Genomic DNA, 61,260 nt, shown 5'->3' with positions numbered 1-61,260 from the left:
GCTTCTACCAGTTTTTCCATTCGTCTGTAAAGAATTCGCGTTAGCATTTTGCAGCTGTGACTTATTAAACTGATAGTTCGGTAATTTTCACATCTGTCAATACCTGCTTTCTTTGGGATTGGAATTATTATATTCTTCCTGAAGTCTGTGGGTATTTCGCATGTTTCATACATCTTGCTCACCAGATGGTAGAGTTTTGTCATGACTGGCTCTCCCAAGGCCATCAGTAGTTCTGATGGAATGTTGTCTACTCCCGGGGCCTTGTTTCGACTCAGGTGTTTCAGCGCTCTGTCAAACTCTTCACGCAGTATCTTATCTCCCATTTCATCTACATCTAAATCCTCTTCCATTTCCATAATATTGTCCTCAAGTACATCGCCCTTGTATAAACCCTCTATATACTCCTTTCACCTTTCTGCCTTCCCTTCTTTGCTTAGAACTGGGTTGCCATCTGAGCTCTTGATATTCATACAAGTGGTTCTCTTCTCTCCAAAGGTCTCTTTAATTTTCCTGTAGGCAGTATCTATCTTACCCCTAGTGAGACAAGCCTCTACATCCTTACATTTGTCCTCTAGCCATCCCTGCTTAGCCATTTTGCACTTCCTGTCGATCTCATTTTTGAGACGTTTGTATTCCTTTTTGCCTGCTTCATTTACTGCATTTTTATATTTTCTCCTTTCATCAATTAAATTCAATATTTCTTCTGTTACCCAAGGATATCTATTAGCCCTCGTCTTTTTACCTACTTGATCCTCTGCTGCCTTCACTACTTCATCCCTCAGAGCTACCCATTCTTCTTCTACTGTATTTCTTTCCCCCATTCCTGTCAATTGTTCCCTTATGCTCTCCCTGAAACTCTGTACAACCTCTGGTTCTTTCAGTTTATCCATGTCCCATCTCCTTAAATTCCCGCCTTTTTGCAGTTTCTTCAGTTTCAATCTGCAGTTGATAACCAATAGATTGTGGTCAGAATCCACATCTGCCCCTGGAAATGTCTTACAATTTAAAACCTGGTTCCTAAATCTCTGTCTTACCATTATGTAATCTATCTGATACCTTTTAGTATCTCCAGGATTCTTCCAGGTATACAACTCTCTTTCATGATTCTTGAACCAAGTGTTAGCTATGATTAAGTTACGCTCTGTGCAAAATTCCACCAGGCGACTTTCTCTTTCATTTCTCAACCCCAATCCATATTCACCTACTATCTTTCCTTCTCTCCCTTTTCCTACTGACGAATTCCAGTCACCCATGACTATTAAATTTTCGTCTCCCTTCACTACCTGAATAATTTCTTTTATCTCGTCATACATTTCATCTATTTCTTCATCATCTGCAGAACTATTTGGCATATAAACTTGTACTACTGTAGTAGGCATGGGCTTCGTGTCTATCTTGGCCACAATAATGCGTTCACTATGCTGTTTGTAGTAGCTAACCCGCACTCCTATTTTTTTATTCATTATTAAACCTACTCCTGCATTACCCCTATTTGATTTTGTAGTTATAACCCTGTAATCACCTGACCAAAAGTCTTGTTCCTCCTGCCACCGAACTTCACTAATTCCCACTATATCTAACTTTAACCTATCCATTTCCCTTTTTAAATTTTCTAACCTACCTGCCCAATTAAGGGATCTGACATTCCATGCTCCGATCCGTAGAATGCCAGTTTTCTGTCTCCTGATAACGACGTCCTCTTGAGTAGTCCCTGCCCGGAGATCCGAATGGGGGACTATTTTACCTCCGGAATATTTTACCCAAGAGGACGCCATCATCATTTAATCATACAGTAAAGCTGCATGTCCTCGGGAGAAATTACGGCTGTAGTTTCCCCTTGCTTTCAGCCGTTCGCAGTACCAGCACAGCAAGGCCGTTTTGGTTAATGTTACAAGGCCAGATCAGTCAATCATCCAGACTGTTGCCCCTGCAACTACTGAAAAGGCTGCTGCCCCTCTTCAGGAACCACATGTTTGTCTGGCCTCTCAACAGATACCCCTCCGTTGTGGTTGCACCTACGGTACGGCCATCTGTATCGCTGAGGCACGCAAGCCTCCCCACCAACAGCAAGGTCCATGGTTCATGGGGGGCCTTGGTTCATGTCTCCTATAAAACCGATGCTAATACTCGCTTGGTCTGGCAGACAGGTGAGTTGCAAGTTACCTGTTGCCGGTTTTGTAAGGGCAAGCCTATCACCATCCGCTATTTAAAGTGTGTTGTGGATGATTTGACTTCTGTTTCGTCCCGTTTCATTCTGTGATGTGTGAATCGTAGGAGTCTTTTATTGAATATAAGTTCTGACTTTCATGCAAAAACACTGTTTTTTCTCTTGTTACCCAAACATGTTTCGGCACCTCTGTGACGGCATGTTTTGTTAATTGAAAAGGTGATTTCACATTATATGGTTTTGTAGAACAATCTGTATGAAGTCCTGCACTGATGGCTTATCATGTTTTGTTGTGACTGATCCTCCTTCTTTTGCATTCTGAGGGCACTGCACACACATATTAATCTACTTAGTGTAATTTAGGTTTTACAAACGACTTTTTCTTTTGCAAAACGAGTTGAACACTGTGTTGTGTCTCTTTACCGAGACCCCGTGTCCTAACCATGTCGGCATTTATTTGTTCCCATAGAGAGGAGTCTTCTTTACAGGGCTAAAAGCGAATTGATGTGACGTGACGTGACATGACGTTACATGGCGTCCATTGTGAATACTCTCCGAAGTTGACGTGACATACATTCTACTGTGAATCGCGCTTCGGAATGCTTCTGCAGTGAGTAAATGCTTCTGCAGTGAGTAAAATAATTCGATCGTAGTTTTACATTGTTGGAGAACCAAAGAGATAGAGAATACTATATCTTCATGAACAACCGCCACAGTCTTCTAGAAAAAAACCCTGTCAACTTCATGGATTTCCTGTCAAATTTGACAGATTTTCATATTGTGTGACGAGTAAGGATTTTTTTCCGGATATAATTAAAACTGGGCCTTTTTTTTATGGATTTTTCTGTTTCCATTTAATTTTTAAAAAATTCTTTGATAAACCTATTACGAATGAACAGCTTTGTGCATATGCAAGACTGTGCCATGGATATATTGCCCTAAAACGCTAAGTTTCACTCAGTTTGTTGAAAAGCCGGCTGTATTTCTGAGTTTTTCATTCAAATTACGTATATGGTGTCTCTGGTGCAGCTTGCCCCTTTTCTTTGGACTAGCTAGATTGGACTGAACTTTCTGTTGGTGATGTGTGTAAAAGCCATAACTGTCATATGTACAAAGTGTTCAATAAATGTATATTTCATACTGAAGTGAGTTACCTCTCGACTAATCTCCCGTGATAACCATAGTAGTGACCCTGACGCTGTCGACGTCTCATCTAGCAATATTTGGGCTTGTATTCGTCATTCACTCACATCGCGAGCCAGACTGCATTATTTACAACACAATGCATCCACCTGTGACTTTCGGTGCAAGTATAATGGGCCCCATTAACTCTGCCGGTTGCAACCACCAGCTGGCTAGAGTGGCCGAGCGATTCTAGGTGCTTCAGTCTTGAACCGCGCGACCGCTACGGTCACAGGTTCGAATCCTGCCTTGGGCATGGATGTGTGTGATGTCCTTAGGTTAGTTAGGTTTAAGTAGTTCTAAGTTCTAGGGGACTGATGACCTCAGATGTTAAGTCCCATAGTGCTCAGAGCCATTTGAACCATTTTGCAACCACCAGTGGACAAGCGTACCTCCTATGAACTTGGCTAAATGTGAACAGTATTTATGCCTGGCCATGTCGGCGGCCACTTAACCTTACCCGATTCAACATGGCCGCCGCCTAGCATGGAAGCACAACAGCCACAGCATGGACAGTGCCTGACGCCTAACCACAACATGGAGGACGTTCCAGTTAAAGACATTGCAGTCTATCCTTCACGTACAACGTCACCTTCAGGATGGCTTGGCATGCCAAAAAATTTCCAGGACTGTGAATCGAACATTACAATGCACAGGATAGCACATTCTCATTTACATAGTGTTGCAGCATCCCCCACGCCGCATGTCATTTCGGCAATGCCAGTCTCCTCGATCGCGCTGGTTTCCATGACTATTGCACCGTGGTTGCACCACAACCACCTTCTGCTCGCTTTCGTAATGGTGCTGACCATTCCACCCATGCTTGTTCCCTGGTCCGCTGCCCCGTGGCTCCACCACGACCACTCCCTGCCGTTGCAATGGCATTGGTCATTACACCCATGCCACGTTCTTCATCAGGTTTGCCAGCTGGACACACCTTGCCGGCTTATACGCCTGCCCCCACCTCCACTCCCTCCATATAGTGTGCTGCATGTGGCCACCACCCCACCCAAACCTCAGGCGAAGCACTGTTCACTGCTACCGTACTTTCGGCATTGGAGGTGTCCTGCTCTGCCCACACCAATCTCCAGCTGCTGGTGCAGACTCAATATGTGTTACCAGGCAGGTTCCCTAAGCTACCTGCATTGCAAAAACACAACACAAATACTTCGTTGGCCTTAGTTGGCCCACTCCTGGACATCCACAGCGCCCATTTTGTTTGCCTGGTGAGCCATCTCCATACACATACGGACCACATCAGCGACTTGCTCCTCTCACCACCTGCCTCGCACTAATATTTGACGGCCATATCACTGCTCATTGAGCACCTTTCCTGCCCTCCAGTGGAGGCTATACATCACATTACACATGAGGAGCATCTCGATGGCAGCACTCCTTCGCAACTTTGACAGGATCTATGTGCTTCAATGGACAACCACGCACTGCTTGACACTGCTCTTTGGACGTTGTGGATGGTCAAAATTACTTTGGATCTGCAGGTTCCTCTCCTGTCTCATGTTACTGACCCACTTGAGGTTCGATTACATATTGCAGATCTGGCTTACGCCATCATCCATCACCGACACCACCTGTCACAACCGACATCTCAACCATCCCACTCAGTTGGTACACCTGTGCTTCCGGTTCCATACCCTGCCATAGAGGAAGGTGCGCTCATCTCGGCACCTCGGCTGCCCGTCAGGAGCTTCCAACTAGTGGCCTACAAGATATACTGCCAGCGGCCTCCCGACAGCCGCTGACCTCACCTGAGCAGCATCCTGATTGGTTACCGGCCCGGCCACAGTCAGCTGCTAACTCCACCCAACTGCGCTGGCCCACCACCCGGCCTTCCCACTGTGCTGGTTCCACACTACTTACGGGGACACCGCCAACAACTGCCATGTGCCCTGTGCCTACCCAAACATGACTGTCGGGCACATTTAGGTGCCACGTCCCACTACGTACCTTCACCATGCCTATCTTCCGACACTGCACCACCCACTTTAGCAACGTGACTCCTCTGTACCACAGATATCTCGAACGACATCCGCTTTCTTGTCAAGCGTCATCCCGGCCAAGCATGCTGGCAATGCACTATCTCCTTCCACCCTCACCTTGATTGCCACCAACCATTCTCCCATTGTGCTCCACGGCTTCATCAAGATTTCGCTTCACCTCTCACCGGGTAACACCTTCCCTTGGACCTTCCTCGCTGCCGACATGAATAAACCTGTGATTGGGTTGGATTTTCCACACAGTTTCGAACTTTCACCAGGCCGCCATGTGTTCGGCTCTACAGTTCTATGCATACCCAAGTTCAGCACCACTTCGCTCTCTGCCTCCTTGATTGCACTTTCCATATGTGCTTCCCTGGTCGAGCACATAACCTCAGGGCTCTCTGATCTGTCATACATGTGCTCCAGGTCAATGAAATCTGCACCCAGACAATGACTTATGCACCCACATCGCCTCTGCCTCCGCCTAATTGTCACATGCATGGCATACCATACATTGCCTATCTGCGGCCACCCCCCGCAAGGCAGCCCTGTACACGCACCTACAGAGTCTTCTCGCCAACCTGCTCCAGTGTCGAGCAACCCACCGCCTGGTGTTTTTATCGCATCGCCACGGATGAATCCCCAAGATGCACCTGCGTGCACCTCTCCAGATTCTTCACTCAGCTTCACTCCTGCATCGCATCTTCTGTTGCTGGCTACAGCCAATGCCTGGCCTACATTGCCCAGGTTCATCAAGGTCAGTGAACTGACATTACCTGTGGATACCTTCTTGACCCCTCATGCCAGCTACCCTACGTGACTGTCGGCCATCAGTAATGGCACTTGCCATAAGATTCGCCCACCTGTTCATTATAAGGCCAGGCCCCTTAATGCTTCTAAACTTCTGCACACCAAGGAGATCATTTAGGATCTGTTGGCTTTGGGCATCTTCTGCCCCTCCAATAGCAGCTGGTCTTCCCTATTCATCCTGTTCCCAGAAAGAATGGAAATTTCAAACAATTGCTTCATGGTTCTACCTTTTTCTCTGTATTAGATTGTTCCAAAGCATATCACCAGATTCCTAAGCATCCACCGGATATTCTGAAGATGGCCATAATTACACCCTTCGGCCTATTTCAATACTGTTACATGCCTTATGGATTCAGAAATACTGCGCACACATGGCATCAGTTCATTGATTCCATTTTGCTTCCTCAGCCTTTTGCTTACGTTTACTTAGACAATATCCTTATCTTTTCTTCCTCTGCTGAGGAGCATCAAGTTCATCTTGCTTCAATCTGTTTGGCCCTCGCTTCCAATGGCATGGTGATCAACCATGATAAATCTCAACTATGTTCACATCAGTTACTTTCCTCAGCCATTCTGTCTCTGCTGACAGCCTCCGGCCAACAAGTTCTCATGTTGGAATCATACTTAAACTTCCTCTCCCTGATGATTATGCTCAGCTCCGTCATTTTCTGTGTGTGGCAAACTTTTACTACCACCATATTCCTCAAGCTGCCTCTGTCCAAATGGCCTCACTGACAGTCTCTCCGGCAAGAACACCACTTGAAAATGGAAGTTGGAGTGGACCCAACCAATGCTCATTGCTTTTGGTAACCATAAAACTGCTCTAGCCAAAGCCATCACGCTCGCCCACCCTGACCCTGAGGACCCTGTCTTGTTCATGACTGATGCCAGTGATTCAGCTGTGGATGCTGTTTTACAGCAGCACACCGCCAACTCCACCCAGCCCCTCCGCTTCTTTACCAAGACACTGACTAAGAGCCAGTGGAAGTGGTTTGCAGTGTACAAGGTGTTTAAACATTTCATGGTGACCTTGAGCGGCAACCCTACATGATCTATACCGATCACAAGCCACTCGTGGAAGCTATTCATAATCCAGCTGAAGACCTTCCGCCTCTGTGGCATCTCTGGCGCAGAAAGCCCTATGTAGCTAGTCTGGCATGAACTTTCTGCTTGTGATATGTGTAACAGCCGTAATTGTCATATTTACAAGTGTTCAATAAATATATACTACATATCGAAGTGAGTTATCTCTCGACTAATCTCCTGTGATAACCACAAATACATGTAGGACATGACTGAAAACTGAACTGTAATTAACTCCTTAGATTTCCTTCCTACTGAGCAATGTACAAGGCTGTTTTTTAGCTAATAGTATCAAACATCTCTGATGACTGGCAAACTCAGCAAAGCATACATAATGCAGTGGTAAATGGCTCTAATTTCCATTGTAAGCAAAGACACAATAGGAAGTAAGAGCCCCGTACTCACGAACTGTGCATGGGGAGCAGAAGCAGGAATCCTGGGGAAGGGTCCTAGTGGAAATGGTTTGCCATTGCCCTCCTCTGACCTGTTACGAAGTGTTGAGCAAGTTTTTGTACACAGGTGAGGACTCTGATGAGCGCTGATACTGTGTGGTGTCGTGTTCATGTTTTTATGGATGAGGAGGGAGAGGTTGAAACTCGATGCACAGAGTACGCGAAAGAACTTGCCCCCCTTCTAACAGCCGTGTACCGCAAGTCTCTAGAGGAACGGAGGGTTCCAAATGATTGGAAAAGAGCACAGATAGTCCCAGTCTTCAAGAAGGGTCGTGGAGCAGATGCGCAAAACTATAGACCTATATCTCTGACGTCGATCTGTTGTAGAATTTTAGAACATGTTTTTTGCTCGAGTATCATGTCGTTTTTGGAAACCCAGAATCTACTATGTAGGAATCAACATGGATTCCGGAAACAGCGATCGTGTGAGACCCAACTCGCTTTATTTGTTCATGAGACCCAGAAAATATTAGATACAGGCTCCCAGGTAGATGCTATTTTTCTTGACTTCCGGAAGGTGTTCGATACAGTTCCGCACTGTCGCCTGATAAACAAAGTAAGAGCCTACGGAATATCAGACCAGCTGTGTAGCTGGATTGAAGAGTTTGTAGCAAGCAGAACACAGCATGTTGTTATCAATGGAGAGACGTCTACAGACGTTAAAGTAACCTCTGGCGTGCCACAGGGGAGTGTTATGGGACCATTGCTTTTCACAATATATATAAATGACCTAGTAGATAATGTCGGAAGTTCCATGCGGCTTTTCGCGGATGATGCTGTAGTATACAGAGAAGTTGCAGCATTAGAAAATTGTAGCGAAATGCAGGAAGATCTGCAGCGGATAGGCACTTGGTGCAGGGAGTGGCAACTGACCCTTAACATAGACAAATGTAATGTATTGCGAATACATAGAAAGAAGGATCCTTTATTGTATGATTATATGATAGCGGAACAAACACTGGTAGCAGTTACTTCTGTAAAATATCTGGGAGTATGCGTGCGGAACGATTTGAAGTGGAATGATCATATAAAATTAATTGTTGGTAGGGCGGGTACTAGGTTGAGATTCATTGGGAGAGTGCTTAGAAAATGTAGTCCATCAACAAAGGAGGTGGCTTACAAAACACTCGTTCGACCTATACTTGAATATTGCTCATCAGTGTGGGATCCGTACCAGATCGGTCTGACGGAGGAGATAGAGAAGATCCAAAGAATAGCGGCGCGTTTCGTCACAGGGTTATTTGGTAACCGTGATAGCGTTACGGAGATGTTTAATAAACTCAAGTGGCAGACTCTGCAAGAGAGGCGCTCTGCATCGCGGTGTAGCTTGCTCGCCAGGTTTCGAGAGGGTGCGTTTCTGGATGAGGTATCGAATATATTGCTTCCCCCTACTTATACCTCCCGAGGAGATCATGAATGTAAAATTAGAGAGATTAGAGCGCGCACGGAGGCTTTCAGACAGTCGTTCTTCCCGCGAACCATACGCGACTGGAACAGGAAAGGGAGGTAATGACAGTGGCACGTAAAGTGCCCTCCGCCACACACCGTTGGGTGGCTTGCGGAGTATAAATGTAAATGTAGATGTAGATGTATACTGCATGTAGTTGTCATTGTGGTTGGGTTGGGTTGTTTGGGGAAGGAGACCACACAGCGAGGTCATCGGTCTCATCGGATTAGGGAAGGATGGGGAAGGAAGTCGGCCGTGCCCTTCGGAAGGAACCATCCAAGCATTTGCCTGAAGCGATTTAGGGAAATCACGGAAAACCTAAATCAGAATGGCTGGACGCGGGATTGAACCGTCGTCCTCCCGAACTGTTAATGTGGTCTTCAGTCCTGAGACTGGTTTGATGCAGCTCTCCATGCTACTCTATCCTGTGCAAGCTTCTTCATCTCCCAGTTCCTACTGCAACCTACATCCTTTTGAATCTGCTTGGTGTATTCATCTCTTGATCTCCCTCTACGATCTTTACCCTCCACGCTGCCCTTCAATACTAAATTGGTGATCCCTTGGTGCCTCAGAACATGTCCTACCAATCGATCCCTTCTTCTAGTCAAGTTGTGCCACAAACTTCAATTCTCCCCAATCCTATTCAATACTTCTTCATTAGTTATGTGATCTACCCATCTAATCTTCAGCATTCTTCTGTAGCACCACATTTCAAAAGCTTCTATTCTCTCCTTGTCCAAACTAGTTATCGTCCATGTTTCACCTCCATACATGGCTACACTCCATACAAATAATTTCAGAAATGACTTCCTGACACTTAAATCTATACTCGATGTTAACAAATTTCTCCTCTTCAGAAACGCTTTCCTAGCCATCACCAGTCTATATTTTATATCCTCTCTACTTCGACCATCATCAGTTATTTTGCTCCCCAAATAGCAAAACACCTTTATTACTTTAAGTGTCTCATTTCCTAATCTAATTCCTTCAGCATCACCCGACTTATTTCGACTACATTCCATTATCCTCGTTTTGCTTTTGTTTATGTTCATCTTATATCCTCCTTTCAAGACACTATCCATTCCGTTCAACTGCTCCTCCAAGTCCTTTGCTGTCTCTGACAGAATTACAATGTCATCGGCGAACCTCAACGTTTTTGTTTCTTCTCCATGGATTTTAATACCTACTCCGAATTTTTCTTTTGTTTCCTTCACTGCTTGCTCAATATATAGATTGAATAACATCGGGGAGAGACTACAGCTCTGTCTCACTCCCTTTCCAACCACTTCTTTCCTTTCATGTCCCTCGACTCTTATAACTGCCATCTGGTTTCTGTACAAATTGTAAATAGCCTTTCGCTCCCTGTATTTTATCCCTGCCACCTTCAGAATTTGAAAGAGAGTATTCCAGTCAACATTGTCAAAAGCTTTCTCTAAGTCTGCAAATGCATACTGCATAATTCTCTCGAAAAGCATTGAGGGGGCTGCTGAGCTTAAATCCCCATCTGATGGACAAATCATCATCAACAGTGTCACATGTCCTCTCTTCATGAGAGACTGTGGAGAGGCTTGGAGTTAAATCCAGGACACTGGCCCAAAAACTGGCGATCAGGAAGTTTAAACTACCATCTCTCCTCCTCTGGATGGCCAAATAGGAGCAGAAAAAGTACCATCCACCACCAGGATTCGAATTGGTTTTAAATATATGATCTGTGGCTCTAGCACCAGCAGCACACTAACAAAAATATGAATTGCTCTAAGAGCTAATGCCACAAATTCTGGATAGTGAGCTCAATACATTAGTGTACGGTAATTCTCACGAATTGTAACTTGGCACCTGTCGAGCAGAGTTTGCGGACAAAGGGGAGAGCAGACAGACTATTCTGCATGCAGTGATGAGTTGCGAGGGCAAGTGGGAGGGAGAACAAACTCCACCTCCATGTATTGTAAGCACCCAGTGCAGGCATCAGAAACCTGTGTTTTGAGCTTCAATGAGCTCCTGATAACCGGCTTCCTTTTCAGAAATGGAGTAGAAGATAGCCCCCGCGATGAGCCAGCAAGTATATCATCACCCATTTTCGTAAAAATCACAATGAATGTAGAACAACAAAAGACAAATTGCTCATTTAAGCAACAAAGAAGACGACAATGCAGTCAACACAGGGCAATAGTACCCTGTGTTGTTGGCAGCAAACATCTGCAAATCACAAGGGCACAAATTCTCCTGGCTGCTGCTGACAGCTACCAGTCATAACTGGGGAGCTGCATACCAGGCTACGGACTACGGTGTTGTTGTGAGTTATTGTGTGTTTAACACTACTGTCAAGTGCTCTTTTTTTTACGACTGACTGAACATGTCTGAAAAGAATGTCAAGCAGTATGTACGACATTTTAGAAAATAGTGGTTAAGTGATAAAAAATTAAAGGATTGGTCGTTAAACATGCCCGGGGAACCTAGTCGGCATGGTGTAAATATTGCCAGCACAGCCTGAATGTGCGTTTGTCAGATTTGCTTATGCATGGAAAAAGTAAGAAATATTTAAAAGCAGCTGAACCTTTTTCATCTTCACGTCAGTGAACATTGCCATTTCAGTGTATCAAACATGCGTACGAACGTCTTGCTGCTGATGTGGCTACACAGTACAAAGAGCAGTGCTTTGATCAGAACATTCTCTTCCAGCACTTTGAAACAGAACTACAGAGGAATGTTGGTAATTGACATTTCAGTCTTCTTGCAGATGAATCTACAGACATTTCTGTCAGCAAATTGTTGGCTGTGTGCTTTGTATATTTTTCAGAACAACAAAACAGAGATATTTCAACCTTTATAGGAATTGTTGAACTAGAACAGGGGAATGCTGAATGTATTGTTATTGCAGTAAAGTCATTACTTTGAGATTATTGTCTAGACATTAAACAAATGAGAGGAATTGATCTACATCTACATCTACATGATTACTCTGCAATTCACATTTAAGTGCTTGGCAGAGGGTTCATCGAACCACAATCGTACTATCTCCCTACCATTCCACTCCCGAACAGCGCACGGGAAAAACGAACACCTAAATCTTTCTGTTCGAGCTCTGATTTCTCTTATTTTATTTTGATGATCATTCCTACCTATGTAGGTTGTGCTCAACAAAATATTTACGCATTCGGAAGAGAAAGTTGGTGACTGAAAATTCGTAAATAGATCTCGCCGCGACGAAAAACGCCTTTGCTTTAATGACTTCCATCCCAACTCGCTTATCATATCTGCCACACTCTCTCCCCTATTACGCGATAATACAAAACGAGCTGCCCTTTTTTGCAACCTTTTGATGCCCTCCGTCAATCCCACCTGGTAAGGATCCCAAACCCGGTAGCAATATTCTAACAGAGGACGAACGAGTGTAGTGTAAGCTGTTTCTTTAGTGGACTTGTTCCATCTTCTAAGTGTCCTGCCAATGAAACGCAACCTTTGGCTCGCCTTCCCCACAATATTATCTATGTGGTCTTTCCAACTGAAGTTGTTCGTACTAATTTTAACACCCAGGTACTTAGTTGAATTGACAACCTTGAGAATTGTACTAGTTATTGAGTAATCGAATTCCAACGGATTTCTTTTGGAACTCATGTGGACCACCTCACACTTTTCGTTATTTAGCGTCAACTGCCACCTGCCACACCATACAGCAATCTTTTCTAAATCGCTTTGCAACTGATACTGGTATTCGGATGACCTTACTAGATGGTAAATTACAGCATCATCTGCGAAAAACCTAAGAGAACTATTCAGACTGTCACCCAGATCATTTATATAGATGAGGAACAGCAGATGTCCCAGGACGCTTCCCTGGGGAACACCTGATATCACTTCAGTTTTACTCGATGATTTGCCGTCTATTACTACGAACTGCGACCTTCCTGAAGGGAATTACGAATCCAGTCGCACAACTGAGACGATACCCAATAGGCCAGCAGCTTGATTAGAAGTCGCTTGTGAGGAATGGTGTCAAAAGCTTTCCGGAAATCTAGAAGTACGGAATCAACTAGAGATCCCCTGTCGATAGCGGCCATTACTTCGTGCGAATAAAGAGCTAGCTGCGTTGCACAAGAACGATGTTTTCTAAAACCATGCGGGGTAGCCCCCGCGTTGAGCCGACAAGTATATCATCACCCATTTTCGTAAAAATCACAATGAATGTAGTACAACAAAAGACAGATTGCTCATCTCAGCAACAAAGAAGACGACAATGCAGTCAACACAGGGCAATGGTACCCTGCATTAATGGCAACGAACATCTGCAAATCACAAGGGCACAAATTCTCCTGGCTGCTGCTGACAGCTACCAGTCATAACTGGGGAGCTGCATACCAGGCTATGGACTACGGTGTTGTTGTGAGTTATAGTGTGTTTAACGCTAGTGTCTAGTGCTCTTTTTTTGTTTTTATGACTGACTGAACATGTCTGAAAAGAATGTCAAGCAGTATGTGCGACATTTTAGAAAACAGTGGTTAAGTGATAAAAAATTAAAGGATTGGTTGTTAAACATACCCGGGGAAACTAGTAGTGTGTGGTGTATATATTGCCAGCACAGCCTGAACGTGCGTTTGTCATATTTACTTCTGCCTGGAAAAAGTAAGAAACATTTAAAAGCAGCTGAACCTTTTTCATCTTCACGTCAGTGAACATTGCCATTTCAGTGTATCAAACATATGTACGAACGTCTTGCTCCTGATGTGGCTACACTGTACAAAGAGCAGTGCTTTGATCAGAACATTCTCTTCCAGCACTCTAAAACAGAACTACAGAGGAATGTTGGTAATTGACATTTCAGTCTTCTTGCAGATGAATCTACAGACATTTTTCAGAACAACAAAACAGAGATATTTCCACGTTTTTAGGAATTGTTGAACTAGAACAGGGGAATGCTGAATGTATTGTTATTGCAGTAAAGTCATTACTTTGAGATTATTGTCTAGACATTAAACAAATGAGAGGAATTGATATGGATATTGCCTTAGTAATGGTGGGTATTAACAATGGGGTTTACCAGAAACTGAAATGCGAGGTCCCTAATCTTGTATTGATCCCCTGTGTTTGCTATTCAGTTCAGTTAGCAGTGCCCTCTGCTGCCCAAATGCTACCAAGGAATCCTGAGTTCTTAATTCTTGGAAATTTTTTATTTTTGGTTTTCTAAATCTGCTTCGCGACAAACCGTGTATAGGGAGTTGTTTAAAGCAATAAATGATGGAGCCAAACCCCTTAAAATTATACACCAATCAAGCAAAAGATGGCTATCGACCGAAGTTACTGATAATCGCATTTAAAGTCTGTGGCTTGAACTACAGACACATTTTGAAATTCCAGACTAAGTGCTACACAGCCGAACTATTATATAGTATGTGCTCTGATGCCATCAATAAGCTTTATCTTCTGTTTCTTAGACCAACTCCAGAAGAATGTCATAGGGTCAATGAATCATGCCAATGAAGTACAGCAGACTGTTCAAAGCTACTGCAAGACTTAAGTTCTTATTGTAAGTCTTATGAGGCTGATTGTTGTCCCCTGTTATAAGGGGGATCTGCTAACGGTAGATGTTAGAAAATACAAATCTACTAATATTTGTCTAGGCCATGAATTAGAAGTTTCGTTGGTAAATATGATGAAAGAATATAAAATTAATGCATAAAGCGAAAACGTTTTTTGCAGCAGATCCGAAAATTTTCTGCATTGTGTAGCAGAGGAGCTCCAGAGACGACTGCTGAATAATGTCAAGGTTTTGCAAAAAGTATGCGTAATTGCCTCAGAACAGTGTTTGAGGGTGGTGAAAGGACGTATAAGCCTGCTAGCTCCGGGATTTCATTATCTGACACAGAAATAACAAAAATTGACTTTCAGTGGTGAAAATTAACTGCTGTTCAATGGAGAAATGTCGACAATACAGCAGAACTTTAGCAAGAGATCGCATCATATAAAGATGCTAGTTCCCAAAATCCAATTCAGGAGCTCTCAGATTTTGCAAAGATGCTTTTGGTGTTACCTTGGTCAAATGCTGAGGTCGAAAGAGCATTTAGCATGCTCAACAACGTGAAAACCTCCATTAGGAATAGACTTAAAACCAATATGGTGAACGCAACTCTCACAGTGCTGGCTGGAGTTAGGCATGTGAACAAGCGCTGTCATAATTACGTCGCAGCGTACTGAGTAGACCAACAGTCCAGCACATCAATTGAAGTAGAGGCAGAGGACGATGTCGATGAATCAACATAGGTGATTAAATATCTTTAAATGACTGCTCCATTAAATTTTGGGTGTGCATAATTTCGGCTTCTTCTTTTGATATTTCGGCTATAGGCTATCCAGCCATCTGTCTGTCGTCTCATTCTCAAGATGGACTTTGGCAAGATGGCGTCGAGTGAACATTTTTTCGTGTAGTGATGTCTCAGTTTCTCTAAAAAGAGATAGTGAGGTTTGTAAAATTTGCGTGAAGAGGTCAAAGGAGGTATCCTGTGTGTCGACTGCAATTACTGGTACCATGATAAATGTGTCAAAGTCAATTTGAAGTATATGAAAGACGAACATGACTGGACATGCTGACAGTGCTTTCGGAAGTGCCGCGGAAAACGAAATAACGAACACGCTAAAGACAAAAGAAAAAATAATAAGTGTGTTAACAGGTGATTTAGTGTCAATCAATACGAAGTATCAAGAACTTCTGAGGAACTATCAAGAGCTGGAAACGAAATATAAAGCAGTGGATCGGAATTATCGCCTAACTCAAGACAACGCCGTTGTTAATGGTCATTCCGCGCAGAAAATGTGGCGTGTGCCGAAAAAAACATGCAAGCAAGAACTACATGTGAGTACACCCCCAGTGATACCATTATCAAACAAGTTCCCAGCACTAGTAGCGGATTGTGGTAACACAACAGACATAAACGAACCAGAAAGTAATCACAAAACTCCCGCTAAAGAACCAAAAAAGAACTTGCCAACCTTAAGATGCACCAAAGGGCTCCTTCTGTATGCTGACAGTCATGGAAAAGATCTATCCAAACGTTTTCGCGAAAGTATGCGTCCAAAGCATTCAGTTTTCGCGAAAATCAAGCCTGGTGCAATGTTAAATGCAGTAATGGAGAATATTACAACAGAAACAAGTCAATTGAACAAAGACGCTCACGTTGTGATTATCGGCGGCGGCAAAGAGGTATACAAAAACGAAAGCAAGACAGCCCTGCGATGTTTCCGTAACATATTACCAAAAGTATTTCAAACGAACATTGTGATCACAAACGTGTTAGTGCGACATGATTTGCCACTGTGGTCGTGTGTAATCAAAGAGATTCGACACAACAATTCCAAGCTAAAGAAACTGTGTGATAAATTTAGCCTTGTACATTTGATATTATTTTTATGTGGAGATTTTAATATTAACCTGTTAATTGAAAGCGATGAAAAAAGACAGCTTTTGAGTATACTCAGCAGCTTCCACATGAAACCACTCTTTACAGATGCCACCAGAATAACAGAACTGTCATCTTCTCTTTTAGACAATATTTTCTCAAATATGGAGAATGGTATCACTGAGCCACTAAACGTAAACTTAGGTCTTTCGGATCACAATACACTATTAACATACATAAATTACTCTATCCCCAAGGCAGTAAATTATAAGTGGGGATACAAAAGGCACTTCTATACAGAAAAAGTAAATAGTTTCATCCAGTTGTTAGCTAATGAAACCTGGGAAGATGTCTTTGCACAAACAACAACCGAGGAATCTTTCAATGCTTTTTCTAGTACATTCATGACCCTATTTGAGATGTGTTTCCCAAAAAAGCTCACAAAGATCAATGTCATGCCTAGGAACACAAGCCAGTGGATAACACCTGCTATTAGAGTATCTGGTCAAACACTAAAACATATCAGTCAACTCAAAAAAGATAACAAAGATGAACACTTCACAGATTATGTTAAGACGTACAAGAAAATTTACAGGAAGGTGATCAAAAAAGCCAAGACAATGCACAATGACAGTGTAATTGCTGGGTCAGCAAACAAATCAAAAGCTATATGGAATGTAGTAAAAAAAGAAATAGGCACAAGCAAAAATATTAGAAATCCAGAGGACTTTGTTTTAAAAGATGATCAAGGTGTGCTAGTCAGAAATCGTACTTTAGCAAATTACATTAATGACTACTTCATAAATAGTCCACTCAATCTGCATAAAAATTGTTCTAAGATTAGTAGAACATCAATCCCAGAAGAACAAAGTGTTAATTCATTATTGTTACCTCCCACAAACAAATTGGAAGTTAATCGAATAATAAAAACAATGAAGAATAAAATGTCCTCAGGGATTGACGAGATACCTTGCTCAGTCATGATGAGATGTGCTAGTGTCATATCAGACCCACTCTCACACATCATAAACATATCATTTTCAGAAGGTGTCTTTCCACAACGATTAAAAACTGCAAAAGTAAAACCATTGTATAAAAAGGGCAATATACATGAAGTGGGAAACTATAGACCAATAGCTTTATTATCGGTATTTTCAAAAGTAATAGAGACAGTCATGAAAAACAGAATTACAAATTACCTCGAGAAATTCAATCTATTGTCTGTAAACCAACACGGCTTTCGCAGAGGAATGAGTACAGAGTCAGCCATCACCCAATTCATTGAAAATATTGTAACGGGGGTAGATAAGAACAACAGTACAATAGGAATAAATTTGGACCTCTCAAAGCCATTCGATACTGTCCAACATCATATCCTGCTAGACAAATTAGAATATGTCGGTATACGAGGAGTAGCTAAAAAGTGGTTTCAGTCATATCTCCATAATAGGAAACAGGTAGTAGAAATTGCAACAACAAACAGTAAAAACCAAAGTATTGTTTACAGATCGGATATTCAGACTGTGCCAATAGGGGTACCACAGGGGAGTGTTCTAGGACCTCTCCTATTTCTTCTTTACATAAATGATATCAAGATTCCAGTAAATGGTACTCATATAACCCTGTTTGCGGATGACAAAAACATTGTAGTAACTGACATAAACCGGGTATTGCCAACATCTGCAACCAGAGTTATAGAATATTTGCAAAATTGGTTTGAAGTGAACAAATTAACCATAAATATCTCTAAAACTAATTATATCCATTACAGGAAAGCAAAGTCACACTCTGATCTAGATCTTAGAATACAAAATAAAGAAATTGTGAGAGTTGCTACCACAAAATTCTTAGGTGTACATATAGATGAAAATTTAGACTGGAAATCCTATATCCTGTATCTCTCGCATAAGTTAAGCTCTGCTTGCTTTGCTTTATGCGTTATTAGCTTTGTATGTAGTAGGGAATGTAGCAGAGCTGTTTACTTTGCTTATATACATTCTGCTATTACCTATGGCCTCATCTTCTGAGGTCATAGTAAGAAAAATCTCAAAACCATCTTCACTCTACAAAAACGAGCTGTTAGAATAATTACCAACAGTTCAAGGCTAACTCCTTCAAAGCCGTTATTTAAACAGCTGAATATTCTACCCCTACCGTGCCTCTATATACAAAAAAGCGTAATTAATGTAAAACGAAATATTAACAATTTCCAATCCAACTCGGATCTACATACTTACAACACAAGAAAGTGCAATGACATTCATATAAAAAGAGTTAACAAGGCTTTGGCGCAGAAACAAACAAACATACAAGGAAGCAGATTGTATAACAAACTACCGGTAAAGATAAAAGAAATAAAAAAATTGTCTTCATTTAAAGAAGCAGTATTCATATTTTTAATGACCAACTGCTATTATAGTGTAAAAGAATACCTGGAATAGCTTCATCCTAAACAATTATATTGATGTACTCTGTGCCAATAGTAATTTTTATCTCACTGTTGCTATGATCTAAATAAATAATATGTACAAAAGTGCTAGAATTGTATGTGTTATATCTAAATGTCAACTGTGTATTCCATGTAAAAAGTCTTTCTCATACATCAATGTAAATAATCAAAGTTGTACATGCTATTTCAATGTGGTCTGATGTTATGTAGTCCACTATGCACATCTGTATTTTGTATAGTATTGTTCACCCTATGTGTGTGTATATATATATATATACTATGTATTTTTTGACGAAATCCATGCCATGTAAATTGTCTCTGGATGAATAAACTACAACTACTACTACTACTACTACTTAAGTAAGATGAGTCGTGATGAACACACAAAACACGGATTCCACTTAAACAGGAAAGGGAAGGCCAAGCTAGCTTCCCACATAAGCAAACTGTGCGAGAACGACAGCGTGGAGAAAGCTCCAATTGCTCTGGGCTATGACCACGAGACTTTTTTTTTAGAATAAAGGACCATAAAAATAGTTTTCAGGGATGTATTTCGGATATGACTGAGTCCCATTCACGCAAAGAAAAGCCAGGCTGTGAAATAAGTGATCAGACATTGCAGGGCAGTTCTAAAAAAACAGTGGATGCAAAATGTGTTAAAAAGTGTAACTCAAACAACTTTGATTCGTGCAAGATGGTAAATAAACAAGAAGGGATAACAACCTTTAAGTTAATGCACTTAAATGTGCAATATCTCAGAAACATTCTAGACATACTACAAATATTCATAGAGGAACACTTGTCACATGTACAGGTAATAACGGTATATGGGCTAAAATGCAGTGAAATAATATATTATAGATTAGAAGGTTACATACTAGCAAACTGTTATTGTAGGCAAAACCATAAAGGTGGTGGTGTGGCTGTTTATGTTAATAAGGATATAGAAGCTAAAAAACTTTCCTTTATTGAACACCACACCAAAAAACGATCAATTGAAATGACAGGTATTGTACTCCACAGTAATGATCTTAAATTAGCATTGCATGAAGTGGAGTATATAGGCCACCATATGCTGGTGTAATGCTGTTTGTGGATAAACTTAGTAGTGTTGTTGGTCAGGCAGGTTTTAATGACCTTACTATATTAGGTGACTTTAATATAGATGCAAACTCAAATAGTATAGGAAACTTGAAATTCAGTGATGTACTGACCTCATACAATCTTGTAAATATAGTGATCTCTGACACCAGAGTGATGGACACATGTTCCACCAGAATAGATTATGCTATTATCAACAAAGATGTTATAGATAAGGTAAATTACAGTAACGTAGATTTTCTTTATTCTGACAACTTCTGTCAGGTGATTCAATACATAAATTCAATTATGCCTAAAATAACAAAAATTGTGCTACAGAAACGAATGCTGAATACCTCAAATACTAGTGCTCTTAAAGACAAACTAGCGAATGGGAAATGGGATTCAGTTTACCAGGTAAAAGGGTCGGATGAGAAATGGAATGAATTCTACTCAACCCTACTGAATATAGTTGTCCAGACAGAGAAATCCAGAAGGCAGTTAAACACTGTCAAAATGGAAGTAATCCTAGGACCTAGACTAAAACTTCCACCAAATCTCATTAGGCTCAGGCAGCAAGTTTATTATCTAAACCAGCTTTATAAAGCTACTACTATGCAGATTTTCAAGGTAAAATAGAATAGGGCCAAGCAAACTTTTACAACTGAAATTGTTAACCTAAGAAAGCAGATTAACAGCAAAACAATAGAACAGTCTGACAACATAAGCAAAGCATCTTGTAAGCTGATTGACAAATTCCGAAAAGGTCCCAACATGATGAACACGAAACCACTCAGCACAAGACATGATGGTAACATTATAAAAAAAACCCGGATACTATATATAATATTTTTAATAACTACTTCATTTCTGGCGAACAATCAACCCATATTATAGATTCATAGGTAGAGAGAGACCCGATGACATCTCACCCAGTGTACCGAATTTGAGTTTTTGGAAGTGAATGAGCATGAGGTTCTCAGGGCAATATACATGCTAAAGAAAAATTTTTCATCTGGATGAGATGGCGTATCCAGTGCTATTACTAAAGTGTGCTTAAAAGAAATTTCTAAAACTCTTACTCACCTCATTAATTGCAGCATTAGAGAAAACATGTGTCTGACGGTTCTAAAACTGAGTGTAGTAAAACCAGTGTATAAAAAGGGAAGTAAGGAAGATGTCTCCAACTATAGACCAGTATCACTAATTCCCACTTTTAGTAAGATATTCGAAAGCATTATCCTTTCTCAGCTAAGCGCCTTTTTCACAAAACATAAACTGCTTGTAGATTCGCAGCATGGCTTCAGAAAAGAGTTAAGTACAACCACAGCAGTTACACAGTTCATCCGTGAAGTTTACTGTCTGTTGGACTAGAAGATGCAGACTGCAGGTATATTTTTGGACCTGACAAGAGCATTTGATACGGAAAACAATAGGGTATTTATTAAAAAGCTAAATTCTTATAGTATTGGGGATCAAGCCATGAATCTTCTAACCACATACATGCTGAATCGTAAGCAAAGCACTAAATTGTCATACAAACTAGATAATAAAATCATAAACTCCCAGTCCACCAGTGAACCTGTATTACAAGGTGTACCACAAGGCTCAATCCTTGCACCTGTACTCTTCCTTATATACATTATATATTAACGACATTGCACAACCCATTAACTCCCATATTGTAAGCTATGCAGATGACAAGTCAATTTTGTTCTATGGGAGTGAATCTAATTAACTAGAATCTCTTGCTACTAGTGGTGTAACAGAAGTAACAAAATACTTCAATGGTCAGGGACTCAAGGTGAATGTCACCAAATCTCAACTACTGACATTTAAAACAGGCAGTTCTCACCACAACAATGTGAATGGTATGCGTAATATCACTGCAACAGAAAATGGTAACTGTAAATTGTTGGGTGCGTATGTTGATGATAATTTGCGGTGGTCATAACACATTAATTTCGTATGCGGAAAAGTCAGTAGTGCCATGTATCACCTCAGCCAGCTCGCATAGATAGTTACTAGCCAAACACTGAAATTAGTGTATTATGGAACACTTTACCCCTTTCTCAATTACGGAATTGAACTATGGGGCTGTGCAGCCGATGTACATTTAAAAAGAATACAACTACTACAGAAAAGAGCAATAAGACATATACATAGGTTGGGACATAGAGATTCATGTCGTGAAGTGTTTGTGCAGCACAAATATCTGACAATATATTCTCTGTACATCTTCAAAATAGTTATACTTTTAAAAATCAACCAATAGAAGCTGTCAAGGGCAGTGATGTACATGATCACAACACTAGAACAAAGTGTAACTAATTCCGTAACAGAACAACGTTAAAAATGACTGATAGAATTCCATATATCAGTGGTTTGATTTGGTATAACAAGCTACCAAACGCTCTAAGAAGGTACACGGGAAATGTTTTTAAAACAAAATTAAAATCTTTTCTAATAGAAAAATGTTTATATTCTTTCAACGAATTATAAGATAGTGATTGTAACATGAGGAATTAGCATATCAGTTGTAATGTGATAAATGTAAAAAATAGACATAAGAAGCAACAGCTACAGAATATAGTGTATTTTTAAGTGTAAATATAGCACATAGTATTAAGTCTGATGTTTGCTAAAGCCATCATTATGATGGCTCCATGCAAAGAAAATGTAAATAAATAAATGACTGGACGTTATGCAGCCGGAATGTTTAGAAGTAGAAGCTAAATGTGTGCGACTGCATGCTCGAAATTTTAGGGAGCATATTTAAATTTGCTTGTTACTGTTCCATTAAAATGTGATGTAATTATATAATAATACATATTTTATATTTTGGCCGAGTTCGGCGGATTTTTAATTGTTTGTCCGTTTCGTAGACTATGTACAACAATTATAAAGTTTAAAATAAATTTTAATACGGAGATATCTGATTTTGACGGATTTTCAAATGCTTGCTCGATGTGTAAACAAAGTAATGAGTGTAAAGTTTCAAAATAAATTTAATTTTTTCTTTATTTTTGCCAGAAAATATGGATATATTTCATTTTGACGAATTCTTGGGCGTTGGTTTGACGGAAAAAATAATTACGTGTTGGCAACACTGTGGAGAACAGTCATCTTTCAAATTACTAATCGTCGTCCGTAAACAAAGTGTGTTGCTATGAGCAGATATTGTTGACGACCAATCTAGTAGTAAATAATGTCAACAGCTTCCGAAGACTCAGTCGAAGAAGAATATTTATCTTCTGGTAGTGATGAAGATGACGTAGTCAGCTCTGTAAATAACCTATCCGATGTACGTTAATACTAATTGATTGTCGCACACCATAACCTAAAATGTTGACATTTTTCTCGTACTGACATTACTGTCATGCTTGATTTGTCTCATCAAGGAGTTGGAGTGCATGGGAATATCACTGACAAAGTATAGCAACGCAGTTGAAAAAGATAAGATGTTAGACTCCGTTTTACAAGCTGCCTGGAATCTACTTCAGCTTCATCATTCAAAAATACAAGAACTGCATCGTCCTGATGAAGTCATCTATCGGTTAAAGGATGACTGCAAAATACTGAGAGTAAGCGCTAAAACAATACTTATGCAGTGTATGAAAGGTTAACACTTTTCCTGAAAAAATGTTATTTACATTCTATTGTTGGCCATTGGCTGTTTGCTTATTAATATGGTTTTGACAGTCGTGCGCATTCATATGAAGCGTGTGGTTGATCGAAAGTAAACTGATTTCGTATTGTGGGATTGCATCTTCATGTTTTCTGTACCGCGAAATATTCAAAGGCCTACATACAGAAGGTTTTAGCTTAGAATATTTAATCTTTCATGGAACGAAAAGTAAGGATTATGCTCATGGGAGACACAGTCCAGAACCGAATCGAAAGACTAGAGTAGATAAACTGCTCGCCATACAGTCTATTTCTGCAGGTAAAGTACTTGAACTGTAGTCAAATTAATTTTAATAAAGCTAAACTCCCAAGAATAAAGCAAAAAATTGAAAAAAACTGATGGGTAATAGGAAGATATTCTATAATAAAACCAAAACTTATTAGTCACCTGCAGATAGCTGAAATAACTTGTAATTTCTATGCAGACCTGTTATAGTTCTCTACATTTTTACAGAACTCCATCTGTGCTAGTGGATGCCAAACATGTTTTGACACCTGCATTGTGAAAAAATGTATGTAAGATGCTATGTATTATTGACTATGTATTGAGAAACCTTCTCCCTCTGTTCTTCTCATTAATTCATTACCATGTTTGCTCAGCATTTCCAGAACACAACTGCAATGGTCTTGATATCTGCCTTCAGTGAGTCCTGTGTTTTGCAAGGTTGTACTAATAGCATTGTCCAGACACTGTATTGTTTCACACTCACAGCACGTCTCCATGAGTTGGAAGGATGACCCCATTTGTGCAAGTTGATCTTGCAGTGAGCGACACCCACTCTAAAATGGCTGAATGATATCCCAACAGCATAGGGTAAAACATTTTTTGGGGCTCTTCCTCTGCAAGAATGTCCAGTGGCATCTCCCTCTTCCATTTGGTGATGCTGTTAGATTCTAGTGTTCCCTCCAGCGGCCGAGTCCTAATGGTGAAGCTTTTTGTAGATTTCAATTGACAGACAACAGTTTGATGATCGTGCAGTGGATTGCAGGGATCACTTTTCTGCTTCAACCTCTTCGCATTGGCAGCAATGGCACAGTGGAGGGAGCTATTCCAACAATTTAGTTTGTCAATGGCATTGGCTTCATACATCCCGAAAAGATTTGAGTAGTTCATTCAATGCTTGGGGTGAGCAGTATACTTCACACAGGTAAATGTAAATGTCGTGTGACTAGGGCCTCCTGTCGGGTAGACCCTTCGCCGGTGCAAGTCTTTCGATTTGATGCCACTTTGGTGGCTTGCACATCGATGGGGATGAATTGATGATGATTAGGACAACACAACACCCAGTCCTTGAGTGGAGAAAATCTCCAACCCAGCTTGGAATCAAACCCGGGCCCTTAGAATTAACTTCTGTCGCTCTGACCACTCAGCTTCCGGGTGCGGACTTCACACAGGTGAGAGGCATACTCCACAGCCAATACACACAAAGCAAAAGCAGAAGTTATCAGGACATGAGGACTAGCTCCCCAGGTGGTGACTACGTGCTTTCTCAAAATACTGTTCCTTGCACTGAACTTCAACCTGGTCTAACAGCAATGTTTCTTCAAGGACAGTGTACAGTCAACACTAACGCGCAGATATGCAGGTGTTGGGCAGTGTTGAAGTCATTTGTGTCGCCATACGATGTCGAATTGTAACTGAGCTTCTCCATTCTGTGAGGAAATGCACACACCTGAGTTCTGGTCAGATTTGGGCTTAAATGATTGACATATCAAATGCCAAGCAGATCCAGTAATAAAGTCAACTTATCTTGAGATGAAATGTCTCGAGTGTTCTGTAATGGGCTAATCATTAGCATAATTTATTTTATTTATGAAAGAGCATAGGAGTAAGCCCACTGCCTTGAAATAGGCTATTCTGTTGTATGCACCATCTGCTCTCTTTACTCAGGAGAGTGCCTCTGGGGGATGTTGGTTGGTAATCACTGGTGAGGTAGTAAATTTTATGCAGCAACTTTCTGTGATTGATAGTGTCAGAGGCAGCTTTTAAGTTGACAAAGGTGACTCAAGTTATCTTACCCTGTCTGAAACTATCCTAAATGTGTTGAGCGAGGTTAAATATCTGACTGCAGCCCGATTTCCACATCGAAAACGAGCTTGTTGAGGAATGAACTTTCCATCAGTTATACTGTTAATTCAGTTAAGAATAAGATGTTCATTGATCTGGACACAGTGACATAAGAATGGTATTGGACAAAAGCTTTTAAAGTCATTTGGCTCCTTATAAGGCTTAAGCAATGCAACAATTCAAGCTTCCCTCCAAAGCCTCGGAATACAAAACTTAGGTGCACAATGATTCTCAACAGCCATTTCTGTGTGGTCCAGTCAGGTCTTCTGTTATTATAGCAGGCATTAGTCACTGTGTTTTATTTTTACATTTCAGTCTGGAACTCTTGAAGTTTTTGTGGTACACCTGTCTACACAAGAATATAGGGAATCAGGAACTAGACAGAGTAGACCCACAGGAATTTAGTGGAAGTGACTGAAACTACCGCTTAAGATGATTCTGAAAGTCAAATATGAGGGTACTAGTATTCCTTGTCTCACAAGTTACATTTTATGTGTTATGATAAAATAATTTCAGGAAATTTCTAATTTTATTGTGTATTTCAATGTGTGTGTCAGCTATGCTCTAGTTATTCTTCTTTTAGGATCTAGTGAGGAGACAATCCTCGTGTATCAGAAATACCATTAGCATCTACATTACATTATGTTAATACTTGTTTGATAGATAGGGCATTTTGTAATGATATGGATGGTGTCAGTTTAGCATAATTTTTTATGTTATATAGTTAATGTTATTATTATTATTTTATTTTATTTATTTTTGACACAATTACTAGTTCATGTTTAAAAATTCATCTGTTGAGTAGAAGGAATTGTAATTCAGAAATTCTTTTAATTAGTTTTTAAATGCTGGTTGGCTATATGTCAGACTTCTATTGCTTTTTGTTAAATGAGCAGACTTTTGTGGCAGCATAATCCATCCAGAGTAACGAAGTTCATCCTTTCTTCTAGTGTTGTAGCTATGCACTTTGCTTTTATTTTTCATTTGGTGTGAGTTATTGACAGCAAATTTCCTAAGTGAATACATGTATTGTCAATACCCCTAGTTCCTTAATAAATGTTTGCAAGATTATCATCGGTAGGCCCCAGCTATAATTCTGATTACATGCTTTTGTGCAGTGAATACTTTCTCTCTGTATGATTGATTACCCTAAAGTATGATGCCACATGAAAGCAATAGATGAAAATAGACATAGTAGGCTAATTTACTGATACGTTTCTCACCAAAATTTTGCAATAATCCTTACAGCGTAAGTACCTAAACTCAAATGTTTCAGTAGATCATCAGTGTGTTTCTTCCACATAAATTTCTCATCAAAGCACACAATTTCTCATCAGTGCACACACCCAGAAATTTTGAATATTCTGCCTTAACCAAAGACTTCTGTTCAAAGTCTATATTTATCAGTGGTCTTATACCATTTATTCTACTGAACTGTATATACCACATTTTCTCAAAATTTAGTGAGAGTCCAGTTGCTGAGAACCACTTAATGATTTTCTGAAAGACATTATTTACACAATTTCTTCAGCTAATTCTTGTTTCTTGGGTGTGATTACACTTGCATCATCAGCAAAAAGAACTAGCATCTTCATAAGTGCAGAGTGGCAAATCATTAAGATATAGGGTTGTTATAACTAAAGTTAAACTTTCAAATCACTGTAGAGATAACACCACTGGTCAGAATGACATGAAATTGCAGCGGAATATTCAGAGAAGGGGGAAAACATATGGCAGAAGAAAAATAAATAGTTACAAAATGTAGCAGTAGATGGTGCTGTAAGCATCATAATTTAATAGTGGTCGACTACAAATGACAAATGAATTGTGCAACAATGCCTAAGGTGTACATCGGACATTAAACAAATTTTACTACTCAGTGTGCATGGGTGTAGAGGTGTGATACTGTTGGTTATGTAAGCCCAACCACTGTGGCAAGGTCATATCACACTGGATGGGAAAAATTGGTTTTTAATTGTCCTGAGGCCAAAAATCACATAAAAACATCAATCCAAATCAAATTGGGTTATTAATTTCTGTGTGACTGACCCGGGTTATTAATTTCTGTGTGACTGACACAAAACATGTTCAGCGAGCTGTCCACTGTTTTCTGCAACAAGCTGAAATTGAGAAACAGCGTGTTCCACAACTGAACGAAGTGTTTCTGGGCCCACATTCAGAATGTGTCGCGCAATGTGTGTCTTCAGTGCAGCTAAGTTTGCAGTCGGAACACTGAACACAAAATCTTTCAGATAGCCCCACAGCCGGAAGTCATACGGAATAAGATCAGGTGATTGGGATGGCCAGGCTGTAGGGGAGTGGGGGCTGATAATTCTAGCATTTCTGAAATGGTGCTTCAGCAGCTGCTTAACTGGATTTGCCATGTGCAGAGGTGCGCCATTTTGCATACAAAATGTCCCATCCACACTTTTGGAGAGCTGGAATGGCGGGGTTGCACAAAAGCGCTTACCGGTGATGGTACAGGTAACAGGACCGGAAGCACCTGTCTCTTCGAAAAAATATGGCCCTGGGATAAATGATGTTGTAAACCCACACCACAGAGTGACCTTTTCAGGATGAAGTGGTACTGGTTGATTTGCGTGTGGATTTTCCATTGCCCATATCCAACAATTCTGTGTATTGACATATCCTGTCAGATGGATGTGGGCTTTGTCTGTCCACAAAATCTTCCACTGCCAGTCACTGTCCACTTCCATGTGAGCAAGACAGTCTAAAGCAAAGGTCTCTCTTATGCCGGCAGGTCGACAGGAAGCAACTCGCGTACATGGGTAATTTTGGATGGACAGCAAAGAAGGATGGTTTGTAGGATTTTATGAACCGTGCTCATGGGTATGTCCAATGTGCACTACACGTTTGCACACTACCACTCGCCGCGGGATTACTGTGGCCACTGCTTCCATTGACATCAAATCAAATTGTTTTCTCCCCCTACCAGGTTGCACACCAAAAGAACTCGTGTTTTGCAATTTCTGAATCATTTTCTCCAGACCCATGCAGTCATTGGACCAATACCTTTTTTTCAAACCCTTCAGTGTCCGGAACATCTGCAGAGCGATGTGTGCACAGTCATTATTTTTGTAATACAGCTTTAGAAGCAGAGCGTGATTCTGCATTGAGACAGTCATGGCAAACATCACATATGCGAAAGGAGGAAAAGCCATGTACCTGGCATGTTTGTACCAACTTCAAGGGGCCGTGCGCATGGCAGGTGTTTTCATTTAGGTATTCTGACACACACAGTGCCATCTATTTCTATTGATTACTTTTCACACTTTTTTCCCATACAGTTTCCCCCTTCCCCAATAATCCATTGCAATTTGATGTCATTGTGGCCAGTGGTGTTATTTCTACAGTGTTTTGAAAGTTATAACTTTAATTATAATTACCCTGTATATCAAGAACAGTAAGGGACTTTCAGCTTATCCTTACTTACAGTAAATTTGTTTGGCAGAGAATGTGAGATAAATAATCTGCTTATGAACGAAAACTGTTGCAATGTTAGAAATAAGAGTGAATTTTATTAATCCAAGTTTACTTTTATTTCAGGCAAAAGTAAATCATCTAAAGGAAATTATACTGAAGAAAGATAATCTTCTGCACATATCTGCAGAGGCAGAACGAAAGCTACATACAAAAAATGAAGAGCTTTCACGTGAACTCAAAAAGGAACAGAATGAAGTAAGTGCGTAGGGTAGTCAAAATTTACCTTTAAGGCTGGCACTATGTCATACTCATTACTATTATCAGGGATTTCACATCTAATGTTGGATAAAGGCCGTCTAATGACTTTTCTATTCATTACAGTTTTCAGCAATGTACATGTTTGTCATTTCTGTTTTTTTTTATTTTATTTTTTTATGTAGTCAATGCTCCTTCATTAGATTACTCTCTTGGTGTGTTCTTATCTCTTGGAATTCAGCCAAGAACTTCCTTGATCCATCTGACACCCACTTACTTGTTTGTCACACAACATGCATTTCATTTTAATTATTATAATTTGTTCCCATAATCCATTTCTCTCTCTGTTTTCTTTCCTAGAAACTCTCAACATGCATATCTCTGTCCTCGATATTTTGGGTGCTGTCTACCTCTGTAGACAGTCTGTAAATAATCTTGTAAGTTCCTTTTGTATTGATTTGTATTTTGCTTTATCTTCAGCAGTCTTTCCTTTCTTTTTACCTGGAATGCTTTCAAACACTTCATCTGGCAATGCTTCCAGAATATAATTTTCATTATTCATTATTTGTGTTTCACATTCATGTCTTGAAATCTACAATAATTTAAAGAAATTTTCAAATAAATGCTTTTATAGTTTCCCCTCTGTTGTTAGTTACTGTGCCATCTGTGATGTCAACCTTTTCTTTCAAATGTCTATTGTACCAAATTTTCTTTCTATCTTCTTATATTCATTCAGAACTATTTCCATGCCTTGTTTTGTTTAATTCATCATATTCTAACTTATTCCTAGTATTGTGTGCTTTAAAAACTCTGGCCTTGTCTTCAATTGTTGTTTAGTTCATTTGAAATTTTCTTTTCTGTTGCCATCTTAATACCTGCAACACGGTTTGCTGTTTGCTCAAGCGCATTTGTAAAGTAACTATCTTTCTCATAACCTTCATTTTCTAAGGTACTCTACTTTTTGCTTAAGTTAATGTGGTACGCCATTCAGAGGTTGTTACCAGTAGTAAACAACATTTCAGCTCTCACCTATGATGTTACAATGGCAATTATGGCGCTGTACAGTTAGATATTTTAACTATCAAAGTTTCCAGACATCCATGGGAATTTTGGGTTGGGATGCTCCATTTTAAAGCCTGCAAACATAATAAAAAAACTAGAAGATACCAGATCAAAATGGAATGTACATGTAACTACAGAATGCCAAAAGTATACAAAAAGGATTGTCATAACACTTTCATTGCTTTTGCTAAACCACAATCTTACTGCTACCTTCCAAGCTGACTGAGCCTTCAGCATATGCAACCCATCAGTGCATCACCACAGGTCAAGGGCAATGTTCCATAAGAGTCATCAGCTTTGTCCAGTGATGTAATGTTAATGGCTGCTGTCACGCTACCTTTCAGTGCATATATTCACAGTTTGGTTGTGAGTTAGCAAAGCCAATGAATGTGGTACTAAGAAACTCTGGTTGTTGTGAGAGAGTCATCTGTAGCTTAACCCAAGGGGGGGGGGGGGGGGGGGGGAAGAAAAAAAACCAGTAACATCATGTTAGAGTTACCATATTGTGTTAGAGTTACCATATTGTTTACAGTGCATCTCTGTTCTTAAACAAATCTACTTTTTGACTCCCTGTCTGATTATGTTTCTTTCTTTCTATTTTTCAAAAAAAAAATCTTTTCCTATTCTATGTCATATATACACATGATCACACTTAAATCAAAAAATTTTTTAGAAAACTGTTTGATATTACACATTTTTAAAAAGAACTTAGAGTGTAAAGTAATATCTTATAGCTCCATGCATATAATGCTGAAAATTTGTGCTTATGAATTTTTAATAGCCATGACATTACTTGTAAAATTTAAAATGAAAAAAAGGGGTGCATGCAATAGATAATAATTGATGCATGAATAGTTCATCTTAATGACTAATAATTTTATTGCTCTGCAAATGATATGAACTGTTGTACAATTTTTCTCAACAACAGCTTTAATATTACCTGTTGCGTGGGCCTCACGCTATTCATTTTATACTTTACAAGTAGTCTCGTAACTATTAAAAAGTTCACAAGCACAGATTTTCAGGTCTATCTGTGTGGGATTAGGAAGCTGTAAGAAGTTAATGCTAGATGACTATACTAATTCAAAGTATGCAACATTCACTAGTCATCCCATCAATGCAATGAGAGGGGTTTCTATGCACAAAGCAAACAGAACTAACCTTCTTGGTAACTCATCCGGAGCTTATTGGTAAATCATCCACATATTGGTGCCACTTCAGTTTGTTATCTGTTTGGATGGCTGACAATGCAACCCATAGAGTTTCATGCCGTGTGGCATCATCTCTGCTGCTTGTAGCCATAGGTCATTTGTCTGGAATTACATGTATATTAATCTGTTTCTTGTGATGTGCATAATTACAATATCAGAAGGAAAAATGAGATTACGGAAGTGTCCGATTCCATCCGTCTGATTTGACCCAGGACATCATCAGTATAGCGGAAATGGCTATTCTAAGCGTCTCGAATATGGCGCCTATGATGCTACTACATACACATGGCAACAAACACAAAAATACTTATAAATAAGACAATAATATCTCCCTCCAAAAATACAATCAAACTAACAGTGCATACGTGGGAAATTGAGAGTTTTAGGGAGGGGACAACTTAAATATAACAGTAAAAGAAAGACACACCACAACCTCAAAACACATAAAATGAGGAAGAAACAAAAAAAAAAATTACTAAAATCTACAGGAATCGGACACTTCCCATTGACCTATATAGGTCAACTTCAGCTGACAATACCAAAACACCCAACGCCTACAGTAAAAACTATAAAAATTGGAATCAGACATCTCTCTTGACCACAACTGACGATACCAAAACACCAATACCTACATAGAAAACTACAAAAATTGGAATCAACCATTTCCCTTTACCTACATAGGTTGATACGAAAAAAACCACCACCTACAACTATGAAAAACTAAACCAAAACCACAACACCTCAAAAATTCAAAAGTCAAACATCACTACAAAAATTAAAGCACATTCAATACACAATAAATACACAAAACATTACAACTCGAGAAAAATAGACCCAAAAGAACAATTACTTACCACCAACAAATGTCAGCACTGCAAAGTAGGTCGGCCATCCCAAAAACACACACACACACACACACACACACACACACACACACACACACACACACACACACACACAGAGAGAGAGAGAGAGAGAGAGAGAGAGAGAGAGAGAGAGAGCAGATGGGTGGAATCAGACACTTCCGTTGACCTGGAAAAATGACATTTATTATTCCACATTGAGGGTGTCTTGAGTCCAAAAACGGGTGTACAGTGCAGTAACTAAAATTTTTGATAACTTGCCCAGTGATACAAAATGTTTTACAGTCAGCAAAGTAAAATTTGAAAACGAAAGTTTCTGCTGGACAACGTCTTCTATTCTGTAGAAAGATTTCTGTTTTAATCTGTAAAAGCTATTGGATAGACATTACTAATCCACACCTGTGTATTTGATAATAATAATAATAATAACAATAAATCTTCAGCAGGTAGTCATTTTTAGGAATTAATTTGCGTTATGAATGTAAAATGACTAGTTCCACATCGTCATTATGACGTATCATGCAGATGATCCATGGAACATGAAACTAACTAAGTTTGGATTTGTTTGGGTTCTTTTTCAGTATACTTTTAACCCCAGCAAACATCACAGTTTTTGTAAAGTACTCTGGTGCGTTTATTAAACTGAGAATGTAGGTGAAGAACAGGCATGGACCAAGTACCATACACTGGGAAATGCTATAATTAATATGATCCAGTTTATGTTGTTGTTGAGATATGATTCCCTCTTATTTTCTTTAGTAAAATGGTATAATCTATGCTGAAGGCCTTGGCAAGGTCATATAAATGATGACCAAATAATTTTTCTTTCTTATTTCTACAATATCTGAGACCACATAGTGCTTCGTCTATAGGTCCTTAATGGAAGCAAAACACAGTCTAGGCTTGAGTGCTTCTAAATATCAGAGCCTTGAATCAACATGACCAGTTGACAGGTCAGCAGGGACCATGTGTCGGTATTGTCACTCTCCCTCATACAGGTGGTTTTTTTTTTTTTTTTTTTTTTTTTTTTTTTTTTTGTCTACTTGATGTTAACTGACTTCTTCTGAAGTGTATTTTTATTTTCATACAATGAAGGATTTGTATTATAGACTAACTTATTCAGTTAGTGACCTTTCAGAGCTATTAGAACATTGGAGTATCCAGAATTACGGCTCTCAAACAGAACAGTTTACCTGCTGCACAACTTACGTATCTGTTAAGTTTCTTACATGTACACAATAAGGTTACAGTGCATGTAGGCAAACTATGGTTATCTTGACTTTGTCACTCTTTTTGAGTTTGATCAGTTGTGGTTAACATGGCCAGCTGGAGAGAAGAAAGAGGGAGGGAGAGAGAGAGAGAGAGAGAGCTGTTACTAAAAGTAATGCTTCTGATGGCAATAACTGTTATCTTTCTCTTTATTTATTGTAGTAAATTTTTGTTAGCCAATCCCAGTCCAGAAGGTTTTTGCTGCCCTATTATATAATGAGGAACACATGTATGTTTTTGTGATAACTGCCATGTTTTGCTTGCAAAGGTAATGTTGTCTTAGAATACCAAATATGCCTTGCACCAAAAATTTTTCATACAGTTATTACACCAGGCACTGGATAAAATATAAGAGGAAGTCCTTTAATGATTGTAATTTTATAATACAATAATTCATGTCTTTAAAAAACACACTTTGAAATAGTTACTTGACAAACAATAATTTTTTAACAGTGTACTATAGAGGTGTTGTGTGTCTGTGCCTCTGTTATTGTGTATCATACAACAACAGTGAGATAATGAAATTGTCAACTAATTCAGCGCAAGTACATATCTGTATATAGTGTCATCATAAAGGACTTCGCTATATCTAAGTGTTTAACAATGATTGCCATTGTGACAATCTGACAATCACAAGTGGGCATGCTAGATACGTTTTGGGACCACTTGGAATTGTTCAGTAACATCACATCAAAAGTCATGTGCTGTTAGCACATTATTATTTAATACAGATGCAGCACTGATAGAGGTTTTTTGTAACCACATCTGAATATTATTTAATTAAATCAAAATCAGTTGCAAATACTAAAGACTTTTTATTAAGACTGTTTTTTGACCAAAAATTTTTACAGTATAGCACTGATCACCCACTAAAGATAAACCAAAATATTGATTAACTAAAAGCATTTCAGTTTGCAAATTGAAGGTGCTCGTGCACACACCAAATAGAAATTCTGGTGACTCTGGGCTGGTCATTTTGGTGGTTTCTTTCTCTCTACCAACTGTCATTGTTGCTATTCGGGTACTGACGTCCAAAGCTTTACTTGTGACAGATTGTGCTGTTGTTGTGGCATTCACTGTGGCTATCAAACATAAAGCATAAATAGACTAGTGGAACACAGGCACTAGATGATAAACACTTAGCTCAGGAATACGGATTTGGAAGTGCATCAGTACAGAACATTAAAAAGAACAGTGACACTATTACAAAATTTATAAGTGTATTTGACTGTGAGCATAGATGTTTGCACAGAAAAAGGTTGAGAATGGCAGGAAATCAGGATTTAGACATTGCACAAAGCTTGGAATAAGCTCCTTTTGTAGCCTAACTAGCTGGGCTAATAAGAGTACCTTCAGAATTTAAAGGAAGCAGTCAGGAAAATATCCATGACTGACTCAAATGTGATGTTGTTGACCCTGGCTAACAAGCATTGACTGATTGAATAATTGCCATTGTCATCAATGGGCAAGACCATTGCAACAACTTGGATGAGTGTAGGGACGATGGCTGTGCTGAAAAAGGATCATCTTTTTAGGACACTTTTCACTGCACCGAGACAGCTATGGTATAGTTAGAACAGGAAGATGAAAGTGACACTGTCCAGTTGCCATCTTTAAAACATTACAAAGATTTAGCTGCAAAAAATGAGCCTCACCTTTTAAGCAAAAACAAATTTTTAATTTCTTTTCCTATGTGTAGGTATACAGGGTGTCTCAAAAGCGTGCTAATACTTCAACGTGTAAAAGCATCCAAAATAATTAAGGTATTCACAACATGTTTGGCTTGTGTTACACGCTGTCTCACGAAGTTTTTATGTCATTCAGTCAATTTCAACATATGCAACTTTTGTGGCACATAAAACATCCAGTCTAGTTTGTCCACTCTAGGCACATCAGCTATGGCAGTGTCAGCAACAATTTGGTTCTTTATATATATAAAAGTCCTGTACCACCAATGTATAGACGTCTACAAGGTTGGTTGCTTCCTGTGGTGTGTTTGGAAGTTTATTTTAATCTGCATGTCTGAGTAAACCATTCCACACACTGAGCCTTTTCTTGACCATTATCATTATGCTTGACTCACAACAACCTGAAACACAAACAAACAAAACTATATGATTTTTGTCAGTCACATGGAGTAAATATCGTAATTAGTTTGGTTACTATAACACATTAAAGTTGCAGCATATCTTCTGAGACACCCTGTACTCTAATGGCCATTTTGATCTTTTCAAAATAAACTATATAGTTAGACATGTGATACAAAATATGTATGTACAGTCTAGTGACCAAATTAATGTTGTTTTTGCAAATGATTCCTGGTGCGGCACAAATTTTCATTGTCATCATTGCATTATACAGCTTATGGTTGTCCATATTTGCAACTGCATACATGTCTGAAGCAACTTTGCATTGAAATTCATGATAATACAGGCACTGCGATACCATATTTAAATCTTTCCGTGCAAGCTCTGATTTTTCTTAACTGTCCTTTGAACTTTTTCGATGTCCACTGTCAACCCTATTTGGCACAGATCCCACACCGTGCAACAGTATTCGAGAAGAGGACAGGCGAGTGTAGTGTAGGCAGTCTCTTTAGTAGACCTGTTGCATCTACTAAGTGTTCTGCCAGTGAACATCATCTATGTGATTGTTCCAGTTTAACTTGTTTGTAATTGTAATTCCTTGAATTTACAGCCTTTAGCTATGTCTGATTTGATGTGTAACCAAAATTTAATGGATTCCGTTTAGTACTCGTGTGAATGACTTCACACTTTTCTTTGTTTAGAGCCAGTTCACATTTTTCAAACCACACAAATATTTTGTCTAAATCATTTTGCAACTGGATTTGAGTATATGATGACTTCAGTAGACCGTAAATGGTGGCATCATCTGCAAACTGCTCAGATTGTTTCCTAAATCATTTATTTAGATTAGGAACAGCAGATGGCCCGTAACGTTTCCTTGGAGAATGCCAGATATCACTTCTATTTTCCTCAATGACTCTCCATCAGTTACTACAAACTGTGACCTTTCTGACAGGAAATTATGAATCCAGTCGCACTACGGAGATGATACTTCATGGATTCACAATTTGATTAGAAGTCTCTTGTGAGAAATGGTATCAAAATCCCTCTGGGAACCTAGAAATATGGAATCAATTTGAGACCCTCTGTTGATTCCACTTCATGTGCCAATGGATCATTTAGTGTGAGATAATTCATAACAATTAAACACAGTTTGTTCCAAAATCGTACTGCATATTGATTTCATTGTTATGGCTTTGTAACTCTATAGGTTACTCCGATTACCTTTCTTGAAGTGCTGGTGTAACTTGTGCAACTTTCCACTCTTCAGGTACAGATCTTTTGCTAAGCGAGCTACATATGGAGCTACTATGGAATGGACAGTGTCTTGAAGGGAGGATATAAGATGAACACCAACAAAAGCAAAACGAGGATAATGGAATGTAGTCGAATTAATTCGGGCGATGCTGAGGGAATTAGATTAGGAAATGAGACACTTAAAGTAGTAAAAGAGTTTTGCTATTTGGGGAGCAAAGTAACTGATGATGGTCGAAGTAGAGAGGATATAAAATGTAGACTGGCAATGGCAAGGAAAGCGTTTCTGAAGAAGAGAAATTCGTTAACATCAAGTATAGATTTAAATGTCAGGAAGTCGTTTCTGAAAGTATTTGTATGGAGTGTAGCCATGTATGGAAGTGAAACATGGACGATAAATAGTTTGGACAAGAAGAGAATAGAAGCCTTTGAAATGAGGTGCTACAGAAGAATGCTGAAGATTAGATGGGTAGATCACATAACTAATGAGGAAGTATTGAATAGGATTGGGGAGAAGAGGAGTTTGTGGCACAACTTGACAAGAAGAAGGGATTGGTTGGTAGGACATGTTCTGAGGCATCAAGGGATCACCAATTTAGTATTGGAGGGCAGTGTAGACGGTAAAGATCGTAGAGGGAGACCAAGAGATGAATACACTAAACAGATTCAGAAGGATGTAGGCTGCAGTACGTATTGGGAGATGAAGAAGCTTGCACAGGATAGAGTAGCATGGAGAGCTGCATCAAACCAGTCTCAGGACTGAAGACTACAACAACAACAACAACAACAACAACATGGAGCTACTACATCAGTGTACTCCTAAAGGAATCTAATTGGTGTGGAATCTGGACCAGAAGACTTCCTTTACTAACTAATTTGAGCTGCTTCTCTAAAGTGAAGATATTTCCTTTTAAATTACTCATGTTTTCTGCAGTTCTTATTTCAATTTCTGGAAAATTTACTTCAGCACATCTGCTTTAGTGACACTGTCATTGTTAACATTCTCATCACTGTTCCACAACGGAGGTATGGATTGTACTTTACATATGATCAGAATCTCTGAATTTCCTGACAGATTTCAAGACCGTGTTTCATTGTGGAAACTATTAAGTGCATCTCACACTGAATTTCAAGCTTCTGTAAAACTTTGCCAATCTTGGAGATTTTACACACTTTTAAATGTGGCATGAATTTTTCTTTGCTTCTGCAGCAGTGTTCTAAGCTGTTTTGTGTACCATCAGTTCTGTCTCTTATTAATTCATTTGGTATAAATCTCATTGGATTTCACCGAACTTAAGCCACATATGGTTCTTGCTTACATAGTCAGTTGGGAAGGGAAGAAGATAGTCTCTTAAGAAGACATCAATCGATTTCTTGTCTGTATTTTTAAACATAAATATTTTGTGCTTGTTTTTGGTAGACTTGGATATTATGGTATTCAGTCTCGCTACAGGAACCTTGTGGTCACAAATTCCTGTATCGGTCATCGTGCTTCCTAATTCCTCAGGATTATTTCTTACTAAGAGGTCAAGCACATTTTCGCAACCATTTACACTATGAGTGGGCTTCTGAACTAATAGCTCATAATAATTCATATTAATTTTCTGAGAAAGCATTTAGCACAATTTCTGATCGTGTTTTATACCTACAAGTGGCTTTGAATGTGTAAATAAGAAAGTACTAAATTTTAAAATATTGACATCCCTCATCAAAATTTTGGAATTTGTTCCAGATGAGTGCTATTTATGTTAGAAATTAACTGAAATATATGCAATATTCATAAAACTCAGTATAAAACATAAACATTATGAAAACAATGCCTTTATAATGTGAAACAGTAGCTTGTTGCCAAATGTAAAGCAACTTCTGCATGGGAAAAAATATATTGATATATTGTTGTTATGAAATAAACAGTCACTTATTCTATAGTGCAGGCTATATTATTACCCAACCACAATGTTATTGCACTTGGGCTCCTATGGCTGTTAAAGGAAACATATAGTGACGTTACAGTAAACTTGTCCTCATTAAATATCATGATAAAAGTCATTATAAACCAACCGAAGTGCCCTCTCACCCACGTGCATTAATATTGCAGTAAAATAATAGCATATTGCTGTATATTCTACAAATACTCTAGTTCAAAAATACTAAAAACCAACAGAAATTACCTTTATTTCCTGAAGCATCCAGACACTGTGATAAACAGCTTTCGTAAATTAGATACTGCCACCTACTGGGAATATGCGGAAATGAATGCCAATGGTGCACAAAAGCCGCATGATGTAATGTATACGCTACAGTCAGACATAGAGAGTTAAGTTTATTCCCTAAACTAAAAAATAAATAAATAAAAGCTGGATGTAGCACATATGCTGCATAAGGACTGAGGATATTAAATGGGTATTTGAATTATTATGTGCAAAATTGATATGCTTATAGATACATTTTTAGTTGATTATTAGGGCAGATCCTCATTTTTGGCTTGACTGCCGTTTAAATTAGCCATGGCTGTTTTGTTATATTTGACTAATCAGAAATAGTACTGTGTACACAAGTAAGATGTGGCTTTCTCTTGTTTCATGTCCATGTAGTCCTTGAGAAAACATCTACGCTGTCTTTCAGCACACATCTGTGTTTTATAGGTTCGCCGACTTCTGCGACAGTTGCAGGAGCAACAGCAGCAAGCAGCTCGCGATACATGGCGCAGGGAGACAGATGCAAAGTTACGTACTCCTTCACGTCCATCTGCAAGACAGTCGCTGGCAAAAACACCAGAGCCAATGGAAGATAGGCTCCATGATCTAGTAGAGCAAAATCTTCAGCTTAAACGTTCTCTCGTTATGATCTCCTCTCGACTATCAGAACTTTCTTATGGATTCTCTAGTCTGTTACCAGTAAGTTCCATTTTTTTCTGATACTTCATGCTATCATGTTGCCTCACAGGAGTGTACTATAAATTTGTTTTTTCATTGTTCTACAATAATACCAAACAGAAAGAAGTAGATGTTATTATTTATCAAGGATGAGGTTCATAGGTTGGAAAAAAAAGGAAGGAAGGAAGGAAAAAGTCACTCTTTTGCCAAGAACCCTTTCTCACCTCTTTTTCTTAATAGAAGGGGAAATTTAGGAAAAGGCTATTTTGCAGTCAGCACACAATTCTTTGATCTTATGAAAGTTGCATACACACCATTTTTCATTTAGGCATTCTTTGTTAGTGCGTGCAAAATAATCACAAGAAATGCTGGAGTCCATGAAAAGTGAACGTAGGACTTGGGCACTCATAGGGCGCTACATAGTCAGTTGAAGTATAACTTGAATGCAGCACTCTCGTTTCATGAGAAAGATGTGACTTTGATTTATTTCAAGAATGTTGCTTTCTCATTCTTTTCAGTTGTTACGGAAAAATGGACACAGTATATTTATTTGTGATAAATTAGCCCTTTTGTTGCTGCGGAAGTGAAGTAAAATAATAAATGTGTGATCTACAAAATAGTTCATATTATACGATCAGTCAAAGGTGCTTATACAAACTTAAGGTTGGGGTTTTCAAACTAAATGAAGGGATAAAATATACAGATGAGCCAAAAATTACTATGACCTGGTTAATAGTGTGTCGGTCCACCTTTGGAATGAAATATAGCAGTCACTTGGAGTAGCATGGCCCCACCAGGACGTTGGTTGGTTTCTGGAGGTATGTGGTGCCAGATGTCTTTGCACAGCTCATGCAGTTGCCGTAAATTATCGGCTGGAGGTTTATAGGCAGAGTTCATTGTCAGGCTCCTCAAGTCATTGTAGCACAAATCTGGCCTTGTGACACAGACAGTTATCCTTTTGGAAGATGCAGTCATCATCGGGGAAGACATCAAGCATAAATGGATGTAGGTGGAACACAATAATTTTCACATAGTCCACACCTGTCACAGTTCAGTGGAAGCATAGGTGAACATTCCGATAGCATAACACTGACGTCACCATCTTGCATTAATTGCGCGCTGCATCTTTCGAGTACGCATTCCCCTGGATAATGGCATACCCAGATGCGACCGTCGACCTGATGTAACAAGAAATGAGATTTATCTCGATGATCCCATGTCCACTGCAGTTGTAGTTGTGATAGTGTTAGGTCAACATGGGAACATGTAGATGTTGTCTCCTGTGACACCCCATGTTCAGTAATGTGCACTGAACTGTGTATTTTGTAACACTTATGCTTGCACCAGCTTTATACTGTATCATCAAATCTGTGACAGATCACTGCCTATCCTGCTTATAATGTTCGAAGCTTCCAACCTCCACTTTCCATGATGAGGCGTGGACATCAGATACCTTGCTGCCTGTTTTAGGTATCACCATTCTTCAACCACTTTCCATAGATGGTCATGACAGTAACGTAAGACATATTGCTATTCATCACATGGAGGAGACTTGAGTCACAGACAGGCACAGTCAAAAAGAATGCTAGAAATAGTTCAGCTTTTGGACAATGTCCTAGGTCAGAAGTAGAAAACTCACACTTATTCACACAAGAACTCCCACATACATGACTACTCTTTCTCAGAGTTAATGCTTGAGGCTTGATGCCTGGAGAACATGGCTGTGTGTGTGTGTGTGTGTGTGTGTGTGTGTGTGTGTATGTGTGTGTGTGTGTGTTTTCCGCTTATGAAGTAGGACTGCATCCAAAAGCTGAGATATTTCTAGCATTCATTTTCATCATGTTTGTTTGCAACTCGATGCCATCTATCTGGTGAATAGCTATCTGTTATTTCTATATTGCTGCAGTTCTTAGGTATTATTGAGAAAGCTTTGTACATTGGTACATTGCAATTTTCAATTGATATGAACTGTTCACTGTGGTATTAGCTCCTAGAAAAATAAAATTTCATGCTTTTGATATATTTGCATAAGATTAGTGCAGCGTAGTAATGTCTTCATCCAGAGATGACTTTTACAATGATATATGAATTTACATGTTTGGTTTCTGAAGTGGGAGAAGTACAACATCGGCCATTACATGTGGTACTTGAAGCTCTTGAGGAGGATGACTCTGTTATAGGCATACTCTTAGGCTTGTCCCAGATCTTTAACTCTATTGACCATAAAATGCTACTGCAATCAGATTCACGAACGATGGCAGTACACACAGGTCGAGGTGCAGACTATGATTTTGTTTTTGTTGGCTCCAAGCGACAGTTGTGGGACACGCTTATATATGATTTTTGCTTGAAGAAAGCGTGCACCTTGGAAATTGTGCCTCCCATTTACCGTATTTAGTTGAAACTAAGCCGCAATTTTTTTCTGGTTTTTGTAATCCAAAAAACCGCCTGCGGCTTAGAATCAAGTGCAAAGTAAGCAGAAGTTCTGAAAAATATTGGTAGGTGCTGCCACACCTGACTTCTGCCATCGAATATATGTAGCACGCAGGCACAAAGATAAATACTGGCGCCAAAACCTCTGTGTCAGTAAATAAATTTAAAAAAAAAGGTGGAAGACGAGCTTTTTTCTCCGCCCCGAGTTTCGACCACTACATTTTCATATATTACCCAATGAAGTAAATACAAATTCCGTATTGTTCATCTTCGAATGTAGCAGAATTTCAATGTACTATGAAAATCCGACTGGCAAGACTGTTTGGGATGTTTGTCAGTACGGCCAACTCTGCGTTCTGAATTTTTTCCTACCTGTGAAAAGAGATGGTTGTTAATAGGTACTTTTATGAATTGTAAATCACATGCAGTATTCTCTTCACCATAAGATTAATACAAATATAAACATTTTGCCATGTATTCTTTCATGTTTGCTGCTATCTCATTTAAATCCTGTCTGCCTAATAAACTACGAAACTAGAGTGAGAGAACAGCAAACGCGAAAGAATATACATATCATGTCATGTTTATATTCATATTATTCTTATGCCTAATAGTGATATAGTCATAAATGAAGCACGGCAGTTGACTAGATTTTTAAATCTAAGATGACTCTAATTTCTGTGCAGAATGTAATGTACTAAAGAGGCATCTGCAAAGATTTTCAAATGGAGAAAAATTTTCGCTAAACTCTCGTTCAGAGCATCTTCTATCATACACAGTCTATTATTTGGTTCTTGTTGATCATTATCAAAGAAAGCAGCAGTGTAAGTAACAACAAATAGCAGTCTCTTGCCATTGTTTCGCTAATGAGACGATTCTTCTCTCTCTCTTTTTTTTTACTTGTAAGCGGCAGTAGCACGCACAAAAGCAAGCCATGCCGCGAGCGGCGATAGGCCGCAAACACTCATTATCAGAATGCGACAAACAATGCACGACACAGTATAGTAATGCATTTTCAGCTTAGAGTGACGTAAACACCTATAACAAAGAGAGTGGCACTTATCAGATCAAAGAAAAATACGCAATCAATTCAAACCAGACGAAGCACGTGAAAAAGGAAGGGCACCCGTATAAATACGGACGGAGCGCCTGACGCATAGCAATGGCTACCTGGTAAAGCTGAACTGCTAAGCTTACGATTCGAACCAAACTACTGTAGCTGTATCGTCATTCATTCGACCTAAATTGTGTCTCATATTACAATGGACAAACTTGGTTTCGATTTGGAGGTGCGGCCTAACACTTTTCTCTCCCCTTGAATTTCGAGTCTCAAATTTCAAGTGCGGCTTAGATTCGGGAAAATTTTTTTTCCTTGATTTCGAGTCTCATTTTTCAGGTGCGGCTTAGATTCGAGTAAATACGGTAGTTAAGTAGAATTTGTTGCTTTCATCACTATCAGCGATGAAAAGTAACAGTGAATGGAATAAAAATTTACTAAATAACTTACTAAAATCAAGTTTAATGCTTGCATTGGCTGCAACATTCACAGCAGAGCATTCAGAACACTAATGAATGCTCACTGGCTGTCAGAGAACATGTGACATAGGTGCACAAAACAAACCTAAACTCAACTGCCATCTTTCGTGACTCAAGCTACAAACAAGCTAGAAGCACTAGGTGTAAAAGGAATAACAAATGAGTGGTTCCAGTCTTACCTAGCAAACAGAGTACAAAAAGGTAGAGGTGGTTCACACATTTGCTGATGATAAATTTTTAATAAAATAATTGTCAGACAAGAAACCCATAAACATAGGTGTTCCTCAGGGTAGTTATTGGGCCCAAAATTCTGTTCTTAATGTATCAATGACTTTCCAGACAATACAAGATATGGAGAAAAATTTATTTTTGCTTATGACAGCAACATCATAGTCACTGATAAAATACCAAAACTCCTAGTAGAGAAAGCGTATCAGTGGTGTTTACAATTGGAGAGAATGTAATAAATCAGCATTGAACATAAAGAAAATGAATAGTGTGCACATCAGCACAAAGAGGGACACAATTCTGTAACAGTAAGTGCACATGACAAATCTACCAGGTGTAGAAGTATGAAACTGGAATTACTCTATAGGTGCTTCTTGTAATGGCAGATGACAAATGTCGGTACACAGTAGCTCGAGTTCCATACATTGATATCTGTTTCAAACTCGTTAACATGTCGAATTTTGTGCCTGCAAACTGCTATTTGCGGACAGCGTTGGTTTTCTGTTATCATTTGAAGAAAACTGCAGCATAATCACATCGAATGCTTGTCGAAGCTTTTGACGAGTATGCTCTTGAGAAAACACAGTATTTTGAGTGGTTCAAAAAATTCAGAAATGGGGATTTTGATGTGAGAGATGACAAGCATGGGAAACCACCAAAAAAGTTCAGAGGCAACGAATTGCAAGCCTTATTGGATGATGATGATGATACTCAAACTCAACAGGAACTCGCTGAACAATTGATTGTGATGCAAAAAGCCATTTCTCTTTGGTTGAAAGCTATGGGGAAATAATGAAATGATCGTATGGCATTTATTGACCGGGATATCTCCTTTGGGGTTCAGCCGCTGTATTGCAAGTCTTTTTTATTTGACGATTGCTATGGAGGCGGACAGATATGGGAAAGGTGCAGAAAGTGGGAAAATGGGTTCCGAATGAACTGAATGAAAGTCAGCAAGCAGATTGAAGGACCACTTGTGAAATGCTGCTCACCAGATACAAAAGAAAATTACTTCTCCATCGAATAGTGACAGGTGATGAAAAATGGATATATTTTGAGAATCCTAAGCACTTTAAATCATTGGTGAATCCAGGCATACCATCAACATCTACTGAAAGATCAAATCGCTTTGGAAAGAAGACAATGCTCTGTGTTTGATGGGATCAGAAGGGTGTCATCTATTATTAGTTGTTAAAACCTGGTGAAACCATTAACACTGATCGCTACCGAGAGCAAACGATCGATTTAAATCAAGCGTTACATAAAAAAGGACCGGAATATAGAAAACGGCAACACAAAGTCATATTGCCCCATCACACACAACAAAATGGGTCAGGGAAACAATCGAGGCATTCAGTTGGGAAATACCAGGGCATGTGGTTTATTCTCCTGACTTGGTTCTGTCCAATTATCATCTATTTGCATCACCAGGACATGCTCTCACTGAACAACACTTCAATTGATATGAAAATGTACGAAAATGGCTCACTGACTTGTTCGCTTCAAAAGAAGAACTGGCTTTTTTGCATTCTTAGCCTGCCAAATAGGTGGGAGAAAAGTATAAATAGTAATGGAGATAATTTTGAATAAAATATTGTTTATCAGTTTCAAACAACAGATTTTCAGTTATTGCAACCAAATTGTGGTTTCATGCTTCTACATCTGGTATAGACTGTGTGACAAACACAAAGTTTCTAGGGATGAATATTGATTGTCAGTTAACATGGAATGAACACGCAAAGGTGCCGCTAAGAAGAATTTCACCAGCATGTTTTGCTCCTAGGGCTCTACCATCAGTTCATAACAGCCAGTGTCTTGTGATGACATGCTCTTCCCAAGTGCACTCAGTTCCTAGTTATAGGATTCTTTTCTGGGGATTGAAGGCACAAAACATGGACTCCATTCTTATACTGCAGAAAAGGCAGTATGAATAATAACCAGAAGTAATAGTTGGGCTCGTTGTAAAAAGCTGTTTAATAAACTGGGTATCCATCCTTCACCACTGTGTTGTGCACATCAGGAAAAACATTACTAAATCAATACCAGTTTCATACATAATCATGGAACGAAAGACATTTCAGGCTTACATTTAACAAAGAAAAACAAACAAAAGCTCAAAATAGCATTTTTGTATCAAGGAGTAAGATTGTACAATAAATTGCCCAGGGAGATGAAGAGATTACTAAAATACAAATGTTTAAAATGCAGCTAAAATGATTTTCATAAGTAATCCAAACTACACAATCAAAGTTTGCTTAGAGGATTCAGAGTAGTAAAAGGTTAATAACGAAAGGGGAAAAGAACAACAACTTGTCAAGCACAATGCTTTTGTGAGAAAATCTTGCGCCAAGATCTAATAGGAGTTGATAGTAATGTCTTCACTCTTCTGAGGTCCACATTTCTTTCACCACGGAAGGGGGGGGAGGATGCTGATTCAGTTTTTCAGGTAGCCTGAGGGGAGGACGTGAACCTACATGTGGAAGAGTGGCATTTTTATGGACCTGGAGTCTGTTTTCTGAACAGACCAGAGTTAGTGCGAGGAGCATAGCAGCATAGCAGCATGTTCATGGTTTAGGAGCTGCCAGTGGGTGTCCTCAATTTGCGCAGTGATCAAAATCAAAACTGTGTTTATATTATAAGGTATATGGAGCACATTGTGTGTGTAAATCAGTAACATTCTACAATAAAGACCAACTGAACTGGGTAGTGCATTTGTTAAGACGCTGACCTCATATATTTGTGAGGATGGAGTTTGCTCTGTCTGGCCAACTTCATTCAGGTTTTCCTGAATCATTTGAAGCCAATACCAGGATTGTTCCTTCATCAAGGCACGACCTATCACCTGTCCTATCTTCAAAAAAACGTACTTATTGCTTCTGTGTAAGTCTATGTTTTTGAGCTATTTATTTTCACAAACCCTTTATCATTGTAAGGTGATCCATGGAGGAATAAATATATAAATCAATAAATAAAACAAATAAATGCATGGTAAATTTGTGGCAGAATGTAAATAATTCACAAGTAAAGGAGACCACTCACCAAATAGGTAGTGTGTTGAGTCAGCAAAAAACACACACACACAAGAACAATGCCAGGACTGGATTTTGGCTGGTGGCCTAGTGTTCAGTGAGTAGAGGGGGTGGGAGGTAGGAGGCAGGAAGTGTGATTGGGGATGGGTCACTAGAATCTTGGAGGGAGCAACAGGTTTGCGTCATGTATAGATGTATATATTTATGTGCATTTGTGTCAATGAGGGTGGGATGGCTGGATGACTGTGGCCTTGCTGGTGGGACCTGTAGCATATATGCATTGGTGGTAGTTACATGCTTCAACTTCTTTATTAATTAATTGCAGGCTATGTGTGTACTGCTACAGCTGTCCGAAGTATAAATTTATATTGAGGCTGCAGGTTATGTTTGCTGATTGATAGTAGAAGGCTTAATAGTTATTGATTTATTAGCAGCCAACAACCTTATATTTCAGATTTATAAGTAGCTGTTGATCTGTTGCTGTAGCAGTTCAGGGATAGTAGTGGACTACTTCATCACAACTAGCGACGATCTCTGATACACTAAATTGTTATTTTCACTGTATTTAATATTTTCACTTCACATTATACTTCTCCATGGATTATCTGGAACATTTTATTAATTGAAGAAATCTTTTCCCATTAGGTAAATTTCAGTTTTCCAGAAAAATAAATCTTCAAATATAAATCAAATATCCACTGAATATTGTTGAAGAGTTCACAGTCATATCTCTTGTAAAGTCAGTCTCACTGATCTCTTTAACTAAACACACATTATTTAATATCTCACAAACTTTGAGGTGGCACAAAATGTTCCGGACTCTGAGAAGAGAGGATAAAGGTAATACTACTTTCATCTGGCGGTGTATTGGGGTCGGCAAAATATTGATCTGTTATATCGGCCAGGGACACAGCTTCCTGCTAGTGCTGGTACAAGACCCACCACAAATCATACAAAATAAGCAGTAGCAGGGAAAGAAGCAAAAATATACCCCAATGGGGAACCCCATAAGCCCAGTTATAGCGAATTCCTTTACAGAAAAATTCGAGGAGAAGGTATTGGAAACTGCCAACAAAAAACTGAATATTTGGTTCTGGTACATAGAGGATACGTTTGTTTTGTGTAGTCATGGGAGGGAGGAACTAAGTTGTTTTCACAAGCATCTCAATGGAATTAATTCGAAGATACAGTTTACCGTGGAGGAGGAGTAGGAGGAAGAGGAGGAGGCAGGCAGAGAGAAGATTAAATTTTCTTGATGTGCTGGCTTTCAAGAAATAATGTGGTATCTTAGGCCACACATTTTACTGAAAACCCATGCACACAGGCTGTTACCTACAACAGGACTCGAACCACGATCCATAACAAAAGCAAGGCATCATAAAAACATTGACATATAGAGCAAGGAACATTTGTGAACCAGAGCTGCTTGACACAGAATTAGAACACCTCGCCAAGCATTCCTTAAGAATGGTTATTCGGCCACTAAGGTAAAACGAACATTTAAGACCACCATACAAAAATCTTAGTGATGCCCAAGTGCCTGTGAATTGGAAGTTGCCTTGGCTTTTGTTAAGAACATTACTGAACAAACAGGAAAAATCTTGACAAAACATAACATTGTGGTAATCTACGAACCCACCTGGAAGATACACGTTCACCTAAAACTGACGAAGAGTGCTCACAAACTGCTGCAAAAAGCAGGAATTTATAGGATTCTGGGCACTTGTTGGGAAATGTACAGAAGTACCACAAAAACAATGATAAAAAAAGACCATCAGAGCACAAAGCAACTGTAGAAGGGGAGAGATTGACAGATCATCTGTTGTGGAACGTGCTGTGCAGCCAGGAGACCACTTCATTCATTTGATAGGACTCAAGTACTGGTAGGCACAAGCAGATACCACGAAAGACTGTACAGAGTGGACATAAAGATTGTTAAACACCGCAGGAATTTCAATAGGAAGGAGGAGGGCATAAAATTGAATGACATCTGGATCCCGGTGCTGAAGAAGATGGGGTGATAGCAACAGCAGATGACGACAACCGGCTATAGCCATTTGTACTTGGGTATTCAAACCATGTGACATCACACCACTGTGCGGGAACATACGTAAACGAATTTTGATGCTGTCAGTAATGATCCAGTGTGTGAATCGGATACTCGAAGCTACGACCCCCATTGAAAGTGTCCTCTGCAAATGGGGGTGAAACATTTGGTTTTAATGTGAAATCCATTCAACCACATCATAATAGCCTGGAACATTTTATTAATCAAAGAAATCTTTTCCCATTAGGTAATTTTCAGTTTTTCAGAAAAATAAATCTTCAAATATAAATCAAATATCCACTGAATATTGTTGAAGAGTTCACAAATATTTTTTGCATATTATCATTATACACAACACTGCCACATATAAAGACATTAAAGTTAATTGAAATTGTTGTGTAACCAAATAAGCTAGACATGAACTGAATACAGAACATAATTCCAACATTCATCCTTTCATTTTCTTACAGTATTTCTTCACTTGTCTTCATTGTCATTGTAGTGGCTGATTTGTTGCATTGAGCTGTCTTCTGTCCTGACAGCTGTCAACTCAGCAACACTGGTGTCTAGTGATGCTATTTGCCGTTTCACATGAAGACTTGTGGTTCCGCATCTGCCAATCCCACGATAAACATAAAACAGTCAGAACAAACCAAAACATACATCCTTAGTATGATGTATTAATGGGAAAATACATGAAGAATTATAATAATGCTTTTAATACTTGTCACTATTTACTGTGCCATGTATCGTGTGGTGGAAAAGATAATGTCTGATGTAGCATACATAATAAATACTGTATCATCAAAACCTATCTCTGCATTTGCATGAAATGATTTAGGAAAATCATGGGAAATCTAAATTAAGATTCTTGAACAGAGCACGAAACTCCAACCTGCTAAATCACTGCACACATCATATACACTTGTAAATAGCTTCAGGACCATGACTATGACCATACTGCCAGGCCTCTGTTACATCCCTGTCTTCACTTCTGCCTATCTGAAAAACTGTTATATTGTAATATCACGTGCCATCGCACCCTCAGAAATCGATGAACTTCATCAGCTACGCTCAACCATTTCCATGACTTGTTGATAGTGGGGCTGTGTTTGGGTTCTCATTACATAAATGAATTCTTTTTAGGGATCCCCAGGGATAAAATTACAAAGGTTTGAGGCTCATTAATTTGCAGGCAATGAAACTGCTCTTTTGCACCTGTCATTTTAGATACCAGCCTTTACATGTCAAAGAATCCACTGGAAATGTGATCAAGTCTTATCGTGAAGATACCGTATAGTTTGTTCTTATTACCTGGCACATGTAATCATGTGAGATGATGCAGTGGTAAGACATTTTTCATGCACATATGGCCCCTAGATAAGTCCAAGTATTTTTGATACACACTGTTAGGCTACCAGAATCTGTCTGGCAGTTGGGATTGAGACTAAAGCTATTAGAAAACACTTTTTTGTGTGTGTCTCAATGAATGTTAATTGCATTTCCTACACACCTCTCACCACTCTGAAGAAAGTCATGTTACATGTGAGCTTCATTATTTCCATATTCGTGTTAACATGGTTTTTGGAGTAGCTTTAATGCATTGAATATTAGCATTCAGGATTGTGCTGATGTTAAGTGATTGGAACAACTTAGATCTACTGTCCAGTACATTTTCAAACAATGGAAAATCCAGCATGGAGTAAGAGCAGTATTGCTACTCACTATATCAAGAGTTGCAGACAAACACACAAAAAGACTACCATACATGTTGAGCTTTCAGCCAAAATGCCTTTCTCTAAAGTAGACAGCGCACACACACACACACACACACACACACACACACACACACACACACATATTCATGCAAACACAACTCGCACACAAGACCACTTTCTCTGATTACTGAGGCTGGCCTCAGTAGTCAGAGACAGCGGTCATGTGTGTGAGTTGTGCTTGCGTGAATGCATGTGTTTTCTATTTGAGGAGAAGGCCTTTTTCCCAAAAGCTCAACATGTATGGCAGTCTTTTTGTTGTGTCTGCCTGCCACCCGATAACTCCTCTCTATGGCCGGTAGCAATCTTTCCTTTTCGTAATATTACCCAGTACATTTTCCTGCATCTAATCAAGATAAACTTTGTTAGCCACTGTGCAACATTTGGCACCACTGTGCAACATTTGGCATTGAGTTGTTAGTGTTATTATTATATATTTTCTTTCATATGCAATTTACAAGTAATGAAGGAGAAGATGGCGCTATGCATACCTATGTGTGTGCCATAATTATGTTACTCTTTCTCTATGATCTCTAAGAAATATTTATGATGATAGTAGTAGAATAATTTTTAACTTTGCATTGTATGATTTCCTAAACCTATGCACCTATTTGTTGCAAGAAAGTCATTATCTTTCATCCAGGGATTTCCACTGATCTCTAGTGAATATATCATGCCAAATTATAGACAGATACATGTCAAGTATACACATAACTTATCTTACAATACCATTGTGGAGGACTACTTTATTTTGGTGCTGTCGCTCTTTTTTGGTCTAACATATCCCTTTCTTTGTGGATTTGTCAATATGTTCATGTCAGGGTGACCTCAACAGAGGTGGGGCAACAATGAACAAACTGAACAACATTTCAGTTGAGGAGCTGTTTATCTTTGCCTTTTGAAGCTGAATTTGCTTTATCCATACAAAATGGGTATTAAAAATTTGGCCTGTTTCATTGCTAGCTTATGAAATAAGACTGCATTCAAGAAATTATTGCTTTTATGAAGCTCTATGCAGATTTATGCTTTTCCTGTATTCTGTTTGTAAATGCATAGTTCAGGTAGCCAAGACATTTATAAATGTATAAACAAATAACAGTTTAAATGGTATGATAGAGTGACGCAGAGAGTCTTCATTGTAGGTAAATGGAAGCAAGCCTACTGTTAATAAATGATGCAAATAAGGAAGATTAGGGCTTGACATCTTATTGATAATGGATTCATTGGAGACAGAGCTGAAGTTTTGATGGCAAAGAATGGAAACGGCAATAGTGAATGTTCTTTACAAAGGAGCTATCCCACCTTCAGTGGCTTATGGACACCAAGAAAGAGCTAAATGTGGATGGCTGAGCTGATACTTGAATCTCACGTATTCCAAATGCAAGTCCAGCGACCTGAGCACTGCTCCATCTTGATCAGTGGAAGACATATGTTAATATTGATGCTGAATATCTTTACAATAATTCCTTTTACCTTTGCAGTGCTATGTTTAATATATACATAGGGGACAATATTGTTTTTGCCAGATAAAGATCATGCACAAGATGTGACCAGTTTCCATCACTATTATCGTCCAACCGTGCTAGTAATCTCCTGTAGCTTCCTCGTTATATAATGGCACAAGGAGGAACAACAGTTTCACTGTCACAAATGAAAGTAGGATCAATCTTGAGCAGCTTTCCCCTACACTATTTTTATACAAATAACGAGTCATGTATGTAAGTCATGTATATACCAAAGTTGGTTGAAAGTACTCCAGACACTTGTGAGTTATGCTTTTATGACACCTCTTTCCATCCTTACCATCAGCCATAGGGATGCTTAGGTATGTCTTACTATCATAGTATTTTTTTCCAGTGATACATACAGAGGGGTCCAAAAACGTGTATCCACTGTTTAAAAGTCCATAACTGGCAAACTAGTTGATGGCATTGTCTCATCTTTGGTAGTGTAATAGTTTGTAGTTCCGGCAATCGCCACAAAAGCATTGTGTTGTTTTGTTTTGTTAGATGACAGTCACCAGATAGTCAGTGTTTTGTTCTTAGTTGCACCTAGTTACTCGAGTAAACATGGCTGGCACAAGGCTTACAATCGATGAAAGGAAGTCAGTTTTGAAGTGGTACTTTAAGTACGAAAACATTAATGAGGTTCAACGGCAATGGCGAAATGAGTATCAAACAGAGCCACCAACACGTTTAACGATTCATCGCATTCGAGACAAATTTGAAGCTGAAGGCTGTGTTAAAGATGTACACAAACAACAATCTGGACAACCTGTAACAGTAACGAGTCCAGTTAACTCCCGTTGTGTGTTACAACAATTCATTCGCTCACCACAGAAGTCTGTGAGACAGTGTGCCTGTGAAACTGGAGTGAGTCGCTCAAGTGTTCAGCGAATTTTAAAGACAGCAAAGTGGAAGCGCTACATCCCACAATTGCTACACACAATGAACGAGGACGACCCAGATTGTAGAATGGAGTACTGCGAGTGGTTTACTAACATGGTGCACAACAATGAAGAGTTTGTAGAGACGATTGTGTGGTCTGATGAGGCACAGTTCAAACTCAGTGGTACAGTAAATCGCCACAATTGCATCTACTGGGCCGCCAAAAATCCGAACGTCCATGTAGACAAAGCCATGAATTTGCCAGGAGTAAATGTGAGTTGTGGGTTGTCTTACCGGGGCATGATTGGGCCATTCTTCTTTGACTGCGCAGTTACCGGTGAGGTGTACCTTCAGAAGCTTCAGACATCCATTTTACCTACCATCCAAGACTTGTATGGCGACAGAAGAGTTTACTTTCAACAAGGTGGTGCCCCAGCCCACTACCAAAATCGTGTCAGGGTGTATCTCGACGAAAATCTACCAGGAAGATGGATAGGCTGTAGAGGTGCTGTGGAGTATCCACCACGTTCCCCAGACCTATCTCCTCTGGGGAAAACTAAAGGACGTCGTTTATCGATAAAAGCCACGCACCTTGGATGAACTTCGAGAATCCATCATACATTCATGTACAAATATCCAACTGAAAACATCGCAGTCAGTAGTTCATGCTGCAGTTCGGAAGCATCGTTTGTGTGTAGATGTTAATGGTGACCATTTCGAACACCTACAGTGATATCATTAAGTTGAGCTTTAAGCTACACTTTCACCAAAAATGAGACAACTTTGTCAATTAGTTTGCAAGTTATGGACCTTTAAACAGTGGATAAATTTTGTTGGACCCCTCTGTCTATCAAGTTTATTAGAAATTGCTTCATTCATTACAGAGAGATGCTGATATGGCACTGACTTTGCACTCTCCACTCCACACACTCCACCTCCAAGGGGTGTATATTTACTAGGACTGTAATCTATGAGTTGAGTGACCCCAAAGACTATGTGTTTGGTACTAATAACAGTCATCATCAAATATATTTTTACATGTCATGGTTTTTCACTCTCACACATGCCCATGAGGGATTGTAGGTGTATAGTACCCTCTCAGTATTTTTATATAAATAATGAGTTTACACACACACACACACACACACACACACACACACACACACACACACACACACACATTCACACACATTTTGGTTGAAATTGTTCCAGATGTTCCTGAGTTATGCTGCCATGTCATCCCTTTTCCAACCCCACCCCTATGGGAGGTGTGTGGTTATAACCAAATCTTCCCGTGTGTAGACACAACATCTTGCCAAAGTTTCATTGCATTTGGATAAACATTATAGCAATGCACAGAAAACAAACAAATAAACAAATATTCATTTTTATATATTAGGTATAGAGGAAGTTTTATGGGCTCTCCAGAAACAGATGTGAAAGTTGTTATATGATAGTATAACTGTGATTTCTCAATAGGTCATGTGATGGAGGACATGTAATTTTTAAAGATAAAGATAAAAAAATTTACTGACTTCATAAGAATATGTCTTTTGATCTTGAAGTGTTAAATGGAAAGAACCAGTTTAACTGCAAAAGAAGTAGATTAATTTTCAGAGAGATGGAAGAAGATTTCTCTTTGAAGTTTAGGAATTAAACACTCAGCCTACACATATATTTTCAATAACAAAAGAAAATATTGTGGAGCAGCTCAGTTACCTCATAAATTACATACAGATGACTTTGTGGTTCCAAACTTTTAGTTAAATTGTTTTCATTATGTTTCAGAAAAAGAAACTTTCTTTGGGGATGAAGGATCTGCAGTTAGACCTTGATGCCAAGAAGGAACCTATTGATTTTGTTTTAGAAGATTGTAACACCTCTTGTTCCAAGCGTTTAAATTTTCTAGATAATGTTCTACAGGATCTGTTAGGTTCATAACATGTAATATTGATTTTCGATGTTCACTTAGTTATAGAGAAAGATCTAATACTTTTGTAATGCTGTTTATCTGAGGAACTAGCCTAAGCTTGTTTGGTTATGTTATTGATGGAAACATATCTTTGCTAATATTTTTACAGAGCCATCTGGAAGATTTTCTTATCGTGTCTGTTAGAGAAACAACTTTGTAAATTAGATCTCATGATGAATTTTGATTAATGTTTCTGCTGTACCAGTCAGTTTTTGTGTGTGTTGTAACACTGGCCATAAAAGTTACAACTTTCAAGCATAAAATCTGAATGATGACTCTTGCCCCTTCAGTGAATGAGTACAACAGTCTATGCTTTAATCAGAAGTGTTAGTACTGCGTGAGCAGTGCTTACACATAAGAGATATTTAAGGTAGATGTCTGTAAAGGTATCATAGAAACTTCTAAATGTTAGTTCTTGTCACAGTATTCTATTGGTAAATCAATTGTTCATGTAATTACACAGTATTTATATGTTGTCATTAAAACTGACTTTGTACGATTGTCTGTACACACAATGCAGGTTTAAAATATCTTAAGTAACACTTAAACCAACTCACAGGAAACACATTCAACTGTGAGACTTAAAACCTACTGGCTAATGAATTTTCCGTGGTCATCTTACTACTGTATTCAAATATTGCTGCCACTCTATTTTCGGTAAAAAAAAAGCATCAGCTTGATTAACTGTTTGTTGTTGACCAGAGAATGTTCAATTATTTACAATTTGAATCATAAACAACAGTATACATTTTTGAGCAGCAGAGATCAGGGCTTTGGTTTTCCTTACTATGGGGATTTGACCAGAAAGCACGATATGGTCTTTCATATTATTTGTTGTTGTTATTCCATATTTTATGATCTTCCTACTGTGTGCTATTAATTTGTTACATGGTTTTATGTGCACATAAAGGGAAGTTCAGCCAAATTCGTGCATATAGGAAACACTTGTACTATGAAACTTTCCTTTTTAATAAGGAAGTGTCACTCAACCTTTTTTTTTTCCTAGTCCATTCAAAGGAGAATGTTTTGTGTTCAAAATGATGGCCTACAATTTATTAATTAATAGGTGTGTAGAAATTGTGTATTGGTAATGAAGACATATCATTTATCCTGCATGATGTAATGCACTCTTATAATGATGAGTATCTTAACAAAATATGACCTGATATATAAGACTGATTAGGTTTAGTTTACAAAAAAATGTTCTAATTTTGTAATATTATATTATTGTCTTCTAAACATTGTTCAAGAGTTTAGTTATGTTATAGTGATGCATGTTGAAATAAAATGCACAGTCTCTGTAAAGTGAATGCTTGTAAAGCCCTAAGAAATGACCAGTAAAATACAATTTTAAAGACTGGTGAAAGTTAAGTAATGATCCTACCTCAATATATAACATAAAACTAGGTAATATAAAAGTCAGACATAAACAGTAGTTATTATCTTATAATGCTTGTAGAGTGTCTACAAAAGCCTAAAAATTTGAGGGTTAATAAAATGTAACCCCTCTTTTATTTTGTGTTGTATGATTTTTTAAAAAAATCTTTAGAGCATAAAGAAATAGGAAATTTTCCTCAGTCCTGTGAAATGGTCACAAAGATGTATCATTTCTTGATCAATCTTGATTTAAGCATTAAACTTTTAGCATGTATAATGCAAAACTGCTTCTGGAACATTTATGCAGATTTAGGACAGTCAAATAATTCTGTGTCCCTGGAAAATGTGAGTGAATCAAACATTATGTAACTCTGACAAAGGAAAATTTAGTTCAGAAAGCCGTAAAATTACAAGGGAGAGAATGGCTGCCCAGTACTTTCCCTTCAGATGGCAAGTTTCTAAAAGCTGTTGACTGATGCATGTAAAAATAGAAATAGATTTTCTAGCTTTGAGAACCATTAATTTCACCCTTAGGGAGGAGACAGGGATAGACTGGCGAAGGGACATGTCATTGTGAGGGCAAATGGAGACAAGATAAAATAGAAGGCACCAGAGAGAATAGGAAATGTGCCTGTAGTAGAATGTTATTTACCAATTTTTAATACATTAATTATTCATGAAGGGCAAGCTGGAGTTCTACCATCATAATTATTTTTATAGATTTTGAACTAACAGGAACATTCACCACCTCAAAGGAAATTATCACTGCTTTGTTGGTGCCTAAACAATAGGGAGGAGCATTGCTATCACACACAAACTTATCTCCTAGGGAATACAGTCGTATTGTACGTGCCTTCAGTGTTGGGCCAGGCAGGAGGGTATGTGCACTTGTGACACTGGGGGCTATGCCGGCCGTTTTATAGTTACTGACAGAGCCTCTGAAGCCAGACAGGTCTCAGCAGAGGGGTCTCACGAAAGTGTCCCATAAACTCTGGGAAGGGATGGTGCCCCCCCCACCCCATGGGATTTCCACCGACAGTGACTGGTTTTAGGTTCTCAGTAGCAAAAACTACTTGTGTCAGTCTTAACTGTACTGGTGTCTGTCTTAACTATGCTCGTCGACGTTTTAACCGAGCAGAGCACAGTGGGGACAATATTTTAAATTTTAAGAATGATGTGAGCCTTTTGAGTCTACTATTTGACACACAATTAATGTGCATCCCACACCCAAAAGACTTGCAAAGAAAGAGCATGAAATCATTGAATATTTTGAAATGGCTCATCAGAAAGGCATGGAAAGCTGACAGGTTCTGCTTCCTGCAGTTTTATAGGACATTTGTCAGGTCATGATTAAATGTGGTGTGGCTAATAGATCAGCATGTGCTTTCTACCTCAAGATGTTAGATGCTGTCCACCGTGAGGGCAATCGGGTATCAACTGAAGCCTTTTGGACCAGCCCAGTTCAGAGTCCGTATGCAGAGTGTGGTGTACCACCACTCCAGGTTCAGCTGTACTTCCTTCTGGCACGATAGGCCCTGCCTCAGACTTAAGCATTTACTGTGGCAGTCCACTCCAACTTTGAGTTGCTGTTGTAGAATTGGCCCCGTGCATCTAAGCCTTTTGGGATCTGCATTACCAACTGTCTCATGTACGTGGATGTATCAGACCTTTGAATAAGTACACAGAGATGAAACAAATTGCCACCTTGGCATCTTCTGTGGCCCAAAGTGATTTTAAGCTTGATGCAGTACAAGAAAACATGCACCCCTGAGTACATTTTTTGCAAATATGTTTTCTTTGATTTTTAAGTACATACTACAGTTTAATTACTGTTTATACAGATGGATCTCAGCAAGGGCATGCACTCAGTTGGTCAGCAGTTTTCCCTGATTGGGCTTTCCAAGTATAACTTCTAGAGCAATTTATGAATTGTTGTGTGGAGTTATATCACATTATGATGGCACTGGAGTGGATTCAAAGACATCCCAGTACAAAATTTCTCATCTGTTCTGACTCACTCAATGCGCTACAAGTGGTCAACCAAATGTGTCTGGTAGACCAGTTGAGTGAGATCATTTTTGACACCTGACAGTGGATCCAACACCGAGACAAGGAGGCAGTCGTTTGCTGTGTACCTGGACCCATCAGAATACAGGGAGATGATACAGCTGACAAAGCAGTCAAAGAAGTATGTTGGCACGATGTGTATCGATATGCTGCCACTTTACTCGCAATCATCTTACTGGCTCCTCCCTGTCGCAGGTTCGAGTCCTCCCTCGGGCCTGGGTGTGTGTGTGTTGTCCATAGCTTAAGTTAGTTTAAGTTAGATTAATAGTGTGTGAGCTCAGGGACCAATGACCATAGCAGTTTGGTCCCATAAGATCTTACCACAAATTTACGTTTTTCATCTTACTGTTTGACAGAAGAATCATGCATAATTGGGGAACCAAATGGCTGGAAGCAGCACACAACAAAGTGCGGTCACTCAAGTCGATCACGCAGGCATGGCAGACTTTGTGTCAACCACACTAGCGGAAAAAGTGCTGCTCACCAGACTGAAGATATGACATTGCTCATTAACACAAGGTTTCCTCCACTCTGTGAAGTTTGTGGTGTGCCACTTTCAGTTCGGCATGTTTTGGCTGCATGTATTTTATTTAGTGACATAAGGGTAATCCTCAGTTTGGCTGGAGATCTGACTACAATCTTCATCAATGCCAACACCAGTGTAATGGATTTTGAAATTTTGTGAACTGTCAGGTCTCATCCCTAAAGTGCTGGAGAGGGAAGATCATTGTCCTTGGAATAGATTGCTTTTCCAGGCAATTAAGCATTTTTATTAATCAATTTTCAGTGTCATAGTTTAGTGTATCATGACAACAGTGCGTAATAATTGATGGTTGTATGTTGGAGGACAGCCTTTCCCCCTCCCCCTCTCTGCAAGAATGGCATGGTGACACATCATAAGGATGCTGATGAACTGTGCTGTTAAGCCCAACACATCAATCATCACCACCACCTCATACATACAGGAGCAGTTAACTTGATTTATAGGTTACCTAAGATCAATTGACTGTTGCTCCTGTTTACTTATCTGTTCTACTGTCAATGCACATAAAACCTTGAAGTGAGTTTCCTTCAAGCATAATATATTCAAAAGAAATGCATTTGTTCGAAAGGGATGGTGATGTTTACCCTTGGAATTACTTTGACAATTATAGCAGAGCTTATTTATTTCTTGTTTTCTTACTATTAATGTATTGACAATAATTCTCGTACATTGTGGCTGGCATCATTACAAGGTAGTTATAATCAACAGTGACATCAGAATGCTGTCTTCTTTCTTACACACCCCTACACATCATCCTTATAGCCACAAAATGTACAAGAATTAGGTTTGCATCGTCAGACTAACCACTCGTGGTAAAATATACCTGATTTTGTGTTGATGCTGCTGCTGTTACCACATGGGACTTAGATAAATGCAGTTTCTCAATTATAATTTACCAGCATAGGATTAACTGATCATAGCTAGTTGGTCTCGGGATCTTTTTCAGCTGTTGTGAGTTACTAGATGCAAATATTGTGTCACTGTGGATTACACAAGTGCATAGCAGAGATGACATTGAAACTAAGAATGTTTGCACCATGCTCCAGAGGTGCTTACTGTATCTGGACAGATGATGCCCATACTTCCACAGGAAGTTAGTGGAATGATGAATAGCACTATAAAGTCACTGCCCAACAAGAAGTCAGGAGGCCACAGTGGCACTCCTACTGCAAGATCATCTTGTCCTTTAACACTGTAATTTTTCTTATGAACATTTTACGTGGCTGCCTATTGATTCTATGGAGAGCAAAATTGATAGAATATATGTAGCCAAGGCTCTTGTGAAAACAAGCTTTTAAGATACATTTTGCAGGAACCCACTATTTTCTTATCCACCCCTGGACTGCTGTTTTGGTCAAATCTGTTTTTCAAGAGGGGTGTTCCTCACATTTTCTATGTAGTGCCTTCATCTTGGCAGATGTACCCTCCATTAGAGCATTCTAGAAGCTGCCACACCACAGTTCTCTTGTCACTCCAAACAGCTCTGCACTGCAATTTGTGGTAAGAAACGTTGCATTATGTTTCTTCAGTACTTATAGTGAAACAAACAACATATAAAATCTACCACCATCATCTTCTGGTGTTTTAGTGAATTTGACAATGGTTAAATTAATTAATGTCAGTTGGAGGAACTGACTTATATTATCATTCAATAACTGGCATTCAGTATTAAACTGAAACATAGTGAGAGTTATCAGCTACACAGATCACTTCTTTGAAGAATGTGGGTACTAT

The 61,260-nt window shown here is 39.1% G+C and overlaps 1 protein-coding gene across 1 annotated transcript; it reads left to right on the top strand.

Annotated features, from left to right (window-relative positions):
• The first annotated feature begins 23,203 nt into the window (after window positions 1–23,203).
• Window positions 23,204–56,958, top strand: LOC124711699. Its single transcript, XM_047241900.1, has 5 exons — window positions 23,204–23,359; window positions 23,457–23,639; window positions 29,378–29,509; window positions 39,901–40,152; window positions 55,355–56,958. Exons 1-5 carry the CDS (start codon window positions 23,264–23,266, stop codon window positions 55,505–55,507), a joined length of 816 nt encoding a protein of 271 aa, XP_047097856.1. The 5' UTR covers window positions 23,204–23,263; the 3' UTR covers window positions 55,508–56,958.
• The last annotated feature ends 4,302 nt before the right edge of the window (window positions 56,959–61,260 follow it).

The sequence above is a fragment of the Schistocerca piceifrons genome, chromosome 8 (genome assembly GCF_021461385.2).
Source record: "Schistocerca piceifrons isolate TAMUIC-IGC-003096 chromosome 8, iqSchPice1.1, whole genome shotgun sequence".
NCBI classification, from domain to species: domain Eukaryota; kingdom Metazoa; phylum Arthropoda; class Insecta; order Orthoptera; family Acrididae; genus Schistocerca; species Schistocerca piceifrons.
The sequence above is the reverse complement of the archived record's forward strand: the minus strand, read 5'-3'. Positions and strand labels throughout refer to the sequence as shown.

Coding starts and splice junctions, on each gene's coding strand:
- LOC124711699 (XM_047241900.1), top strand. CDS start 23,264: ATGTCAACAGCTTCCGAAGACTCAGTCGAAGAAGAATATTTATCTTCT. Junction 23,640..29,377: donor ATGACTGCAAAATACTGAGA/GTAAGCGCTAAA, acceptor CTTTTATTTCAG/GCAAAAGTAAATCATCTAAA. Junction 29,510..39,900: donor TCAAAAAGGAACAGAATGAA/GTAAGTGCGTAG, acceptor TGTGTTTTATAG/GTTCGCCGACTTCTGCGACA.